We start from the raw sequence: 72,089 nt of genomic DNA, 5'->3' as shown, positions 1-72,089 counted from the left end.
ATAGATAGATAGATAGATAGATAGATAAAAGCCTTTATTTTCTGTGGCGAAGTTAAGGCTCTTGGCCCTTTCTTACACTTAACCCCACACATATTATTATTTGTTAATACAATGGCACTGATTAACTTAAAATACTAAGAACTACAAATAACACTAATTTCTAAGACAAAAATATGAATATATACACGCAATGATGAAAGAAAGAAAAAGGAACTGCCTACATAATACAGATTTGAAAAAATACACAACGAAAGAAATACAAACATAAAAATACTAGTAAGGTTAATAAAATTTTTAAATGAAATTCAGCTAATTGTATCCTTGCAATAATACATCTAAGTTAAATTCAGTTACTACTAGCTATGCTTAGGCTACTTCTACTTCGTAAATGCAGTACGGATGTTAATTTAATTTAAATTATCATATTAACCCAATATCTTATTTTAATGTACAATAGTATCATATCATTTTCACACACAATCACTCGTTCCACTCATACAGGTACCTTGCTGGAAGCACTTAACGAAGAACTGCTGGTAAGAGGTTTAAAAATTTTTTTTTTTTTTGATTCAGCATCCTTGATGTCTTTGGAAAGAGCATTCCACCATCCCGAAGCGGTGATAGTAAATGATCGATGGTATGTGGTTGTTCGAGCGACACGGAGCGAGTATCACGGAGATGTAAAGAGCCAAGGTGACGAAAGTTGCTGGAGAGATAAGCAGGGATGTCTTCCGAAAGTACCTGGTACATAAGAGTATTTGAATGTAGTTTACGCGTGTCGTCTAGTCGTAACCAAGATAAATGTTTATAATAGGGAGAAACTCGAGCGTCATACCGTAAATCCATAGGATATCTAAGACAAGCATTTTGAGCACGTTGTAATTTTAAGCTTAATTCATTTGTTATATCCGTAAAAATTACATCACATTAGTCAAAAATGGGAAATAATAATGACTGAACAAGTTGAATTTTTAGTGATCGAGGGAATACATTTCTGAATCGTTTTAAGGGGTGCAAGCCACAATAAACCTTTTTACAGATATTCTTAACTTGCGCTGACCAGTTTAGAGTGTCCGTTATAATAACTCCAAGGTTAGAAACTGATTCACAATAAGGTGTAACAGTATTATTTAAAGTTATGGGAGGAATGCAGTTTTGTTTTAAAATGTGGAGATTCTTTGACGTACCGATGATAATGGCTTGCGTTTTATGGGGGTTTAATTTAAGGTTGTTTTTAATTGCACAGCCATTAATTTAGTCAATGTCAACATTAACATTACATATTGTTTGTTGTATATTATTAGTTCTAGTGTGGTAATAAATTTGCAGATCATGAGCATAAAGATGGTACTTGCAGTGCTTAATTGATCTGGTGATATCATTTATATATAAAGTGAACAGGAGAGGGCCAAGGACTGACCCTTGTGGGACAACAATATATTTTGTTCGCCACATTGTTTTATTATTATTTGCAACCACACAGTCGGCGGTTTGTGAGGCAAGAATAGAAAAATTCCAGCACTTTTTGGCTAAAGTTTAAGGACTGTAATTTGGGAAGAAGCAACCTAGGATCGACAGTATCAAATGCACTACTGAAATCTAAAAGAGTAAGTATTGTCACTCGTTTGTTGTCCATTGCATATCTAATGTCATCTGTCACTTTCAGCAGAGCTGTCATGGTACTATGTTTTTTCTTAAAGCCTGATTGGTAAGAGTCGAGTAAAGCATATTTATGTAAGTACGTAATGATTTGCTCATGAACCAGGCGTTCCAGCACTTTGGACAGGGGTGGTAGGATAGAAACTGGTCGGTAATCTGAAGGAATACTGGGTCCATCCTTTTTCGGGATTGGGATGACGAGGGCATCCTTCCACGCCGTAGGGAAAATTCCTTGGGTTAAGCAGTAGTTAATAATGTGTGTTACGATCGGCAGAATGGCGCCAATGATATATTTGTAGAAAGACAGAGGTATGCCATCGTGTCCAGCAGCATTTGATCTGAGAGAATACATAACTCGTTTTATGTCATTTATACCAACCTCTTTAAACACAAATGTATCTTGAATTGGCATAGAAGAAACATTATTATTATTATTATTATTATTATTATTATTATTATTATTATTATTATTATTATTATTATTATTATTATTATTATTATTATTATTTGCTGTTACGGTGGATTCGGCCGACGTGAAGTGTAAATTTAAGTCATCAAGGGATACATTTGGCACCTGCTTTAATAACTTTCGACCTATACCCATCGTTCGTAATTATTTCCATATTTCTGTCGAGTTCTTGCGTTTTGATACTTGACATATGTGTTTATATTTACTGTTTCTGATTAATTGTTTAACCCTGTTGCGGAGAACGCGTTAATTTTCAGTCATTAGCATTACCCGTTCGTTTAAACCTTCTGTACCATGAGTCACGCTTTGACATTTCTGATTTAATCTCACTAGTCAACCACGGAGAAGGTGGTCGACTTACCTGGATCTCTTTCTTGGGAGCAAATCTATCATAGAGTTCTAACACCAGATCAGATAATTTATTTATTTTTACGTCAATATCATCCATGTGTAAAATATCGTTCCACGGCAGGTAGTATGCTTCGTGTCGTATTATTTCCTTGTCCAGATTTTTTATATCCCTACTTGTTATATATTTAGAGCCCTTCAACTTTCAGCACACTTGAGGAAGCTGCTTAATTTGACTTTTTTCGTAGTATGGTGACCCTTACTTTATCTTGCTTAGAAGTGTCTTCAACATTAGAATGTTATTGGTTTTACCTTACTCCATGTCTCGCTAACTATTTTTGTGGATTTCGGAGTCTTCATTTTTTTTATTGACTTATTGAACTGAAATTACTGTTTAAAGTGTAAAACAAGACCTCGAGATCTACCTTCGTCACAAATAAAAACGTTATCGATAATAATAATAATAATAATAATAATAATAATAAATAAATTATTGGTGAGTTGGCCATGAGGTCAGGGGCGCGCAGCTGTGAGCTTTCATCCGGGAGATAGTGGGTTCGAATCCCACTGTCGGCAGCCCTGAAGATGGTTTTCTGTGGTTCCTCATTTTCACACCAGGCAAATGCTGGGGCTGTACCTTAATTAAGGCCACGGCCGCTTCCTTCCCACTACTAACCCTTTCCTAGTCCATCGTTGCCATAAGCCCTATCTGTGTTGGTGCGACGTAAAGCCACTAGCAAAAAAAAAAAAAAAGAGAGATACATGTTATTAAATTTTCCTTTGGGAAGATCAAATGTTCGTAAATATGTCTTTCAGTAAAGTGTGTGAAGCCGTGTTAGCTAGCAGCAGTGCAGGTTGTGATGTGAAGTATTGATGTATGGTCATGACATTCACATCCATGGCCTATGTAACTCTCAAGGTACTGTTGCTAAGTAACATCCCGTCACCACATTTTGTTACATCCACTGTTTCTTTACACAAATGTTTGGATGACCGCAGCTCTATAACATTTTAGTTAATAATAATAATAATAATAATAATAATAATAATAATAATAATACCTGGCGTGGGAAAATCCTCCTACACTCGCGATAGATCGAGTCGGCCGTGCCCTAGAGGTAAGATTCCACCACCTTTTGGAACACACGTACACCCGCTGCAGCCAGAGATTCAATGAGTTCTGTCCAGTCTGCGGTGACATGTTCATTTTTCATTTTGCGTGCCGGGCTGAGTAACTCAACCGGTAGAACGGTGGCCTTCTGAGCTCTAGTTCGCAGGTTCGATCGCGGCTCAGTCTGATGGTATTCGAAGGGGCTCAAATACGCCAAGCGCGTGTCGGTAGATTTATTGGCACGTAAGAAAATCGCTGAGGGGGAAAATAATTGTGGCACCTCGGTGCCTCTGAAAATTGTTAAAGTAGTTGCCCGGTCGTAAAACATTATTATTATTATTATTATTATTATTATTATTATTATTATTATTATTATTATTATTTGTATCAATTTAGGAAGGCTCGGCTTGTGCCGGTAACATAATGGACTGACTCGGCCTAAGCAAGGAGTCACCCTCTTGATTATGAAACTACAGGTACATATATGTACAAATATTTACAACAGAAATAATTACAACATATACATTTATACAATAAATACAAACAACTTCAGACTTCTTATGCCCCCGTTTTGGGAATCTGTTCTTCAGTATTACCGGAACTGCGGCCTGGAACTTCATGCTGTTTGGCGTGAGTCAGAGGAAAAGTCGTTCCTAGGAACTTTCTCACAATGTGGCAAGTGCTCAGGAGGGTGGCTTTCTGGAGTTCTACGTATGTGTGATGATGCAGGTTTAATGCGGCCAGAGAGCTGTGCAGGCATTTTGGAATAACACCGGTACATGATATTACTATTGGAATTGTGGTGACTGATTCTAGTTTCCACAGCGTTGTATTTCTATTGCCAGTTCTGTGTATTTTGATATCTTTGTGGCTATTGTTGTTTGTAGATTGGAGGTGTTTGGACAAGCAATTTCTATAAAGGATGCGGATCGTTTTGATTTATCAATTAGAATAATATCTGGCCTATTGTTGCTGAGCGTGACATCGGTTATGACTTCTCGGTCCCATAGTAGTTTATATGAAGAGTTTTCGAGAATGGGTGGAGGTGTATATTTCCAATATGCAGTTGATGACTGAAGAAATCCACATTTTACAGAAAGTTTCAGGTGAATGATTTTTGCTACCTGATCATGTCGGTGCTTATAATCGGTGTTGGCCAAGTGTGGGCAACCAGAGATGACGTGCTGTATGCTCTCTGTAGTTCTGGAACAGCGGCGGCAGTTGACTGAGACAACTGTTGGATCATTCATGATAAATCTACGGTAGTTCCGTGTAGCAATTACTTGATCTTGGGTGGCCAGAACAAATCCTTCTGTTTCTGGGAAAAGACCGGAGTAGGTCAGCCAAGCGTGCGACGCAGGTTTGTCGATATGAGGCTGATCCAGTTCATGGGGATATTTCCCGTAAAGAGGTTTTTGCTTCCACATGGCCATATTCATCTCTTTTGTAGGTGGGGTAGAAACAGGCATTTCTGGCGACGACAGATTGAGAGGTGTATAGTTTATATCAGCTCTGCAAACAGCATGATGAAGACACGATGTATCAGCTCTCGAGTGGAAATATTCTCTTTGACTTGATATCAGATTGCTGTGTAAATTGACAATGGATAAGAAGCCCCTACCACCTTCTGATCTCGGGAGTGTAAGACGTTCGGGTGCAGATTTAGGATGGTGCATATGGTACCGGGTGAGTGAAACTGCTGTTTTCGTTTGTAACTGCTGAAGTTCTGTTTGGGTCCATTTTATGATACCAAAGGAGTATGTGAGCAGTGGTACGGCGTACGTATTGATTGCTTTGGTAAGATGTTTAGCTGTCAGTTTTGATGATAGTACCTTGTTGAGACGTGTTGTATATTGCTGCGTGACATTTCTCTTGATGTCGGCATGTTTCATACGAGTGCTCTGATGAAAACCGAGGTATTTGTACATTTCTTCTTCCTCCAGCTGTTGTATGGATTCGTCGCTTAAACTAGAAGGCGTCCCTTGTGCTGAGTAGGATCCTCTGATGACAGTCTGGGTTCTGCATTTGTCGAATCCAAACCTATATCTGAAGAAAACGTCTTGGTAATTGAGAAGAGATGATGGGGTTTGGTAGAGGCATACAGCTTAGTGTCATCCATATAGAGTAGGTGGCTGATTTTGAATAGCTCTTCTCGCTTATTCTTAATGCTAAATCCATACCCACTTGTGTTCAGTAGGTAGGATAGTGGATTTAATGCCATGCAGAACCATAATGGACTCAGTGAGTCCCCTTGGAAGATCCCTCGTCGTATTGGTATGGGTCTTGTTGCAACACTGCAGTTTCTTAGAGAAACATTATTATTATTATTATTATTATTATTATTATTATTATTATTATTATTATTATTATTATTATTATTATTATTATTATTATTTCGTTTCTGTCGTCTATGGACCACGTTTGACAATCATTTCAGTATGTTTAGCCTTCTCTGAAGTGTTGCCAACTTAGCGGATTTTCCGCTAAATTTAGCGGAATTAGAAGACTGTCGGCGGAGAAATATATCATTTAGCGGACAGCGGATTTTTTGGAGGAATTCTAAATTTATTACAGCGGAATTTAGCGTTTTATCCATTTTGCTCTTTTTTAAAATTTGTACTCCAGTCTTTCTCCAAGCTATTCCGTATTTCTTATCAGGAGCTAGCAGTCACATTAGGAAAACATGTTATTTAGATTTGATGTTATGATATCATGGTATCATGAATTTGTAATGCGTGGGGAAAGAGTACTTTTCTCTTAGTTAACAAATGACGACATATAATGAAACTGTATACCGTGGTTCAAATCCCGGTCACCCCATGTGAGATTTGTGCTGGACAAAGCGGAGGCGGGACAGGTTTTTCTGTGGGTACTCCGGTTTTCCCTGTCATCTTCCATTCTAGCAGCACTCTCCATTCTCATTTTATAGCATCTATCACTCATTAATAAATTACTTTGGGAGTGGCGACACCATCGTACTAACAGCCTATATATGATTCATTAATTATATCCCTGACTCGGTTAATGACTGGTAAAACAGGTTGTAGGTTTTCATTTTCGATTTTTTCAATGAAACTGTGAGAGAGTAGCATTTATATTTAGCCGGGCTGAGTGGCTCAGACAGTTAAGGCGCTGGCCTTCTAACCCCAGCTTGGCAGGTTCGATCCTGGCTCAGTCCGGTGGTATTTGAAGGTGCTCAAATACGACAGCCTCGTGTCGGTAGATTTACTGGCACGTAAAAGAACTCCTGCGCGACTAAATTCCGGCACCTCGGCGTCTCCGAAGACCGTAACAGTAGTTAGTGGGACGTAAAGCAAATAAGATTATTATCATTTATATTTATGCTATGAAGGAAAACCGTTTAATGAACTGGCCTGTTCTGTGTGTGGCCCTTGAGATAGGGGATTCACCTAGTTTGCACCCGGCACTAAAACACCTACAGGTTTTAGCTCACCCGCTCGCAGGCAGGGTGTTAATCCCAGTGAAGCTCACAAATTATTATTATTATTATTATTATTATTAGTAGTAGTAGTAGTAGTAGTAGTAGTAGTAGTAGTTTTTTGTTATGGCAGGGGAAAATCTTTTAAAGACACCACTCTGTGTGGGAGTTGGATTTCCACCAACTAAAAACCCCTGCCCTCTTCACTCAGACCATTCTGGAACTGCTTGTCGGCATGACATCAGAATGGAGTGATGTATGTTATTAAGTTCTTCCTTTCTCTTCTTTCTCCTTCATCCCCATAATGCTTGTCGCCATTGCCTTTACTGTGTTCCAGGCAGACGGGCTCTCTAACATAATCTGAACCAGATTCCCTGGCGTGAGTTGTCGGCCAAGTTGTTGGCAGCCTTTTCTTCGTTCTTCTTCCCATCGAACACAGTAGAAAAAGGTGTGTTCTACTGTATCTTTTTCAGAACAGTACCAACAACCATCTCCCTGCGTCTTTCCCATCTTCATGGCGTATACGCCGAATCTTCCATGTCCTGTCAGGATCTGCGACAGATAGTAATCTATCTGCCGATGTCTACATTTAAGCCAGTCTTCTATGTTGGGTATTAGCTTTTTTGTCCATTGGCCAACATCGGTTGTGCCATCCCATCGGTCTTGCCAGTCTAGTAAGAGTTGGTTCCTCGAGGCTTTCTTTTCCTCAGCAGATATAGTTGCACCCCTTTCATGCCAAAGTTTTCTCTCTACAACTAGGAGGTCAATGGGAATACTGGCAGCTACAACTTGTAAAGCTGCTGTCGAAACAGTTCGATATGCACAGGTAACTCTGAGCAGCATTTTCCTCTGTACTCTTTCCATAGCTCTTCGGTGAATCTTCCTCCTGAGTGCATTGTGCCAGATAGGTGCAGCATAAAGTAAAATGGAATATACTGCAGAGCACATAATCTGTCTCTTAACTGTTCTTGGTCCCCCGATGTTAGGCATAAGTCTGGCTAATGCCGATGCCTTCTTCTCTGCCTTTTGGGTTACTGCCATCACATGTGCACCAAATGTGCAATTCCTGTCAATAAGAACCCCAAGGTATCGTACAGACGTTCCTGGGATAATCACTGTATCATTTAATAAGAAATGGACATTTTTCCAATTCCTGGAACCTTTCAAAATTACAGCCTCAGTCTTATGTGGAGCCAATCTCAACTTATTATTTACCATCCAAAGGTTAACTCGTCTCAGTGATTCATTTACTCGGAAGGTCAGTTCTTCTACATTCTCTGCTATTACCACTATTGCAAGGTCATCTGCATAACCAATAGATGTTGTCCCTTTTGCCAGCTGCAGGCGTAAGACACCATCATATAGAATGTTCCACAAGGTGGGTCCTAGGACAGATCCCTGTGGAACGCCAGCACTCATCTCAAGATCTTCTAAATCATGAAATCGTATTCTTCGTCCTTTGAAGTACTTAACGATTATTTGTTGTAGATACTGAGAAATGTTCATCCTACGAAGTTCTCTCAAAATAATGCTCCAAGAAGCAGTGTTAAAAGCATTTTTGACATCTAGCGTTATCAAGGCAGCCCATTTCTCACTGCTTTCTGCCTGTATTTGAATCACCCTCTCAATAGCTTGGGTTGTGGTTCTACCCTTTCTAAATCCAAACTGGTTCGAAGAAAGTCCTCCCTGTTGTTCAAGTTCTTTCTCCAGTCTAGTTTTAATCAATCCTTCGTAAAGTTTGCTCAAGGTGTTTAATAAGCACAGTGGCCTGTATGCTGATGGATCTAATGATAGTTTCCCTGCCTTCAATAACAGCACTAGCTTGGCTACTTTCCACTCATCGGGGAATTCACGCTTTTTTAATAAATCATTGAAGACTGATAAGATCCAACCAGGTGCCACCTCAACTGCATACTTGATGGCTTCTGGTGGGATTCCATCTACACCTGGTGCCTTACCAGTCTTCATATTGCGTGCTACCTCTTGTAACTCAACCACAGTGAACGGTTCTGAAACACAAAAATCTGATTCCGTTTCAAGTCTGTCATTAGTACAAGGGAACAACTCCATTGCTATGGCTTTCCTTCTATTAGCTGGGAGCTGAACTGGTACCCTGTTGATTATTCGACCGGTCACTATCTTATATCCCGCTCCCCAGATATCACTGTCTAGATCTTCGCATAGCTTTTGCCAGAGATTTCTCTTAGAATCCTTTATTAGCTTCATTAGTTGCCTCTTTGATGCCTTATAGTCAGCTTCTAATAGTATTAAGTTGACCTGGCTGATTTTTTTCCTAGATCTTGTAAGAATTCGTCTCTTGCGATTGCAGTCTTTCCTTTGCATGTCTATTTCATTGTTCCACCAGTAAGGGACTCGTGTTTTATATTTTGTCGATCCCCTCAATCGGCTGGTCCTACAAGCATCTTTAAGAGCAGCAGTTACATCTTTTAGAGTATGTTGCACTGTATCTACAGTTTGTGACATCCACTCGATTGCAATTTTAAAGGTTTCCCAATTATAGTTCCACACCGTTTTCGTGATATCATTAAGCTTCTTCGATCCCTTAACTTGGAAGTAAATAAAACGATGGTCGCTGAGAGATTCATCTTCCATAACTTCCCAGTCAACAATGAATGATGCTATACCCTGCGTTGAGCAGGTGACGTCTATGAAAGACTCTTGAGTTCCCTCTGGAAAAAGTTGGTAAGATTCCAGTGTTATGAACCACCAAGTCTAGCGTCGCTATCCATTCTGCCCAATATTCTCCCCTACGATCTGCAGTTGGTGCCCCCCACAGAGGCGACTTGACATTTAGGTCTCCGAGAATGATAGATTCAATACCTGACGCCATGCAGTCCTGAACTATTGCATCTACTTCAGCTTTGAAAATATCAAAAGGGATGTTAGGAGAGATATAGCAACAATAAATCTGATATTGCTGAAGTTGAATACACAAATATCCTTCTTCTGCCCTTATGCTTAGCACCTCCAACTTATCATTTAAAAAATATGCAGCTACATCACATCTTTTGTCCGTGAACCAACCACCTTCGGCTACTCGCCTTCTGTTTGGCTCGCTAACAAGCACTAAGTCTACTTTCTTTTCCAAGGCTGTCGCATACATGATGTCATGACTGTCGGATTTCCTCATGAGATTCGCCCGCAGTATGTCCATTATTGGTCGTTTAAATTCAACTTCCTTGCCTCTAATATTAGCTTCCTGTAAGTAGGGCATTTCATTTGATCTGAGCGGTGGCCCTCCACTTGCCACATGGTGCAAAACGAAATGTTCCCACAATCCTTCGCCAAATGGCCTTCTTGTCCACAATTTAGACAGCTCCGTGACCGGTTATCCTTAACGTCGCAGTGTGGCGCTTTATGTCCAAATCCAAGACATTTAAAACACCTTCCAACTGTAACTTTTTCCTTCACCATACAGGTTGCCCATCCCACATTTATTTTCTTTTTCTTTAACAGTATTTTCGATGGTTCCGTTGGCAATATTACGGTAGCATTCAGATTTCCGAACCTCCCCGGTCTTACGGACGTAATATTGATCTGAGATTCTTCGACAGCAGCTTCTAAGGAGAGTGCTGCTCTGAGATAGTTTTCATTTAAATCCGGATCCATACCGTACACTAGAATTGTTGTCTCCTTCCTTTTTGTTGAAACCTCTATTTCCTTGATGTTTTTAGTTATCTCACGTTGTAATACGTCAGCCTTTCCTTTGCCTTCTACAGTAAGTATAAGGTCATCCTTTGCTGTTTACCTTATTCGTTTTATTTTAACGCCAATGTTTTCGATGTTTACTCCTTCCTTTACTGTTTTAAGCAATTCGGCGTAGTAGTAGTAGTAGTAGTAGTAGTAGTAGTAGTAGTTTTGAGATGTATTTCTTGGTGGGTTTTTAGTAGTATTTAGGGGATCTTGAAAATATAAGTTGGCAACACTGCTTCTCTGTCTTCACCCTCTGCCAGTATATTTTCATTCTTTCTCCTACTTCCTTCTTCAGTTCTTCTGTGTAGGATCTTCCTTTTCTGACTAGTGTTTCTCCAGTCTCGTGGAAATCGTGGAATATATTTTGATGAGTTGTCTAAATAGATTCCTGTACATGATATACTCTTTCGTAACTCCCACCTTAGTCAAGTCCAACCTCATTTCTCGAAACCATTTCATCTCTGTCTTCCTCTACCTGAACAATTCAAAGATTGTTTTCGTTAGTCTGTTATCGTCCACCCTCAACAAGTGTAACCTTCTCTTCCTCATCAATTCAACCACTCCTTTTGTTCTTTGATATAATTCTTTGTTATAATCATTTCGTGTGGCTATTTCTAGCCGGGTGCAGCCCTTGTATGGCAGATCCTCCGATGAGGATGGGCGGCATCTACCACGTGTAGGTAACTACGTGTTATTGTGGTGTGTGAGTTGCAGGCATGTTGGGGACAGCACAAATAACGAGTCCCCGAGCCAAGGGAATTGACCATTTAAGATTAAAATCTCCGACCCGGCCGGGAATCGAACTCGGGACCCCTGTGGCCAAAGGCCAGCACGCTAACCACTTAGCCATGAAGCTGGGCAATTCTTTTTTAGATTTGTATCTCGTCATTCCAGTATTTTTCATTTGGACCTAGAATTTTTCAAGCTGGTTGGTTGATGGTAAATTTTGAAACTCTACAATTGTCAGATAAGTGATAATGATGAGTCCACTTTGACTGGAAGATTTCTGATAATATAAACCCGGATAACGGCTTTCTGTTCTTCGAGACGAGTGGTTGTAGATAACAGAACCGTTTGGTAACATAGACAAAGACAGATGCTCCGTTTGCAAGAAATGCGGCTCAATAGACAATTTGATCTCACTGTTCATGAAGATATCCAGACTCTCAAGAAAAAAAAAATCCTACCTTTTCAGTACTGAATTCTCGGATAGGTTGGTGCGACTCCAGCGCGGGATTGATGACCAACAACCTCAACATAGATTATCACCAGTTTGAACATAAAGTACAAGTACTAACTACAGAATAATATTTTGAGACGATATTTTAACTTGCCAGTTTGTTTATACATTGTTAACCGAGCTCGATAGCTGCAGTCGCTTAAGTGCGGCCAGTATCCAGTATTCGGGAGATAGTGGGTTCGAACCCCACTGTCGGCAGCCCTGAAGATGGTTTTCCGTGGTTTCCCATTTTCACACCAGGCAAATGCTGGGGCTGTACCTTAATTAAGGCTACGGCCGCTTCCTTCCCACTCCTAGCTCGTTCCTGTCCCGTCTTCGCCATAAGACCTATCTGTGTCAGTGCGACGTGAAACAACTTGCATACAGTGTTGGAGATAGTTCATGTTTGGGATTCAGGGTTCGATTCCGAACGAGGTGGAGAAAGTTTCGTCCATTAGGAAGATGTTTAGAAATTTGCATTTGCATTATGGCCTGTGTATACACACTATACCAATCCATACACACGATTAATTGCATAAACATTAAATTAAACTCACAATATTTATAAAAGTAGATTGTCGTGAACTTAGCATCAACTGTCTGTTCATAAAATCTGCTTGTTTCGTCCCCTACCTTTGCCAACACATCTTCATTCACAAAGAACTCGAAATAATCAATTTCAGGACATTCAGGGGTCAACTCATTATTATTTGACATAGCTAGGTTTGGCGCTTGGAACGCATGCGCCTTCGACTCAATCTCGTCGTCCGACCACGTGGACAGGCCTATAGATCATTCCACGTTAAGAAAACAGTATTGATCCTATGGACCTACAAGGAGTGAACACACCCCCCTCCTAGTGTAACCCATTATGGGGGTTATATGCATATATATATATAATAATACTGCCGAGGGAAATCACAAAGTATCGGTGACACCGAGTAATTTCAATCTGTAGGTAGTAATATTACGCAGTGAGTTAAATGCCAAATTATGAATCGAGGCCGTGGTAAAAAAAAAAAAAAAAATCTCCAATAAGCATTCCAGAGTAACAACAGATAGCGCAGTGAAAACCATGCTACATAACATCAGAAAATTAAAAGAGAACGTGAGGATAAATAAGAGACATGACGGGTGAAAATAGATGAGAAACCAAGATAAAATTCGAAAACATATATTAGAATAATAAATCAAAACTCTAACAATTTACAAGAAAGGAGAACTATACAAATATGAAATTTTCCCAACCACATATACAAAATACAGATTCATTATAGTAAAATAAGATATCCAAGATAAAGAAAGCATACGAGAGAGAATAGCGCAGGAATGGAAAGGGACGAACAAGGAAAGGATAAAAATGGCTGTAAAAAGAGAAACCAGAACAACGAGAAAAAGAGGATGTTCACAGTTACCAAATTCGAGTATGCCAGGAGGAAATCTTCTGAGCAAAATCTAAATGCTATATGCAAGTCACAGCCACTTCCGTTATCACTCGATTGACACAAAATAACGTAGTTCTACAGGCGAATAATCACAATATACTACAAGTGAACCAGTTTCACAACATTCAGAAACTCAAATGGCGAAGCACTGAACGGATAGAAGTGCGTGTACAGTAGGAGTCGCACAGTTGCCAATACACCACACGCATATTTAGAAAGAAAGTCGTTACTAGGTTCGTCAATGAAGAGTTTAAATACAAAAAAGACAAGTGAAATTTCGGCCTGGAAATGCCATGCTCCCAGTCAGAATTTGCAAGGAAAGTATCTCCCAATGCAAGTAAAGGTATCTACAGTAAAGAAATCAGATTGTCATACCTCACCATGAACCAAATTGCACAAACTGCCCGAAAATGGAGACTTCTGGGCACATGTCCCTAAGGACGGAGTTGACGTTGGATATTGCTCCCTCCGCACAGGCCAAAGTCCATCTCAATACATTCAGAGGAAGGCCAGATATTTATAGTGTGGAGTAGAGAGGAAATAATGAGAAATATGTCTGGAAGATTCCAGAGGTTAGTGGAGCATGCGCGACAAACCAGGCGATGTCACATGACGTCAGGCGGCGAAAAGAAAGTTAGTTTATCGTAGATCGTAAAGGTGCATAGAGCAGAGTTCATGCAAGGTATGATGTGTGCAAATTCACATAAGTATGTAAGTTCCAGTTGGAGAGAAAATGCGGTTTATATCATGATGAGGGCAAGTCCATATTAATAGTAGAAAAAGGTTATGTGCGTGGCGAAGTTCATAACTGTAGTTGCCGGTGAAGTGAGGAGTCCGTTACACTAGACACCCATAATTCGTCGTGATTAAGGAATATATTTTATATCAACATAAAAAATTATAAGGCATTTTTTTGCCCGTGGGGTATTAAAATAACTACTTAAAATAACTACTTGCCGGGCTGAGTGGCTCAGACGGTTAAGGCGCTGGCCTTCTGACCCCTACTTGGCAGGTTCGATCCTGGCTCAGTCCGGTGGTATTTGAAGGTGCTCAAATACGTCAGCCTCGTGTCGGTAGATTTACTGGCACGTAAAAGATCTCCTGCGGGACTAAATTCCGGCACCTCGGCGTCTCCGAAAACCGTAGAAGAGTAGTTAGTGGGACGTAAAACAAATAACATTATTATTATTATTAAAATAACTACTTAACATTATCTGTTCTATAAATACATTCGCAGGGAGGAATCACAATATGCGGAACAGCCATCGCTTTGTTGCCCACCTTCATTTTCTTTCTGAGTTGCTCTGGCACATGTAACGCGTAATTCATTACTCTGTGAATCATCAAAAAGATTATCACTGTTGAAGAGAAGTCATCTACTTATTTGTGTGCTTGCTCTAATATTCTTCTACTGTAGATCAGTTGATGCTGTGGTGTGCAGCGATACATCTTGTACTGATGCAGAAATTAGCTATGATTTTTACCTCGGCTTAGTTTTGTTACTTAGCTGTTGTTTCTAAAGGACATTTTATTTTTGCGACTTTTTACCTCTTTTTTTTACAAGCATATTTCATTTTTGCCGTTCTTTTCGTGGGACAATGCGATGGCACAGTAGTACCCTGCATCGCCTGGGCAAATGTATTAAGTGCAATTAACTGTATCCCCCCACCCTCGAGCCTATACAAATTACCTTTTGTCTATTTTCTCCCCAATTTGCCTTGAAAAATAATACTGAGATTGTGTATGTGCAGTAGCTTACCCTTATTGCTGAATAAACCTAAATAAACTCCCTCTGAAAATCCATCCCCTTGAGTTTCTAAAAATAATTTTCAGCTTACTTTCTTCCCCCTTATGTCTTGAAATTATATAATGACTTTCACGAATATACTTAATTAATTTACCTGACTTGAACACGGGAAACCCTTTTTCGGGCTCTGATGGTAGGGTTCGGACGACATATCTCGGAAATGATAGATTCCCGGACCTATGTGTATTGGGACGTTTTGCATTGTTTCACTGTGCTCTATTCGCCCCAACAGTTTGTACATGTAATTTTGGAACACCTGTATTTAGGGGATGAATTTTTTAAAAATCCCAAAATAGTTGTAGTTATTGGATATTTTATTAAACGTACTTTCGCTAGTGTTTTAAATCCCCCTTAATTTCTTTCTTTTCTGTTCTGTTTCAGACTGTTGCACCCGGTTGCTGACCTCGTACATCCATGGAGTGAGCAGAGGGTGTCCCCTCGCCAGCATTCGGTGGATTCTCGGCATGGACCCCAGCATTAGAGACTGTCACGGCAGACTCTCCAGTCTCCTCGCAGGTGGAGCCTCGGATCGTATTAAATTGCACAGAGTGTTACAGTGACGTCTAAGGAATTATTAAAATCGTCGCATTTTAGTAAATGAGTGGGGACTAAGTTATTTGGAGACGTGTTACCAATTTATTCGTGTGTTTGTGAAGTTTCTTTTTCTAATTTTCCTCGACTGTTCTATGAATATAATCCAATGTTCTTAGATGCGTCTTTGCTTGGATATTCAGTAAAATGAATATCGTTACTGTGATGATGGAATAGGGAAGACGCGGAGAAGGAAGCGAGTGTTTATTCTCCTTATTTGTTTTTAGCAGATTTGACATAAAGACCTCATGGATCCTATAATGATGAATGCGTCACGTGAAGGTGTGATGTCAGGAAAGTGCTTTATAAATGTTCTATTTCTCTTAAGACCACTAGTGGGTGTACTGTGTAGGGGTCAATGGGGAGAACACTGTGTAGCGTCAAGATGAGTACGATGTACAGTAGTAGCAGGTGGATGATGTGTGCTGTGTGTTGCACGTCAACTAGTGAGCTCTTCTTGAAGACAGTTTGAGTTGGGGAGGGAGCTTTTCTTTAAGAAGAGACAGTCCATGCGATGCGAGCACTACAGCAACCCCGTGTTTCGCGGAGTCAGCCTGCACCGGCGACAAAACGCGCCTCGTCAACTCTCACTTCCAGTCCTTCTAAGAAGCCTAAGCTAACTTCTCCACGTCTAGCCGCGGCTGCAGCTGCTAAGAAGAAACTTCCCCCTACAGCAAAGAAATCTCCACTGGTGAAGAAGCCCTCAGACCCGGTGGAGAGTGGTAAGATGAAAGTGGAGGGCACTAAGAAGTTGAAACCAACATCATCACCATCATCTTCTGCAAGACTTGTTCTAAAACAGAGGAAAGTCAAACTACCTTCAAGCGCAATAATTAAGAAGGTCGTTGTTACGGTGTCGAAAACTCTACCACCGCAACAGAAGGCAGTTCTAGGGAAACAGGCCAAGAAGCAACAATTAGGAATTAAAAAGAAACCTGAAGGTGGCAGTGCTGGTGATGGCACTGATCTACCAGTACCTGTAGAAGCTGCAGTAAGTAAGGCGCCGACGTCTCCTAAGGAATCACAACCTACTAAAAAGATTCAGGTAAAGAAAATTATGTCCTCCAAAGTCAAACCAGTTACTAAGAAAGGCACAGCTTCATGGTCGCCCACTGCAGCGGCGCCAGTTACGCGGAAACAGGTATCAAAATCACAGTTACAGCCTTTGACACCGGTTAAGGCTTCCAAGAAGTTAGCGATAACCACCAAGCAGTCCGTAAGTGGAAAAGTTATAGCAAAGGGGACCATTAAGAAGAAGATTACAGTTTCTAAAAAGAAAGCGTCGCCCAGAGACGAAACTGAAAGTCCTGGCAGTAAGAAGGAATCAGTGGAAGAATCGCCAGCGACGCCATCCGCCGAGGTATTTTCAGCCAAGCAAAGTTCATCACCTCCAGCAAGTGTTAGTTCGCCGCTTCAACAGCAGCAGCAAATTAGTTCTGAAATTAGTGTAGTGTCACAGACAGATTCTTCGAACAGTAGCGTGTGTGAAACTGAGTCTGCCGCTAAAGCTGGTAGTAGTAGTGGCAGCAGCAACATGAACAGTAAGAAGGCCAAAGAGGGCGAAAGTGCAATCAAAAAAGTAGTGAAGAAAAAAATTATTGTTAAGAAGAAGCAACCAAAGATTGAAAGTGAGTGTGCTAATGTAGTCGATGGAGCTAGCGCCGGCGGTTCGGCACCGTCAAAAGAAACCAAAGTCGACGGTGATCAGTCATCAGAAGCTAAGAGCGTTGTGAAGGGGACCACTAGTAGTAGTAGTAGTAATAATAATAAAATTAACAAGCCAGTTAGTAACAAGATGAAATGCATCACGAAAAATCCTAAGTCAGCAGAAGTTGCGAAAAAATCGTCTTCTAAAAAATTAACGTCCAAAGCTACTAAGGTGATATCAAGCAAAGCGAAAAAGGTGCTTCCAACTTTAAAGAAAGTACAATCCGCAACTAAAAAGGTTGTTCCAAAGAAAACAGTGATTCAAGAGTCTTCCAGTAAGGAGGCAGAACTGACTGTGACTGCTTCGTCACCCACATCAGTTGCATCGTCGGCACAGACCTCTTCTCTGCCATTGGCAGAGGCAGCTAATTCCGAGAAAGAAGAAGAAAATCCCGAGAAACTACAGCAAAAACCAGAAAAGTTAGGGATATCAGAAGAGGAAGTTAGCCCTGATGTTGCGCAAGAGAGTAAACCATCACCACAGTCGTCTGCTAGAGCAAATGACGATGATTCATCGACGTCGGATGAGATACCATTGGATCTCCTGCTACTACGACAACAAGAGTGGAAACGGGCCCAAATAGCGAATGAATTACACGAGCAAGGCAGTCTGACGGAAGAAGACCTTACTTCTGACCGGTCACCTTTGGGGGAGATTACGAAGGCAGGTACTTCCAGTATGACAAGTCCTGGGAAATTGGAAGAACATTCGTCCTTATCTCCTGCAAACATGTCGTTGTCTGACGAGGAAAACCTTAGAGCTTTAAAGAATAAGATAAGAGGTAATGTTTCAGATTCTGAAAGGAAACCCTCTTCACCTCTGTCGTCCAAGAAAGACGACAAGAAGAAATCCAGTGCCAAAACTGACACTCTGAAAGAACCGCAAGAAAATATAGATGCGGAAAAGGAGTTTGAGAAAGTAGTTGGGAAGAAGTCAAAAGGTAAAGCTGCCCCCGCGAAACCAGAGAAAGATGAAGTTGAGAGCGACTCCGATTCTGACAGCGATCAAGAGATGAAATCCCGCACTAAAGACCTGCTGGCTGACGACGATAGTGAAGAGGAAAAGTTACCGCAAGTCAAAAAGCAGTTCAAGAAACCGAATCCCAAGATTGTCAAGGAGGATGATGACGGCGATGCTGATGATGATGACGACGATGACGACAACAGATCAGTTTATCGCCGAATGTTGGGAATTAAGCGTGGTCGCTCTGAATGTGGGAGTGGAAGCGATACGGAGCAACGGGCAAGACGTATGAAACTCTTCGGATTTTGGAGTGGACCCAAACGTCATCGAGTAGCGTCTCTGAACGCACTCGCCAAAGTCCATTGTCTCTATGAGAACGAGAGTCGGGGAGCTCTACTTGGAATATGCAGGGTAGCAAGTACTCCAAAACCTAAGCCAAAACTGCCACGTCCCGCTCCTAAGCCACAACCAAAACCACCTGCCCCAAAAGAGGTGGAAGAGGTTCCATCAACCAGAACTCTGCGGGCCCTACCGGGATCACGAAGTATTGGGAAACATTGGGACATGCAAACTACTTCATCTACTACTACCACCTCTTCAGATGATAACGAGACCAACAGTGATTCAGGATCCACCAAGCCACTTGTGCCTCCCCCGTCGTACAAACAGAAACGTCAGCAGCAACAGGAAAAGGACAAGGACGGGGCAGCCTCATCATCTTCGAATGAAGGTGGTAGCAGTGACCAGAAGAAGAAATCGTCGCCGGTAAACAAGAGCAAAGTAAAGAAAGAGGTGAAACGGCGACGAAATCGTAGCGAGCTGAAGATGGATTTGAAGGATATGGTGGTCAAGAAGCGGATGGCAAGTCTAAATGCGTCGGCGATATTAGCTGCTAGTTACTCCGTTGAGAAAAGACCACCCAAAAATATCAAGGAAGAGAAGGGGGGTGGAAGTTCCACAACGTCTACCACTACTTCGACTCCTTCTGCTACGACTTCTGCAAGCGATGCGCCACCCCAGAAAAAGAAGTCGACCACCAAGAAAAAGGTCATCGCGAAAAAGGAAGTGAAGCCACCGCCGAAAGCACCTGAGGTCAGTGATGTCGAAATCGAAGAGCTGGACCTAGACGCCGGTTCTACCGGTAGTGGCGGTCACAGGAGTGTGATAGAATTGCGGACGTCGTCTGGGGCGTCGTCTGGGCAACCTAGCAACAAGAAAGTGGCGGTAATCGTGAACCAGGACACGGATGTGACTATCACTGGCGTGTACGTGAACAGCACCACGCGGTCAACGAGGCACGAAGGCTTCTGCAGCATCTCTGGCATGCAGTACCGCATCTCGTCCACCAGCCACACCCAGACGGAGGCTACTGCCGTCTCTACCGAGAAGGTGCTGCACACTGCTGCCGCGCCGCCTGAACACGTAAGTTCCATCTCGTTACTGTATAGCCCAAGTAAGGTGTAAGCCATCACCACTTTACGGTTTAGTTATAATTAGACCCCGGATTATATGTAACAGCATATTCTGTTCCCATATATGTAGCTACTAGAAAAGCTAAAATGTCGACGAATCACATTAAAAGGACCGTTATTTCAGGGGTTTAAAGTTACATATTTTGAGGTATAATAAATATTTTGATAAATATTACGTATTTTAAATATTTTTAAGGATATAACGCATTTGAAGGAAAAAACAATTCTTTTTTCACTAATTTTAGATCGATTTAAGTTTTTTAGTTCATCATCATCATCATCTGTTTACCCTCCAGGGTCGGCTTTTCCCTCGGACACAGCGAGGAATCCAACCTCTACCGCCTCAAGGGCAGGGTCCCGGAGCTTCAGACTCTTGGTCGGGGAGACAACTGGGGAGAATGACCAGTACCTCGCCCAGGCGGCCTCACCTGCTATGCTGAACAGGGGCCTTGTGGAGGGATAGGAAGATAGGCAAGGAAGAGGGGAGGAAGCGGCCGTGGCCTTAAGTTAGGTACCATCCCGGCATTCGCCTGGAGGAGAAGTGGGAAACCACGGAAAACCACTTCCATGATGGCTGAGGTGGGAATCGAACCCACCTCTACTCAGTTGACCTCCCGAGGCTGAGTGGACCCCGTTCCAGCCCTCGTACCACTTTTCAAATTGCGTGGCAGAGCCGTGAATCGAACCCGGGCCTCCGGGGATGGCAGCTAATCATGCTATAGGTGGGCCGGCGTAAGGTTGCACATGACAGCTGCGCACAATATTGGTCACACTGCAATGGCGCACGAAGCGATGTTGCCGCTGTAACAACAGCTGATTGCACGACACATGTGTTTTTAAAAACATGGGAGAAATGTTTTAATGTCATCGCGATGATACACAATACAAATGAAATCTGCCGACAAAAATGGAACTTTCAACTCGCCGATTATTCATCACACAAAATTATACGAGATAAATATACTACGAAGTTCTTATTGTCGCGATGTTAGAAAACACGGAAGAAATCGGCCGACAAGGATCTCACTTCATATACACCTTCACCAATAAATGTTAGAATAATATACACCTTGTGCTAACACAAAATGTTTCAAGTAAATTCTATAAAATTTACGAAAATTCAGAAACCTTATTTTCATACCTGATTCACAAAGGCAGAGGGTCGATACCCTCCAGTTCACTGCCATCACTACCGTCGCCTTCGTTGTCACTGTCATCATCGTCTAGGCAGATCATCAACTCCTGAGAGTCACTGATGATGCCATGTATTGCCATTGCCGAATTAATGAATGCTGCGACATGGCTAAGTTTCTTCCTGCACAAAGCCGCATCCATTGGAGCAATACTCTTCCGGAACAGTCCTTCCACTTCAGTAACTGTGAAGGACGTGTTATAAGTGCGTACGTAATGTTTTACTTCACCCCATACCGTACCAACTCAATGAGGTTGAAGTGACAGTGGTACGGCGGCAACCTAATAACCTCGTGCCCTTGTTCCTTCGCTACCTCGTCGACTATTTTTTTTTTTTTTTTTTTGCTATTTGCTTTACATCGCACCGACACAGATAGGTTTTATAGCGACGATGGGACAGGAAAGGCCTAGGAATGGGAAGGAAGCGACCGTTGTCTTAATTAAGGTACACCCCCAGCATTTGCCTGGAGTGAAAATGGGAAACCACGGAAAACCATCTTCAGGGCTGTCGACAGTGGAATTCGAACCCTCTATCACCCGGATGCGAGCTCACAGCTGCGCGCCCCTAACCGCACGGCCAACTCGCCCGGTGTCGACTAATTTAGTAGTACACATATGCGCTGAGATATTTCTTTACTGCAGCCATTCCACTTACAGTTCTTTACGGGCGCTCGAAGAAGGGGTCTTGTCCATTATTACGGAGCGGTAACGTGCATTGTCCATAACAATGACAGATGGGACTTTGAGCTGTAAAAATCGTACTAGTGTCTTCGTATTGCATCAGCCTGGAAAGAATTAATTCCTATTACAGGAGATAGCTTAATTCGTTTCTTTCCCGGAGTGCTGTGAAACAAGTCCCTACTATCAGCCCCGTTTTCGCTATTGCTATGTACCCCAGTCACTTTTTCCTTCTGTTCTTGGAGGCGAACACCTGTTTGAATGACAGTACGCTTTGAAAGCCCTAATGTTTGAGATATGCGATCCACAACATGATCTACAGGAACGGAGAAACGGCTATACAAGCGTTCGAATTTCGTCTCCCTCTCGTAAAACTCACGAGTTCTCCGCACTAATTCTAATGCCTGACTATTAAGGGACACTCCGCGGCTCAAAGGATTATCACTTCGCGCTTCATGACTATGTTGTCATTTCCGAGACATCGCACTGCATTCGTTAAAATAAAATTTCACAATTATCTCACAATGAAAACAAAACTTTCATAAACGCGCGAATCACACCTGACCACGTGCTAGCGGCGACAGACAAAACGGCAACACTTCAATACAGTAGTCAAGCTAGTTATAGATGGCACCACTATACTACCTATATTGCCAACAACAATCAACTGAAAATAGTTCGTATTTGTTTTGTAGCTCGTTTAAACCTTATAATATATTTTAAATGCTCATATTTGTGTAGGCAAATAAAATATTATGAACACTATACGGAATTAAATACGAATTAACATGAATAAAATGCGCAACTGTATCTGACATTAAAAGTTGTGGATTGGTGATTCTGACTGACGGGTGACGTTCTTCATTTCAATTTTTTAGTGGTGCCAACATGACTTACAACTGTCAAGTGCAACCTTATGCCGGCCCACCTATAACCACTACACCACAGAGGCGGACAGTTTTTTAGTTAAACACTTAAAAATAGTTTTAAAAGCCTGCAAGTCTCTAACAACTATTAATTTAAAGTGAGCTATTCTGTCAAAGAATCGCATCCCTTAGCTATGTTCACGGTGGAAGTCATGGGTGTCTCGAGCTGTGTTTTCTTTCTTTCTTTCTTTCTTTCTTTCTTTCTTTCTTTCTTTCTTTCTTTCTTTCTTTCTTCTTCGGTTATTCCCCATGCTTCACTTCCATAAACTACACTTCATACAAATCTCTTCAGAAACGTTTTTCTCATACGCATATTTGTTTCCTCCGTCCGACCCGTAATTACGAAATATTTACAAATGTTGTCTTAATATTACAGGTGAGATCACTAAAACCTGTAATCTCATCATAACTCGTAAGTCAGGTCTATGTAATTTTAGGAGAAGTAGGTTTGAAGTGCGACCCACGCGGTCAAAGCCTCAGTGTTTTACTCGCCAATGTACCCAACAAATAATTATTATGCATTAATACAAATATGGAGACAAAAAAGTGTAATAATAAACTTTCCTTCCATACCTCTGGATGGCCATAAATCCAGTAGCTTTCTTGTTTTGTTGTTGTTGTTGTTGTTGTTGTTGTTGACACTCCTGGCACCATCCTTCGAAGACTTCCTTGACCCTTTCCTCTATACAAACATTTGTATCATTTTTTGTTGAGGAATAGCCCACGTTTTCCCAAATATTAATGCACTGATAAGCCAGATCTATTAGTTACTTCCCACATTCACGGAAACTGCCGATGAATGGTTTTTATTCTCATTAATTTTGGGGAGAAAAGGCAGCGCGTACTCAACATTACGAACGAAAGAAATAACCATATGTAGGTTCCATTGGTTACTGTCCACTTTTATACTTGTTCTGTATCAACAATAAAACGCTCTGTTGTAAATCTGTGTAACAAGGAAGTCAAAAGCAGAACTCATCATCAGCTCTGGAAAATGAGTGAAACATACAACTTTATTCTTCGTAACAGGTATTTTTCGGTGGGGATTTTCTTTTTTCATAAAGGTAACCTGCTCCCCTCCCCCCCATAAGAAGGAAATGAAAATATTACTGTCTATTTACTTGTATAGTTGTATTTTCGCCGTGGTATGGAGAAGTTCTTAGCAATGTGGCAAATGCAAACTTTCACACACTGTATTCAAATTTGTTGCACATTATTTTTCCACAAAATCGTGTTTTACGATAACAATTAAATGAGTAAATTACACGAGAAGTATTACGTCCCTTGAATTTACATTACTCACCACGTGAAGATACCATGCCTAACCTAAACTATCAGGTCTCATAATCTTAATAACAGCTGTTTACGTAAATCCTGATGTGATAAAATTAAAGAAAAAAAACATGCAATATACTTAAATATAAATGTTTGTCTCTCAACGGTCACAATTATCCTAAGAATGCCCCCAATCCTTATGTATTACATTCACAAGTACAATATGTAACATTCGCTTAGCTCGCCTCAATTGATCAGCTGTTTGGCTTGGCGCGCTTTCTACAGTACGGCCTGAATATTACGAAGGCAGTGTTAGAGACAATAAAAATAAAAATGTTGACGCGGCTCTCGCACCGTATAAGCCACTTACGTTAGCGCGCTCGTCGAGCAGTTGTTGGCGTAGCGGTAAGAGCTCGGAGTGGTAATTCGATGGTCGTGGGTTCGACTCCCCGTGTGGAGACTGTCTTTTTTCCTTCTCAACTTTTATGTTATTCATTTATTTTTATTTAATTAATTAATTTATTTATTCATTTATTTATTTATTTATTTATTTATTTATATGCAAAAGGCATATAGGACGTCATTTTTAATGAGCGCATAATTGTAGAAAATTTTGCAGTTGCGAACTTTCACGACGTGTTCAAACAGAAATTCTTCTTTTTTCTCTTTTATTGGCTATCTCCCCTTGTTGGGGAATGCGCCATAAACGTGACTAGTAGTTTCGCTGTAAGATTCGTTTTCACCTGACAAATGAAGGTTGCTCTTGGCGGCTGTACACAAACAATAGGTTTTTGGTGCAGGTAGAAGAAAGTCTGACAATAATAATAATAATAATAATAATAATAATAATAATAATAATAAAGTAAAAGTAAACTCGTGTCCTCATCCTGAGGTTGTGCAGCTCTTTTCAGGCACACCCCCATTGGAGGTGAGCTGCATGTACCATTTTGACCACATACCAGCCCTCCTGCCATTCTTAAATTCCTGGCAGTACCGGGAATCGAACCCGGGCCCCCGAGGACGGCAGCTAATAACACTAACCGTTACGCTACAGAGGCGGACATAATAATAATAATAATAATAATAATAATCGTATGGCCTCAGCTACCGTTTGCAGACATTTCGATTTGACGCCATCTGGCTGTCTGCTCGTCAATTTTTTTTTTATTTATTACATATTTAACTGTCCGCCTCTGTGGTGTAGTGGTTAGCGTGATCTCTCTTGGGCGTCTATGGCTGAGATTTAATTAACTTTGTCGGGTAAATACCAAATGTATCACCAGAGTTCTTTTACATGCCGACATCGTACGACATGGAATGTCGAATGGACTTTTTTCCGCCCTTCAAAAATCCGACTACCTCTGCCGGGTTTGAACCCGCTATCTTGGGATCCGGAGGCCGACACTCTACCACGGATCCACAGAGGCAGCTAGTCTGACAATGAAATCCCAATATTTTCCCTTTCCAATGCCTTTTGCGTATAAATAAATAAATAAATAAATAAATAAATAAATAAATAAATAAATAAATAAATAAATAAATATATAAAATGAATTATTCACCTCTTTGCTTAATTGGAAAATGAATCATATAAAATTTGAGGGGAAAAAAGACAATCTCCACATGGGGAGTCGAACCCACGACCATCGAATTACTAGTCCAAGCTCTTACCGCTACGCCAACTACTGGTCGGCGTGCGGACTAACGTAAGTGGCTTATATGGTGCGAGAGCCGCGTCGACATTTTTATTTTTATTTTCTATAAGCTTGGCCATTTGGAGTTCCCACTTTAGTCCTTTCATTTCTAGCCAAGCCCTGTAGGTTTTATAAATTTAAGCGAAATCGGTGGTGACGAGTAGGGAATGCCCCCTTGTTAGATATTAAGTTACATATTTTTTTTATTTATTACATATTTAACTGTCCGCCTCTGTGGTGTAGTGGTTAGCGTGATTAGCTGCCACCCCAGGAGGCCTCTGCCACGAAATTTGAAAAGTGGTATGAGGGATGGAACGGGGTCCACTCAGCCTCGGGAGGTCAACTGAGTAGAGGTGGGTTCGATTCCCACCTCAGCCATCCTGGAAGTGGTTTTCCGTGGTTTCCCACTTCTCCTCCAGGCGAATGCCGGGATGGTACCTAACTTAAGGCCACGGCCGCTTCCTTCCCTCTTCCTTGCCTATCCCTTCCAGTCATCCCATCCCTCCACAAGGCCCCTGTTCAGCATAGCAGGTGAGGCCGCCTGGGCAATGTACTGGTCATTCTCCCCAGTTGTATCCCCGACCAAGTGTCTGAAACTCCAGGACACTGCCCTTGAGGCGGTAGAGGTAGGATCCCTCGCTGAGTCCGAGGGAGAAGCCGAACCTGGAGGGTAAACAGATGATGATGGTGATGATGATGACATATTTAACTACATACTTCTCACTTTTATCTTATATGCAATCCGGGCTCTGGTTATAATCGTCGGAAAATATCAAAACCATTATGTTAAAAACAGTGCTAATAGTTGTATTATTATTATTATTATTATTATTATTATTATTATTATTATTATTATTATTATTATTATTATTATTATTATCGAAAACCACGTTAAGTCTTGTTACATTTGGCAGTGAACTTTGCTTTCTTTTGAGCCCAAAATTCCCTCATTCTTTCTGAGTGGGCCTGCTTGCGTTCCTCTGTCCAAGCGACACCGTGCATTCTTTTCGCTTGTTCGTCTCGGTTTAGCCCGTTTCCTCAGTATCTTTGTTTCGGAAAAGACCTCTGACAAAGGCGTTTTCCGGTTTGATCTGTAGCACTTGGAGGCCTTCTTTGGTGTTTCTGAACCAAGGCATCGTGGATTTAGTTTTGAATCAAACAAGTGAAAGATCTGTTTGGTCAACCTGTTTGCGTAACCGTAAATCGCGCCCGTCTTTGGCGGATCGTGACAGTAATTTTCTCTGTTTTGTTATATTTGATCTTTTTTGGTGGATGCCATTCTTGTAGTTGGATCCCATGATTCCCCTAATTGTTCTGCGCTCCTTTATCTCCAGTTCTTCGAGGAGTCCTTTATTGGCGTTATTATTAAAATCTAAAATTTTTATCAGCACACAAATATTCACTTCATAACTAGTTTTCGGACACTAAGGCCAATCATAAGTGAATTAAAAGTTATTTAAAACTAGCTGATGTACCCGTGCTTCGCTACGGAATTCTACATTGTGTACAGAATTTTGGGTTAGGTAGTGTACGCGTTATGTGTAAGATTGTATTAGATTGCATAGCTCTTAACGTTACCCTAGAAACACGTCGGGGAAGTCACCAAACTTCTTTTCTTATGTGAAGACTGGGTTCTCTGCCTACCATCAGTCATAGTCAAGTTGGAGATTTTTCATTATAATGGCAGACACTCGCTCTCCACCTGCCTATTTACATCCTCAGAAAGACTGTCTTTGTGGTTTTTCCAACTGAAATCAACATAGGTCATTACAGTGACGCCAGTAGGAATGTCGCGATTAAACGCAATGCTATCATATGAAATACTTGATCAAGTAAAAAACTACACATTTTCTCACTTTTAACGAACAGTACTACGCTGCCGATCTCACAGTCCAAAGTTCCAGAGCTGGAATGACCAGGCTGCAGACAGCCGTGAACACTCCTCTGCCATTATTCCGTTAAGTGTGAACGCTGCTCATTCCAATCAGCGCCTCAGAGTAGGGATCGAATAACTGGAATACTGTGATGAACCAGTGTGTTACATACCAGTAGTATGAGAATTTAGTCCTGCAGGAGATCTTTTACGTGCCCGTTGATCTACCGACACGAGGCTGACGTATTTGAGCACCTTCAAATACCACCGGATTGAGCCAGGATTGAACCTGCCAAGTTGGAATCTGAAGGATAACCGTCTGAGCCACTCAGCCCGACACACCTTATTAGTGAATTGCATCAGTGTACTTGAACCTGCTCCAGAAGTATTTCCTCATCATACCGATGTGCGCTTTTGTATCCATCTCTTGGCACAGGCCAGAGTAAATTGTAGCTTCCACCAAAGTCCCAGTCTCATCCATGGCTGTAACAATATGGAAGCTGCTCGGGTATGGGGTGGTGCTGAGTAATGACATTCACACCACGACTAGTGCATCTGAGTCTTATGAAAGGTGTTGCTCATAGGGTGAGTCGTGCTGCAGTAGCACTTTCTGACCCAGTGAGGAAAGCAATGGCAAACTATCTCACTCCTCGCCTTGCCTAGTACGCCTCATTTTGGTGCTGCCATTGGTTTTTGCGGTTTCGTTATAACAGCATAACCTTTGGTGGTGCTATTTGAGGATCCAACCAGCCTCTGGGCTGATGACCTAACAGACAGACACCGATGTGCAGTAAGTCTTTCCATTTGACACCCGGAGGTGACCTGCGCGTCGTGATGAGGATGAAATGATGATGAAGACAACACACATACACATACTCCACGAAAACCAAATACTTCCTTACAGCTGTACTGATTCCTGCTCAAACCACCCAGAAAAGGCATCCTCAATGAGAATGTGCAAGTGGATTACCTTTCCCCTGGCCTTCTCCAGACTCTCTCTCTCTTCCGTCACGTGATCGGAGGCCAAATCGCGACTCATCGGCGAACAACACTTGATCCCATTATTGTTCTGGCCAGCCAAGATGTTCCCTTGTAAAATGTAGTCGAGCCGTGCGATGCTCTCTGGTGAGTTCCGGACCTGTGGCAGGTCTTTTGGATTTAAGATTGTCGGGCTGAGTGGCTCAGACGGTTAAGGCGCTGGCCTTCTGACCACAACTTGGCAGGTTCGATCCTGGCTCAGTCCGGTGGTATTTGAAGGTGCTCAAATACGTCAGCCTCGTGTCGGTAGATTTACTGGCACGTAAAATAACTCCTGCGGGACTAAATTCGGGCACCTCGGCGTCTCCGAAAACCGTAAAAGAGTAGTTATTGGGACGTAAAGCAAATAACTTTATTATTATTATTATTATTATTATTATTATTATTATTATTATTATTATTATTATTATTATTATTATTATTTATTAGGATTTAAGATTGGCTTCTTCCAGTCTTCTTCTTCGAACGGTTCTCTCACTAACATTGACCCCTCGAAGTGTAGTCGTTTTCGTGCTTCAACGGCGGTGGTGTGACGGTTGCGAAGAACTTGAAGTTGTAAGAAGCGGTAATCTCTCTCCGATGTTGCTCTTCTCTGGCCTGATCCTGGTCTCCTTCCAAAGCCTCCAGTTTCCCTGTACCTTCGTACGATTCTGGAAATCGTGGAAGGTGTAGTCCTTAACAATTTTGCAACGTAATGCATGCTACGACCATCTTCTACGAAAGCAACAGCTTTCGCAGCTTGTTCAGGGCTTAACGGCATGTTTACTGCAGAAAGCTGATTAAGACAATCACAGAAAGATCCTACAAACACGTGTGATTGAAAGGGGGAACAATTAAAGGTACAACAATAAGCTCTAAAAGAGCGGGAAATCATTATTGGCTCACAATCAGCGATGTGTTTTCCAGGTTGCGCGAGAAAAAACAATTGAGGCTAGTGCAATAAACAATCAACACTTCATTGTTTGCTCGCAAAGCAACACCAATAACATACTCCGTCTTAAAAATTGGTTGAAGTGCTTCAGTTTGATTAAACGGATAATTACACAATAATTACACATCATTTATTGGGTGTTACGTTTTTCGTGCCGCTCAGTAGTTAGAAAATGATACTTTCTTGTTGTGTAGTGAACCTGAACATTTAACTGTTGTCAAACATTATTCGACAACACTCAGAAGTAGGTGTAGTAACAATAAGTTAACTCAGTTTCGAACGAGCTCCCTTTGCGTGAAGTTAATAATATTTTGATCTGTTGTGGGGTTTGGTATTTTTCAAACTTTATTTAAACAGTTTTATGATTTAATTTTTTCGTATATTTGTCTGTGTTTTAATCGACGAAATTATTATAATTGAGACTTCGCTGACGGCTACCGGTTGTAGTTCTGTAGTTATTGAAAAAAAAAAAAAACAGTTAAAGTTAAGTACGAACATGTAAGTGGGGCTAGGTTGGCAGTTCAGCAACTTAGCCGTTAAACCACGGAGGCCGTCAATAAATCACTAATAATCTTACAGTAACGAATAATTCCTTTGTTCCCCAAACTTGGCAATATACCGCATTACTTCTACCTGCTATAATTAAATTTATATTAAGTTATTAATAGGTTTTACATTTTATTTCAGGGGGTCCACATTTTTATTTTGGCTGGCGGGTATTAAGCCCCTGTCGGTACGGATTGTCCTGGCGATTACGATTGGGGATTACGGGAAAACCTTTAGCAGGTTGTTAAAAACCTACGAACTGTTCTCAAACATCAAGTGTTACGGAATGTCCGTGGTATAAATATTCCGACACCGAAGAGAATAATATTCTCCATAGGAGGCTGTATTGTATATTTATGTATGGCATTTAATACGAGTTCTGAGAATGTTGGATAATGGCTGACAAGGCAAGTTGTTATCAGCTGACCTGACCCTCATATCTCCTGCCTTGCTTTCATTGGTCTGCTCTCATCGACGCTTTCATGAGCGTTGGCAGAATCTGTCGTAGGAGATGGTAGTATAGGCAGTATGCAATTTGCAGGTGGTTTAATTAATCCGTTTCCAGCTTCGAGCGTTCCTATATCACTCTTCCCAGGGAATAACAAGATAAATAAGGTCCACAGTTCTATCCCTTCATGCAAGCAACTCAATGTTTAAAACACCCTAGGCAAATGAGCTACGAATTTTAGGTAAATATAATAAAGTATGAGAATATATTGTTTATTCCTAAAAATTTCAATCCTTTTCTTCATCATCGTTATCTGATCGATTAGATTAGCACTTTGCCATTTTCTACCGCTAGGAGCGCTAATGTGAGTCAATGCAGAGTTTCCCTAAGCCCTTATAACTACATTCGGTGTGAATATTTTTCAGAAAATCAAAAATGCCTGAGGGTATTTAACCAAGGAACACATTACAGAAAGATTTTTTCTTTTTTTGCTATTGGCTTTACGTCGCACCGACACGGATAGGTCTTAAGGCGACGATGGAATGGGAGAGGGCTAGGAGTTGGAAGGAAGCGGCCGTGGCCTTAATTATCGTACAGCCCCAGCATTTGCCTGGTGTGAAAATGGGAAACCACGGAAAACCATAGAAGATTGTTTTAGTGTACTGCAAAGCAAATTATGGACAGCAGAATTAGGGTGTGCAGTGTAAAATGAAAGATGAATATATATATTTAAGTTTGTTTCTTCACGTTTTTTTACATGGTTTTCTTACAATCTTATTAATTGTGATTTACCATGTGTATTGATTAAGACACTGTGTCTTATGTAGGAGACATGGTGCATATATTTTAACAATGAACACTGATATCAGAACAAATCATTGCAAATAAAATTGGCCTCAAAATATCATTTGAAAAAACAGAAATTATGCCCCGGAAACCAACGCAACTAAAAGAAGTTACCATAAATTTTAATAAAATCAAAATAGTAACTCAATTTAAATATCTTGGAGAAGTAATAACACATAACCTAAATGACAAAATCTCAATCCAAACAAGAACAAATAGATTAGCTAAAGCACAAAAATTAACATGGGATATCTACAAAAGTGCAATAAGTGCAAAAATAAAACACTACAACACAGTTATAAAACCGGAAGCTACATATACAGCAGAAACACGTTTTCACCTGAATAAGCAATCAAAGACTGACAGACTTCAGAAAATTGAAAGGAGAATTGGAAGAACCTGCATCAACAAAAAAATATCGGAAAGATGGACAGTGGTGAATAATACTTAACAAAGTCGTGTACAAAGAGCTAGAACCCATTACAGGTACTATGCGTAAGAGGAGACTGGGATTCATTGGACATATCTTGAGGATGCAGGATTCGATACTTCTGAAACAACTAGTACAACACAATCTCGTCTCAAAAAATACCACAACAGGATGTAAATGGATCAGAGAAGTAAGATAGGATCTGAAGGAAGTATGCCTTACAACAGAAGACACCACAAATAAGATAAAATTGAATACAAAACTCAAGAATACAAACCTCCGCTTTACCCTTACACGAAACAAACCAACAGCACGCATATGTTCAACTGAGGAAAGGGCACGAAGATCGGAGCGTCTGAAGAAGTACTGGGAGGACCGCAAACCCCGAACAGTCCCTTCAAAGAGACCTGAACGATGGACTGACTAAAGTGATCCTATGTGATCATTTTAAAAAAAGAAGAAGAAGAAGAAGAATACTGATAGATTGAGATAGATTGATACGTCTCGCAAACTATGCAACAGGCGCAGCTGTGACTACAGTGTGATATTTTGTTTTTCAATCAGTCGTTTATTCATGGTCATGATTTTATGTATTGGTGTGGGTGAATCGCGTGGGTTTAGCAAAGGACTCTTACGTTTGCATTTCATAATAGTGTTCATTAGCATGGAAATAAGTGCATATTTAAGCGCATATTTCATCACTTTTTGCAGCATAGTTGGTGATTTACACAGTAAGTGAATCTGATGTCTAGTGATAATCTAAAACTATGTTTTAAACTTGCAGTAGGAACAAGCAGACACTTGTGATGCACTCTGCTGTGATGGTTTAATTTAAAACATACCGGTACATTTTATGAGAACTTTTGGTATTAATAATACAAGTAAAATCTAATAGTAGCCAAACATGTGCACAACTGTCCTTCATCCATTCTTGCTGAACTACGATAAAATATTTTATGTAGTGCAGTGGTGCAATGGTTGTATTATATAATATTTTATAACCACGCTCGGATGTTTAAGACCTAAAAGTAGGCCAAATAAGCAAGCAAATATGACCTCAAAAGTAAAGAAATATTACCTCAAAAGTGACAAAATATGACATAAAAATTAGAAAATATGACGCGAAAATAATTTAAATGCGGCAATTTTAAAATAAGTATAAGTCGAAACGTCAATTCCTTTGATACACATTTGTTAACTAAATTCTTTATTCTTACTTTCGTATAAATTTTTCTAGTATACGTGTTTAGCAGTCATTCACAGCCTATTGTCCTTCACCCACTTATCAAACTTTTGTGAATACATAGGTACCTATTAAGTAGTACTACGTTCGCTAAGATTATCAGATCAGACAACATTTTAAAAGTCCATGTGATTGTTGTACTGAAAGTTCAACACTTCTCACAATTTCAATACTTGCATGAATTTCTAAGCTAGCAGCTTCTAAACGAGTAATTGCACTCGATATAATTCCAAAGTTCGACTTGATATATGCCAGACTATCTGACAAACTGTCGAAAAAATATTCCTGCGCAATGTTGATAGCAGAGGCAGAGTATTCCACTTGTACTAACTGCAGATGTGATACCAAGAAGCAGTTTTGTGAATACTAGTTAGCATTCGATAAGTTGAAGATGATTTTGCACAGCTACAGCTGTCGTCAAACCGCCGAATTATGACCTAAATATGACGTTTCTACGAAAATAACACAAAATATGACCTTGTGACAAAACAATAGCCAAATTATGCTTTTATATGACAATTAAAAAATCACTTAATTGTGACTATAATCACCTGATTTGCACCAGAATCCAACCAGGGAAGAAAATAGAGACAAAGAAAAAATATGACTTTTCCTAAACATCTGAGCCCTGTTTATAACATTTAACTTGCACAAAATATTTTGCAAATGATCTTTGACAAATTTCTTTGATAATGTACTACCAGCTTTAGGCTTAAGGAGAATAAGAAGTATTGAAAGAACAAAGCCACGGATAATTACTGCACCACCTGTTGGGGGGACGCAGATGAAGAATACACCCACTTTATCCCCTGCATGTCGTAAGAGGCGACTAAAAGGGGCCCCAGGGCCTCTCAACTTGTGAGCGTTGGTTGGCGACCACGGGGCCCTTAGCTGAGTCCTAGCATTGCTTCCACTTGTGTCAGGCTCCTCGCTTTCATCTATCCTACCTTCTTTGGTCAACTCTTGTTCTCTTCCGACTCTGACGGTATTAGAGCATTTGAGGCCTGGGGAGTCTTCCATTTTCGCGCCCTTCGTGGCCCTTGCTTTTCTTTATCCGTTACTTCATTTTTCGAAGTGACGGATACCTTCTTTTTCTTATTTATTCTCTCTCTACCCCCTGTGCGTGGGGGACGCAGACGAAGAATACACCCACGGTATCCACAGCCTGTCGTAAGAGGTGACTAAAAGGGGCGAACAAGGGATAATTGAATTAGAACCATGAAACTACTTGTGGTTAGTACCATCACGCAGGGAAAGCCATGGGTCGCCTTTACTTGCGAGTAGTACCACTATGTTAGGTACACAATAAGTTTGTGATTAGGAGCAGCAGAGAGCGGTTCACTGTGGGTTTCCAGTACCTGTGATTACTACCACTATATGCGGAACATCACAGGCTTATGTTGCTTGTGATTTGTACCATTATGTAAGAAACACCACGGGTCTGGGCGTTGCCTGTGATTAGTACCACTATATCAGTGACATTGTTGGTCTGCGTTGCCTGTGATTTTTTACGCAGTATGTGAGGAACACCACGGGATAGTACGAGTCGCTGTGATGGGTTTGCGTTCCCTACGAGTGGCGCCATTATGTGAAAAACCATAGGTCTACGTTACCTGTACGACGTACAATACTTGTGAGTAGTACCATAATGTTTGGAACACCGTGAGTTTACGCTACCTTTGATTAATACTGCAACTTAAAAACTACTATGGTTCTACTTTACTAGTGATAGGTGCCATTATGAGGGACCTTTGAACTGGATATTGAACCCCTTTAGACAACGAGCATCATCGCTTCAGGATTGTGCTTTGGAAGCAGTTCCTTGGTCAGTCATACAGTTTCTGGGAAGGTGAGGCATTGCGGGTCGGATTCACTGATTGGTTTAAATTCATATTCATCCATTCATTCTTCATCACCACGTTTTTTTGAATTCTGGTCAGTGGATGGATTTTGTACTTTTAAATTGTCTTTGCATTTCGTCTCATTTCGTACCATTAGAGGCCGATGACCTAGATGTTAGGCCCCTTTAAACAACAATCATCATCAACATAATCGATAATTATTGAACCCCCCCTAGACATTGTAGCTTTAATTCAATATGAATTCTGGTCATTCATGAACAGATTCTCCCGAGCTAGGGAGAAGAGATAAATTCTTTATGTAAAAGTATTCATTAATGAAATCAAACTCTGAAAAGTTTTTACTGATCGAGTTTTGAAAGCAAAAATGTTGGACATCAAACAGTATTTGGTAAGTTTATTAAACTGTGGGTTTAATGTCGTAACTGTGATACTACCTTTTCCATTAACTCTGTTTATGAGCTATGAAATTAAATTTGCTGATACAGACCATTGCCGGGGCTTTTAATATAATTAACTTCAGTTTCGTCAGTTTCAGGAGGAAAGAGATGAACTTTTATACCGTATGGAATGCTGATTCAAATGCACACTCAATCTTTTCCACGTATTCGTGATAGAGTGTTTATAGAAGTGCGTCCCCAAATAAGTTCACAGTTTCCTACTGCTTCCTACTATCTATCTAAATAGTATTCATTAATGAAATCAAACTCAGAAAAGTTTTTTACCGATCGAGTTTTGAAAGCAAGAATGTTGTACATCAAAGAGTATTATACATGCCAGAATTATAGCCTATCAACCCAATTAGGGTTTTGAGTCCCAATTCTGCATTTTGTTAAAGTACTGCATTGATTTGGGATGTGAAGGCCCTGGTTAACGAAATCCACCTGTTCCGGATATGAACTGCATCCGCTATGTGTGACTTAGTCTACGATGACTTTAGATTTCGTATATTTGAGATCTCCGGTGCCGTAGTTGCCCAGGGATGATATAAAAGCGTTGGGTTTAGAGTTTAGTCCAGAACAGAATTTCTGGGTAGTCTACTAATATCTTCGGTGCTGAGTTCTGGGTGGATTTCACGATTTCGTTCGAACCAAAGGGCTCCAGAAATAAGGTACAACGCACGTTTTTGGATGCGCTGGACTATTTTTAAGTGTGTTTTAGCCGCCGTACCCTAGACCAAACTGGCATATTCGAGGATTGGCCTGAGGGATGGCTTATACAGCATAAGTCTGCTTTTAGATTTAGACCTTTATCTGCTTTCATGAGAGGAATGTAAAGTGATAGGCGTTTGTGCGCCATGCAGTTCACTGTTATCATTAAGAAGAAAATTTTCATTCCTCTCCTGAAGGAGGAGGCGGGCCACCTAGAAGGTAACGCCTTCTCTCTGGCCAGGAGATTCGGGCGGGCTAAAGTTGAAGTGAGGAATTTAGGAGTTGGGTAGGGGATGTGTAGAAATACGGAGGTGGAAGGAGTTTGGCCTATTGGCTAATCGTATTTTTTCTATTTTCTTTTTCCATTTTCTTTTATTCTGTATTTATTATGTTTTGTTGTTATTCATATTAGATAGTTTGGGATATTTACATTGTAAGTTTTATCAAGATGCAGTTCACTTAACCCGAACTATTTGAGGGGATAGGTTCACTGGATTAATGTAAGTTCGGATTAACTAAAATAAACGGAAAGAAAAACAGAGTGTATAGTAAAACTCCGGTTTTAGGGGTAAGTTACGCTTATTATGGACTCTTTAAAAGTTACACACCTGTGTAAATTTGTTTGCTACTAGCCGTTGATGGGTTAGTTTTTGTACAATAAATAATTGCGTGTGGCTATTTCTAGCCGAGTGCAGCCCTTGTAAGGCAGACCCTCCGATGAGGGTAGGTGGCATCTGCCATGTGTAGGTAACTGCGTGTTATTGTGGTGGAGGATAGTGTTATGTGTGGTGTGTGAGTTGCAGGGATGTTGGGGACAGCACAAACACCCAGCCCCCCGAGCCATTGGAATTAACCAATGAAGGTTAAAATCCCCCGAACTGGCGGCGAATCGAACCTGGGACCCTCTGAACCGAAGGCCAGTACGCTGACCATTCAGCCAACGAGTCGGACAGTTTTTGTACAATTGCAGAGGTAGTTCCAAGTAGCGGACATCAGCGGCAGCCGAAGACAGAGAGACAATTACTCGATCTTCTATTCTTTCTTATACATATAATTTGAACATGTAACACAATATTATGGGGGAAACCGCAATACTAACACGTGTGTGTTGCACATCAAAAGAAAGGTCTCCATCTCAGAATTACTAGAAAAATATTATTTATTTCATTAAGTCCTTTATTTGCGTAAAATAGTCATTAATTAGAATAAAACTATTCTCAGACCGTTGCAGTTGACTGTATTCGCCGGTAGGCTTTTTTTTTATTTCTCTCTTTTGCTATTTTGCTTTACGTCGCACCGACACAGATATGTCTTATGGCGACGATGGGATAGGAAAGATCTAGGACAGGGCCTCTCAGGGTGCATGCGCGTGGTGCATGCACTGTGCACGGTGCAAAAGACGACTTCGCTTGGTTGACCAGAGTGCAGACCCCCCACTCCTCTCTCCCTACACCTGTCTCCCCGTTCGGCCTGTCTCCGCGTTCCTCACCTTCACTGCTGTTTCTCCCCCACTGCGAAATGTTTACGTGTGGTGAGCGGAGACGCACAGTTGTATGGGACAAGGTTACCAGTGTTATTAAAAAAATTAAAAAAGTGAATTAGAAATACACATACATGTTTGAGAGGAATGTAAACATAATTTTTAAAAATGCAGAACCTGTAACCAAAATGAAAATGCTACAGTACTGGAACAAACCTCATTTGTGGATATAGAATGCTCTTCTTCAAGCTGTTTCAACTTCCTTAATTCTTTCTCTCTGACGTCTCCTATGATTTGACAATAATTTTCCGAATGTAGTCTGTTGTAGTGTCTTTCAATAGACGATTTTCTTACGCACGTAATTATCGTCCCACAGATTAAGCATTTGGCGTTATCGTCACGACAAACAAACAAACAAAAAATACGAAAGTTCCCAGTTCGATTGAAATGGACTTTCGGAAGTCTTTGCTTTCTTCGAAACAGGTTGCTCCATTATTATGTTGTAGTCGTGCGCTTATCTATTTCACTGATAAACACGTCGTCTACCATCAAACGCTTCGTCGCTCTCAGCACACTACACCATCCGAGTCAAGCCGAGTTGAGGCGAAGCGTACCGATGCACAGTGCACAGAGCCTATGCACCTCGCTCTGCACGCGTGAGAGTTTGGACGTTTGAGAGGCCCTGATCTAGGAAGTGGAAGGAAGCGGCCGTGGCCTTAATTAAGGTACAGCCCCGGCATTTGCCTGGTGTGATTCGCCGGTAGGTGCCTCTATGAAAGTTGTCTCCCTTGGTCTTTCTTCGCCAGCCCAATAGAGGGCTCTGTGAAAGTAGTCTGTGCAGATCTTTCAAGGTGAGTCCGATAGAGGCTCTGTGAAAACAAGTGAGAACATTTTGTTTGAAGCTCTAGGAGGCTGCGGAAAAGCACTAGCTTATTCAAGTTCAGTATACGTGATTAGAAGCAGAGGTGAGATTGCAATCGCCGCTGCAGGGACAGGAATTACAGCTTTGTTATCAACAGATGGTAAGACAATTCAGGAACTTTTGGTTTGCCTGTTCCAGTAACAGAAAGTTCATTTTCGTTGTAAGAGTATGGTAGTGCAATTGCCAAGGTTCAAAAACGTCATAGGTACAGGGTGACCTTGAAAAATGTTCTAATATATACAGAGGACGCAGCACGCAAAAAAAAAAAAAAAAAAAAAAAGTCCTGTAAACATTGGTCGCAAACCCAATATCTTCGGAGTTATGGTCCGCTACCACTACCATCAATGATTACTATGTTACATTGATTTACGGAGCGTCGTATGCAAAAATAGGCGGAAATATCTTTCTACGTAAATATTGATCGTAAACTTACTAGCGTGTTGTCTTATGATCGGCCACCGGCCCATTTTCATCGCAGACCTAAGACGGGTCTGCTTTCAGCGATGGATTGGTTCGGTGGGAGGGCCTATACGTGGGCCTACCCGTTCACCTGACCTTAATCCTTTAGATTGTTAGCTTTGTGGACATGTAAAGACCATAGCGTGTGTGCGGTCCCCATAAATGATGTTGATACACTACGAGAACGCGTATTCATTGCCTTTGATGCAATCAGGAGGCAGCCAGGGGTGTTCCAAGCAATGCGTGATTCCTTGCGACGTAGGGTGGAAGGCTGCATTGCAGTGGATGACTGTCACATCGAGCACATGCTGTGAAGAGTAGATCAAAGAGATGGTCGCTGTTGCTATGACAGGCCACTAGTTTGTGTGTAAAACAATGGATGTATGAATATGTTTGTGTGTGTTCCAGCATAGTTTTGAAATGCATGGAGCAATTTCAACCAAACTTGGTATATATATGACTTGCTATCTCGAAAAAGTACTGTGGGAGTTAGACAACCCTAGCACCCTTAGGGGTGTCGTTGGAAAGAGGGTGATATGTAAAAAAAGATCGAATACGACCAATATTAGTGTCGAATCCATAGTTTTCGGAGTCGCTGAGGTCAATAGTGACACTCCGAATGCCGTTTTTCAGCCACATCGGCATGGGGGCTGAGAATAGGGTGAAGAAGAAAATGTCCAAAATTACCGAGATCACTGTTGAATCCAAAGTTTTCGGGAACGATAGGCTAATTAGTGACAGCCCAGTGAAAACCGAAATCGTGTACGTGATATCTAAGCGCGTCGCGTAATAGTTATCACTACAGCCCGGATTCCCATGCACTATCAAATCTCAAAATATGCATGCATTCATGCCCTATCATAGGGCAAAGAAATGCACAATAAACTGAAAAATATGTACTATCAAAATTCAATTCCTTTTGAAACATTGTACAAAATCTAATTTCTCCAAATCGTCTTCATTTAAGCTCATCCTACTGTGTCAGCACATTTTTAAGCACAGATAATGACCTTTCTGTGTTACAAGAAGTGACAGGTGCATACTTAAATTAAGATATCTTGGACAAAATGAAGTCAAATTTTAGGTCTTTGCCTTTTTCACCACAATACCGTACGTCTTTTATAAGCTAGACAAATTCAAAATCAGGATTTTCAGCCTATCTCTCGCTGCCGCAGCTACTTTTCCATGCGATGATTGCATTGCTAAAGATTGAAGCTAGGATAACAAAGACGTGTGACGAATGAGGGTTCCGGATAGGAAATTCCAGGATAACAACGGAAGGTTCAGTGGAAACCAAGGTTTGTAAGCTGCTATCTCAGGAACGCGGCCTCACAGAAGTGTGGTACAAGTACAGTCTAATATATACAGTCGCGTAGCTCTAGTAAGAGGAAGGTTCATCCAGTTGACAGCTGGAGCGACACTAGCACCTCTAGCGGCGAGGTAGAGACAACTTGCTAGCAGACAACAGGGAACGAATTACCACTACAGTCTAAAATGGTCATAACTTCTGAACCATTCATGCAAATAATGTCCTGACAAAGTTATTGTGATCCTTATGAAATACTGGAGGAGGTCAAACAATTTATTTTCGATGAGGACTTCCAGGATAATATCGAAATATTTGTTTAATCTTAAGGAGTTATGTTTTTTACCGCGGACTATAACATAAAATCGCTTCTAGAGGGCAAACGGTTCGAAATAGGTATATACTTTCGCGGACTTTCTTGTAGAGGTTTTTATGCTCTACAATTCGTACGTTTACACTTGGGGTCTATTGTTGACGGTTCAGGCAACGTAATTTACTAACCAATCTACTAGTCTGAGAAACACTCGAGCTTATGGAAGAAGCATCACCGGTTATTTGACATTCATTGATTTTCTCGTACTTACATTTCACTGTTGCCCACTTATCTCGATATGATTCGACTTCTTCATATTCCGCAGCTACATCTTCGTCCGTGCCTTCATTGGTATGTCAAGCTTCATGAATTCTCTCATCAAGTGTAAACAGTCGATCGGCCTTATCTTCGAGTACCTTAAAACTGGTGAAAACATCTTCCTGCGTCACATTTTCCTCAGCAGTCTTGTTCTGGAATATGTTAAACTAGAGATGGGCACTATCGACTGATAACTATCGAACTAGTCGATAGTTTAAACTATCGTAACAGTCGACTACTTTAAAAAACAAGTCGACTGAATTCAGTCGTATACCCGCCATGCATCTCTCCACGTTTCACTGCCCAGTCAGCACAAAACAAGTCGACTCTCAAGTCACAGCGACATGGAAGCGAATGGAACTATCGGTTTATGGTCACTTCAGATTTGTAATATATAATTATGTTAACTTCATATGTACCTACGATATATGGCGATTTTCTCTTGTCGTTTATATGCTCTTTATTTCGTTGCATATTTGTTTATGTTAATTACGTTAAGCCGTATTCATATATAAGGTATAGGTATAATAATAATAATAATAATAATAATAATAATAATAATAATAATAATAATAATAATAATCTGAATAACCATAATAATAATCTAGAAAATACGGTAGTATTGTGTTTGGCTGTTCTCATCTACAGTATGTATTGATTGTGTACTACAGCAACGCGTTTTACATATTATTATTGTTAACATTGTTCGGGAATAGAGCCTCATTGTCGTCTTTCTACGTTTCACTGTCAATTTAGCACCAAGAAAGGCCATTCGTATGAAGTTGGTTCGTATTAAGGGCATCTCTCTATCTATTAGCCCCGTGTACGAACGAGTGCGTAAATCGGATTTTAATGCGTGTCTATACAAGTGATTTCTAATTATTGGTAAATTGCGTTAAAATGAGCCGAATTCGTAAAAGTACGACTCTCCACTTTTGATACGGAGAGTTTCGACTGGAAACATTCGAATGTTTTTCATGGACTGACTAGGTGCGTTATATGAATACTTTCATTCGACTGAAATCATTCGACTGTTCAGTCTTCTCGACAGGAAGTAATGAATACTTTTGTTCGACTGAAAACATTCGACTATTTAGTCGATAGTTCGAAGGGACTATCGCCCGACTAGTCGATAGCGGTTTTCAGTCGATAGTGCCCATCTCTATGTTAAACGCTCTTGTAAATAAACGACGTAATTGTGTTCTTTCTTTCAGTAATACATTTAAAGCAGCCATGTTTTTACGTCGGTCGAAATCGAGCTTCATAGGATTATTACACGGCCAGAACTGTCCTGTCACGGTCGCCAGATTTTAATGTTTGTACATATCATATCATATGTCGTGTAATAATTAGGTATCTCAATCCATTTAATGCAACACTTAGACTCGCGAATACTACAATTTTTACAAGGACTGATCGATCTTGACTTCTTTTTGTTTTAAGGTTACAATTACACTTCACAATAAAACATGACCAACACCAAAATATCAAATATCCTGACACTAGTTATCACTATTGTTGGGAGATCAGAAGAATACACATGCGCGGTGAGGCACGGGGCGAAGGGGTTTTCACCAGCAGAATTAGTGACGCAATGGTTACCATAGCAATTCCCCTACTACCCAGGCGACTTTATATTATCTTATACTGGCAGCTCTTCGCTCTTGTCAGTTGTAATCCAGCAAAAGTGCAAAGTGAGTCAATGTTTCCGTGTAGCAGATAAGAGCAGATAAGAGCCGATCTGTCTGGGCAGAGCAGGAATTTGGTGCTTGCAGGCCACATTCCTCATTCTTGCATTCTTCTCATCTCTACACAGTACTTGTATTATTTATTTCAAAGGATCAAGCACACTCATTCCCAGACAACCTGGGATGCCGCGAGGACAAAGTTTAACGCTAAACAAAATAATCCAACAATGAAAATCCACAGCCCGTTTCCAGTCATTCGACCGGGTCAGGAATGGAATGAATGGAGCCCCTGTTTACCAGCGAGGATAGGGATTATGCCGGCTGCCGAAGCCTGTCACACTCCTCTGGGACAATGATTAATGACTTACAGATGAAATGAAATGATATTGGAGAGTGTTGCTGGAATGAAAGATGACAGGGAAATCCGGAGTACCCGGACAAAAACCTGTCCCACCTCCGCTTTGTCCAGCACAAATCTCACATGGAATGACCGGGATTTTAACCGCGGAACTCAGCAGTGAGAGACCGGCGCGCTGCAGCCTGAGCCACGGAGGCTTCAAAATAATCCAACAATTAGAACTTTAAATTGGACACATAACAATAACTGTAAAGCTGCAGAACAGATTCTAAAATATCAGTCACGTCATAATAAAGAAATCTACAAAAAATCATATCACACATAACTAACGTGTGTATGTTCAGTCCGCAGCCCGAAGGCTGGTTGGATCCTCAACTGCTCCAGAGCTAGCTGTCGTAGATGGCGTAGGCATCACTGAAGGGGTATACTAGAGAAATTAGGAGTAAGGTAGTTTCCCATTGCTTTCCTCACTGAGCCAGAAGTTGCAGTTACATATCAACAGTAGCTGGTAAGGATCGGCCGATAGGGGAGGAGCGCGAATTAATAGTAACAGAATGCTGATAGAAGATAATGAAGGTGCGAATGTGCTGCGGGCCTGCATGACTTGCTATAACAAGGATGCTGATACAAGTGATTTATGTTGATATTCAGTTTGCATTGCACTACAAAATCTTACATTAAAATACACAACAAGAACAATACGATCAAGGACAACAGTTTTACAGCGAACAGGATGTTACAGTATATCTCTGAATGTTTATTTAGTGTATTGTCAGTTTATATTTATATTATGTTTGTAAAAATTCCATGGAAGGGGTTCTAACCCCTCCCTGGCTAGTTTCCCGTTACTTTCCTCACCGAGCCAGAAGTTGCTATTACATATCAGTCTGCCAAGCCCACTGAAATGCGTGCACTAACTGACCCTGTGAGCAACATTTTCACACCATTCATAGCAGGGACTGCCTGCATAAGGAATGACATTACTAGCATCGCTCATACCTCAGTCACTTTCATATTATCAAAGCCTTGACAGGCTGGATCCTGGCTCAGTCCGGTGGTATTTGAAGGTGCTCAAATACGTCAGCCCCGTGTCGGTATTTACTGGCACGTAAAAGAACTCCTGCGGGACTAAATTCCGGCACCTCGGCGTCTCCGAAAACCGTAAAAGAGTAGTTAGTGGGACGTAAAGCAAATAACATTATTATTATTATTATTATTATTATTATTCTTTCTTTCTTCGTTTCGGCCTGCTGTGGACCACGTTATTTCAACCGTTTGCATCCTTGAGCTTTAATTCTTCCCCAGTACTCACGCATTCTCGTTCTGTGAGCCTCCTTTCTTTCATCAGTCCACTTCTTGCCTGTTTTCAACTTTGGCCTTTCTTGGAACCTCTTGTATCCCTGGAGCTTTTTCTGGAGAGGAGCACGTTTCTGGATGTCTTCGAGTGTGATTCCTATTTCCTGAAGGTCTTTTTCAACTTCGATAAACCAGGGTCCCTTGGTTTTCTTATTAAGAAAGTAGGAAAATATCCTATTGGTCTGTCTCTGTGTGCTCATGCGTGCTATATGGCCATAAAAATTAATCCTCCTTTTCCGAATCGTGTCCGTTATCCTCTCCATATGCTGGTACAGATCGCTGGTGTGTCGTCTCCTGTACTCACCATTTTCTTTGATTGGTCCAAGAATCTTTCTCAGGATTTTTCTTTCTTTAGCTTCTAGCTTCTCCATCAGACCTCTTCTGTTCATTGCAAGGCATTCTGCTGCGTACAGTGCTTCCGGGCGTACAACCGAACAATAATGCCTAAGCTTGGCGTTGATTATTATTATTATTATTATTATTATTATTATTAAAGCCAAGTAGGAGACTGAGACAGATCAATGAAAGTTCTAGCCCATACCAGAAGACTTAGAGCACTGTAAACACTAGGTCTAGCCAGCAAAGCCATACATAACTAGCAGGTAATACAAATCCTGAAATTCAAAATTCAAAAACTATCCAGACAGCGCCGGGTACTGTAGCTAGTTTATTAATAACATTGCAGTAGCACCATCTGTGGATCAGTGGTAGAATGTCGGCCTCCGGATCCTAAGTAGCGGGTTCACACCTGGCAGAGGTAGTCTGATTTTTGAAGGGTGGAAAAAAATCTATTCGACACTCCATGTCGTACTATGTCGGCATGTAAAAGATCCTGGTGGTTCATTTGGTGTTTACTTGACAAAATTCATTCAAACTCACAAGGAAACCCTTTCATCTGTAAGTCTCCGGTCTGATTGAGATTTGGTAAAACGACTTGAGTAGGACTATTTTATTCAGCCATATCAACATTATATGATTTTTCACGAGAGTTTAATCCTGATGTAAACAAATAGGCGGAGCACGTTGGCTTTGCACGTGGACATAGACGTAGTTGATTGGAGAAGCAACCGTCGCACTCACTCGACTGTATGCGAGCTCGAAGAAAATTATTACGTCGCATTAATTTAATTTCATCTTAATTTATTACATTTAGATAGTCTGAGAAAGAGTAAGTAATCAAATTAAAATATGGTTGTCATATATACCGGTATATATCTATTTTTTAAATAAAACAGTGATTAAATAACGAGATATGAAGGCAGAAGGCGTGGTGTAATGCAGGAAGTCTTCTCATAGTGAGGAAAGTCTCAAGCTGTACAGTGTGGAGATAAGGTGTTGCATCTTGCAGCAGCTGTCAGTATCAGTATTCATAGTGAGAGCAATGGAGCAAGAGGTAGGACCATCCCGTGTAGTGAAGCACAAAAGAGGAAAACCGCTCAGAAGTGTCAATAGGCAGTGCGTTGTGTTTTTTTAATAAAATATCGTCAAAAGTGGTATTAGAAGGAAAATTCATGAATTCTTTTCGGAATGAACCACCTACTTTACGCAAAGTATTAGACAGTGTGAATAAAGATAAAACTTTACCCACCTTCAGTTTAACTACATTGTACAGACTTTTAAAGGACATAGGGTTCCAGTTCGTTAAAAGAGAACGTAAACCTGTGTTAATGAATAGGCAGGATATTGTATTGTCTTTTTGAGTTGTTTCTTTTCGATAGATGTTGTTACAGAATTATCAACAGTTCCGTCTGACATGTCCAATCATGCTATAAGCTCTATCAGGTTAGGAACTCTACAAGATAAGAGATATACATTTCAACTCGAAAGTTGGTATTCTATTAGGTTACAGTCTACCGGGCGGACATTTCAAACAGCTGTCCTAAGATAAACCTTCCTACGCGTGTAATTTTGTGTCCGAGCCTACGATAGCTTTTTTAATATTCAGAAATAAATAAATAAATAAATAAATAAATAAATAAATAAATAAATAAATAAATAACGTAGGCCCTAATCTTCAGCAGTAGATGTCCCTTCAAACCCCTCCGTTTAGTTTCACACAGCTCAAAAACTGTTCCTCGTCTATTTTAGGTCATATGCGCAGCACTGTATGTCCGAACACGAGATGTTGACGGGGCGGAGGTCGATACTACACGCTCAGCGAATCACAACTCTTTCTTTGGCTGAGGCGTGGACATGCCTTGTTTATATCAGGATTAAACTCTCCTGAAAAATCATATAGATGTCCAGTGGTATATTTAGCACCTGTTTTGGCGTGTCAGCGTTTGCTTATTTAAGCACCGCATATACAATTGTGAGCGGCGGGAAGCAGGTGGAGGCGGGACGGCCGAGCAGTTCATGTGTCACGCTCTCACTATTTATTTTTTTAATTAATTAATTAATTAATTAATTTATTTATTTATTTATTTATTTATTTATTTATTTATTTATTTATTTATTTATTTATTTATTTATTTATTTATTTATTTATTTATTTATTTATTTATTTATTTATTTATTTATTTATTTATTTATTTATTTATTTATTTATTTATTTATTTTGTTGGCTTACTTTGTGTTAAAGTGCATAACAGTGTATTGTGTTATACAATGTAATGTTCGCACGTTAGTAAGATCCATTTAACGCCATTTGTCTTTACTGATCTACAGCCGCCCGCTACACTGCACGCCCCGGAGCCCACGTTGGTGCCACCGTCCATGAAGTCTTACACACCTCTGGGAGCGCTGTCTAACATGCAGCCCCCAGGCGCGCCGCCCCCACCTCCCCATCCTCACGCTCATCCTCATCCACATCCTCCTCCTCCACCACATCCTCACCCTCATCCTCCACACCCTCATCCATGCGGTCCTCGGTCCCCGCTTGGCCGCCGTCACGGATGTGCTAGCGCGTTTTCGGCACCGCCGCCCGGTCCTCCAGCGGCATACAGCCAGCATCCACCGCCTCCCGGACAACCGACAACAGGACCGCCTCCAGTGTCTGTACCACCTCCCGGACAACAGGACCCCGCCTACATACACGGTAAGTACCTGACATACTGTTTTTCATATACTGTAAATGCCCAATATTTCTCTTGTGTATAGCCATTTTTACAGGTTCCATGACAAAACCTAAATTGAAAAAGAAGTACTGAGCCATTGTATGCAGCCCATCTTTGAACACTCTTCTATTTACTTTATTTATTGCAGCCAATGGACATACATAGAAAATACAGTAGAATCCGGTTATAACGACTCGTTATAGCCGATAGTCGCACAAACCGTTTTTTTTTTGTTTTGCTGCTAAAAATATCATACCTGTAAACTTTGGCTGCACACTCACATGGTTAATTAACATAATTAAATAAAACTTCAGAGAAAAGTAATTGAAAGAAGTACTGTATTTACAATAAAGTGGCATTGCGAGGAATTTCATTGGCTTTCGCCTGAAGAATATGTCCAATGATCCGTATATTATTTGTTTTTTGCTGCTTAAACCATCTAGGTAAAGATTCTGCAATATATTTGTGTTCAGATATTCTGGAGTTTGAAATAATTTTCTTCAAAAAGAAATTGCATTTTCTCTGTGCCCTTTCAAATTGTAGAAATAGTTCAATGTGACACACCTAATTCCGTCCCGATGCTGACATTTTCTAATCGCCATATAATGTGTGACTTTTCTACAATACAAAACTCCTTCCTTTTACTTTGCGAAGTCCTCACAGTGATGCTTGCCTTCTACAATATTAAACTCCTTCCTTTTACTTTGCGAAGTCCTCTCAGTGATGCTTGCCTTCTACAATATTAAACTTTTTCCTTTTACTTTGCGAAGTCCTCACAGTGATGCTTGCCTTCTACAATATTAAACTCCTTCCTTTTACTTTGCGAAGTCTTCGCAGTGATGTTTGCCTTCTACAATATTAAACTCCTTCCTTTTACTTTGCGAAGTCCTCACAGTGATGCTTGCCTTCTACAATATTAAACACTTTCCTTTTACTTTGCGAAGTCTTCACAGCGATGCTTGCCTTGTCTGTTTAACAGACTTATTTGAAGTCTACAATACTAAGCGTTACATTGTTGCCAGCAATCCCCAAAACCGTAACAAACAAAAATCAACTTTGGACGTTAGACAAGCCGACACATTTCTCCCCCCAAAAAATACAATATGATCAAAATACGTCGTTTCAAACGATACGTCGTATTAAACAACGTCGTACTAAGCGTGACTTTAAACACAGTGTTTAGGTAGGACCGTTAGATTTTGTCATTATATCCAATATGTCGTTGAAAAGAATAAACTGTTTCGACTGTATGTAAACTAATAATAACAGGAAATTTTAATAATGTACTCTGCCCTTTCCTGTATTCTTTAAGTGATTTTGAACGTTTTGAATATTGTTCTTCTTCTTCTACCGCTTTTCCCCCACCTTGTGGAATCGCAGGTGCGAACTGTGTCTCACAAGTGGATTTGGCCTTGTTTTACGACCGTATGCCCTTCCTGACGCCAACCCTATGTGGAGAGATGTGATCACTATTGCGTGTTCTTGTGGTGGTGGGTAGTGTGGTTTGAATATGAAGAGGACAGTGTTGGGTCAAATACAAACAACGAGTCCCGGAGCCAGAAGAATTAATCACACGCGATAAAAATCCCCGACCGGAGGCCTCAACGCTGACCATTCAGCCAAGGAGTCGGACAATTTACTACTGCTAAACGTTTTCATTCCTCCCCTGAAGGAGCGGGGGGGGGGCTTTTAGACAGTGACGCCGTCTCTCAGGCCGAGAGATTTGTTACGGTGAAGGAGATGTGCGGAGAAGGTGAGGGGTTAGACGGTCGTGGCCTATACTACGAAACTGTCCCGGCATTCGCCTTAGTGCAGGAGAATGGAAAACCACGGAAAATCATTCTCAGGACAGCCGACGGGTGGGACCAGGCGTGAAGTCCGGCACTGTGCCCCAGGCCCGTCTCCCGAATGCAGAGGCGTAGAGCCACGGTAGAGCCGTGGCCAACTTTCCTCTGCTCGGTTGGCCGGTCAGAGTACAGAGCATATGGAACAACAACCCACCCTGCATCTACCGACCTCGGACAATTTCATTTTTCTTTTTCAAATAGTTGATTCATTCTCCCCGTGAGGGGAGCGGGCCACCAGTCCAACAAAGGGACTCTTTGGCCGATTACATGTACAGTAATTGGTTTTGAAATATTTTATAGGAAGGTGTGCTAATAGCACACGTTTTACGAAAGTTTAAAAAAAAGTCTTCTTTTGTAGAACACATCAGCAAAGTCTGTTTCTTGAGGTACGAAGCACTACAAACTTAACATAGAACAGTAAACATTGTTTTCTGGAAGATAAAGAATATGGAATGAAACGATAAACAAGATCGGATTTTTTTACACAAATGGCTACATATATTGGGGTGGTACGAGGGGGGGGGGGGGGTGTCGGAGGGAAGTTGGCGTAAGGGGTAGGGTAGTATTGTGCCATGAGACAATAGAGGGTCGTGGTAATGTTGGTTATTGAAGTAGCGAGTAGGCGAAGCAGGTCCATGATAGGGAGGGGCGGGAGAAAAAGGGGTGGCTGGGGGGTTGGTTGATTGACGACTTGTGGCGGCGGGGAGGGCGGCGGGTCGGGTGGGGGGTTAGGAGAGGGGCGGGTAGGAGGGAAGCGGGCGGCGCGGGGTGGGGAGCGAGAGTGTTCCACGCGGTAAGTTCGCCTGCGGAAATGGACGCCGGTGGTGAGTAGACGGTCGACGTTGGCTGCATGAAAGTCGGGCCGGTGGCGTTAAAGATACGGAACGCTCGACGGGCTGGGACACCTGCCTGTTGCAATTCATGTAGTATGTCCTGTTCGCTGATGGCAGGGTCGATGCCACGGATGACACAGCTCTGAGATGGAAGTTGCTGTTGGGCTGGGGTTGAGGTGTCCGTTTGGTCGTGAGAGTCTGGCTGAGCTGCGACGGCGGCGGTCGAGGGGTCGGCAGGGGGTAGCTGGGGATGACGGAATGTGGTAGGGAGGGAGCTGGGGGACGTTGACATGATAAGAGAGGGGTGGCTAATTGTGGGAGTAAGGACGGAAGTAGTGAGGGGAGTATGGGCAGAGATGGTGATGGTAGGAGTAGTAGTAGTAGTGGTGGTGACTATGGACGAAATAGAGGCGGAGAGCGGTGGGAACTGCTGGGGTGTGCGAGGGGGAGGTAGATTAACGCTGAAAAGAGTGTCGGAGTAAGAGCTCAGTTGGTCGAGGATAGACTCAGGAAGGGGGTACCACTTTATAACGTCGTCCGTTGATGGTTGCTCCGTTGAATTGGAAGGCTGTCGCGTCGACTAGGTCGAAGAAGTTGACCATGATCTGCGTGGACATTCCATTAGTGGTGCGATCCCGAAGCCGTAGAGCAGAATGAATTGGGAGTTCGTCGACAAGCGTATTTTCGTCGATATCGGTGCCCACACCATTGATGAGACGACTAATCATGTGTTTGTCATGCATGGTGAAGAGGGGAGGCGACAGCCAACTAGGCGTCTGCCGTTGGATTGTTCTTGGGCCGACTGAGTTGCCGCAGAGGAGAGGGCCACCCAGCCGAAAAAATTGGTGAGACTGGACGTGATTCTGGTGGGGATCGATGTGCTGTGATGATGCGGACAATTTCCACGCGGTCGTTGGAAATAGGTACTTCTGCAGAATTGTTATGACCGAGTAATGGCGCTCCGCAGCTCTTCATGTGATCCTGATCAGCTTCTGTGTGGTCATGGCATCTGTGGTGTAGAATTTCTCGCAAAACGTTTCCCTTTTTAACATGGATATGTTTTTAGTCTGGGATCTATCTGGAATTAGCGTAAACAATTTTGCGTGGACAAAAAGACCTACCCGTAACCTATTTTTTAGCGTATGTGTTCCTCTGCGGGCAGTAGCATAGTAATTCTGCTGTCGTCGATAAAAACATTAATTTTCTCTTAAACAAAGTCATGTTTTGATCTACGCCTTATCCATGACTACGAATTAATCCGTTACTAAATAACTACAACGGTTTCTTTTTTCTCTTAATCTGTTTACCCTCCAGGTTTCGTTTTTCGCTCGGACTCAGCGAGGGATCCCACCTCTAACGCCTCAAGGCCAGTGTCCTGGAGCGTGATACTTTGGTTCCGGGATACGACTGGGGGGACGACCAGTAAATCGCCCAGGCGGCCTCATCTGCTATGCTGACCAGGGGCCATGTTTGGGGGGGTGGGGGATGGGAAGATTGGAAGGGATAGACAAGGAAGAGGGAGGGAAGCGGCCGTGGCCTTCACTTAGGTACTATCACGCCATTTGCCTGGAGCAGTGAGAAACCACGCCGGGAATCGAACTCGGGCCTCAGGGGATGGCAGCTAACCACACTTACCACTGCATAACTAAAACTGTTACCAGTCACAACTCTTATTAATTTCTATTCCATTACGCGTTTCAAGCTTATACTCTATCGTGAGGGGGTGAAATGGTGATATTTGTTTTTTGCTCTATTTTATACGCAATTATGTATACTGTATCATGATACTATCTTGAAACCACCTGTGATAATTGACGTTATGCTTGCCAAGAATGATTACATTTCATTCTCTGCTGTGCATTCTGGATGCTATTCCCGTTGTATGTAGGATGATTCCTAAATATCGGAAGTAATTTGCTTGGTGTATATCTTCTCCTTCTACTTTTATCCTGTCATTTGCTACCATTCTACAGCCTCCCCTGGAAAATCACCATTGTTTGCTGTTTGTTGGTTTTGAAGTCGTTCTCTGATGCCCATTTCTGCAGCCTATCCACGGATATTTATAGAACTTCCCCATACTTGAAGCATAACACCATATTTGCATACATGAGCGTTGTTACGTATAATTCATTACTGAACCTGTGTACGTCAGCTGTCGCTATATTAAATAGTCTTGGGCTCATTGGATCACCTTGTAGCAAACCGTTTGTCTGTTTAATTGGCTGTGACATACATCTTTCCTTGTTGACCATTAGCTTGTTTTCGATCAATATTTCTCTGAAAACTTGTCGGAACGTGTTAAGAAAGAAATGGGCTCAAGATAAACAGGGCTAAAAGATAGTATTTCCACTGTAAGGTCTCCATATGATCTTGATGGTTACGGCTAGGGGCCGGATGTTTATGCAGTAATAGATTAGAATGGTTCAATACAACCAAAGGAGTACAACAGGGAAGTGCCTTGTCACCTCTTCTATTCATAGCAGTTATGGATAACATTTTAAAGGAACTAAAAGGAAAAGGTAATAAAGATCTTCAGGCTCTGGTGTTTGCAGACGATGTGGCAATATGGGATGAAACAGAGGAGGGAGTGCAAAATAATCTGAATGCATGGTATAAGAAGTTTGATGATTATGGAATGAAATTGAACCCATCAAAAACAGTATCATTGAAAATCAGCAGACATAATACAGAATGCAACATAAAAATACAGGACCACCAAGTTGAAGTAGTACGCCATTTCAGTTATTTAGGAAGCGTAATGGCTAGTAATAACAGAGCTGAGATAGAAATAACAAACAGAGTAACCAAAGGCTCTAACTTTTACAGTATCGTTAGACACCTACTATGGGATCAGAAAGTCCCACAAAGAACAAAAATGACCCTGTACAAGTAATATTTCATTCCTATCCTTACATATTCTCTGGAAACCTGCACACTAACATCGAAGGATTATAGTAGGATTCAAGCCTGTGAAATGAAATTTCTTAGAACTGCCCTCCAAAAGACACTACTTGATCATGTGAAAAATGATGAGATCCAATCTAACCTAGGTCTAAATGAATCGATGGAGGAAAGACTTAGGTCATCTAGACTTAAATGGTTTGAGCATGTTAAACGAATGAATAACACAAGGTTACCATGTGCTTATTTGGAAAAGAGAATAACAGGTAGAAGACCAGCTGGAAGACCAAGAAGAAGATGGATGGACCAACTGAGGGAAGACGTGGAGAGAAGAGGATGGAATTGGGAATCTGTCTTGGACAACGAAATGTTTTTGAATAGGCAACTTTGGAAGACGCTCGTTTTCAAACACCCTACCCGGCTCGCTGGAAGGGCAAACCGATGATGATGATGATGAGATTACAATGCGAGTGACAAGTAGAGCCTACCTGCACGACGGTAATGTTATGAAGTTTGCATAATCATTAGGGGTTCGAACCCACTATCTCCTGGACGCAAACTCACAGCTGTGCGACTCTAACCGAACGGCCACTTGCTCGTTGGATTCAATTCCAAACCTCCTTGCAGTGAGGGTATAGACGCTGTTGATGGTGATTCGGCCGTCGGATGGGTGCGTTAACCCTTCAGCAGATCTCTTGGAGTTATTCGACAGGAGTAGGTTACATGCCGACACCAGGTTTCATACTCTCCCTCCTCCGCATCATCTCATACGCAAACCGGCGAGAAAATATCTAGATGCTTTTGTAGATCACGGAAAGGATTTCGCCTCTGTAAACCGGGAGACACTCTTACATATACTAAGACAAACAAGATTATCGGAAAAGGAAACGAAATGTTAAACAGGATCAGATAAATCTTCCTTCTTCTTCTTACTCGCCTTAACCCATTCAGGTGGGGTCGGCTTTTCTAGTAACTCTCCTTCAGCAGCTTCGATCTCGTACTCCATTTTCATCACCATTGGTACTATTCAGCAAGTCTTTCTTGATGGAGGTTTTCCACCTTCATTTAGGTCTGCCCACAGAGCTGGCTGGCCTCTCCACTCTGAACACCACAAAATCTGCTGGTCTTCGCTGAAGATGACCGAACCATCCCAGTCAACCTTCCGTCAGTTTCTTAGATATCGGCGAATGATGTGGTTGGGAATTTTGTCTTGCCTAGGTACTCCACAGACCCATCGGAGCACCTTTACTATTCGCTTTACGTCGCACCGACAAGGATAGGACTTATGGCAACGATTGGATAGCAGAGGCCCAGGAATGGGAAGGAAGCGGTCGTGGCCTTAATTAAGGTACAGGCCAGCATTTGCCTGGTGTAAAAATTGGAAACTACGGAAAACCATTTTGAGGTTTGCCGACATTGGGGTTCGAACCCACTATCTCCCGGACGCAAGGTCACAGCTGCGCTCCCCTAACCACAGAAAACCATCTTCAGGGCTGAAAACGTATGAAAGTAGCAATTCTTCCTTTCATTAGAAAAACACGTACAGTGCGTGTGTATTAAAATAAGAATAATAATAGATGTTATTGCAGCCAATGGCCATACAGATGTAAGATCATGTTACAATAGATAATATCGAGTAAATTGTGTTTTTTTATATATTTAGTTCGTTTTATGTCATACAAAAGTCTTTAGTGAGGTTCCTCTGTTTGTGCACCATATTACATGGTATCGGTCGCAATTTGACCCCATAGCTTGCACTTGCACTCGTCTTCTGGGTTATGGTAGCCTATTTCTCTGTTGTGCATAGTCGGTGGTTATTTATTTATTTATTCAGCGTATGACATTAGAAATAAAAACACACAATCACAAATTAAATATACAATGCACTCTGCTGGTTACAATTTCACCTTCAAGCTCTGTAAATAGTCTATACAAGAAGGATTTGGGTCAAGAAAGTCTTTTGGCTTACCCTGATAAGCACTCAGGGGGCAGTGGTCCACTATATGACGACCTGTTTGCTTAGGGGCACCGCAGCTACATTCCGGGGAGGGAAGTTTGCCCCATTTATAGAGGAAGTCAGCGCAATTTCCATGGCCTGTCCTGATATGATTGAGGGTTGTCCAGGTTATGCGAGGTAGGTCAAATCCTTTTGGTATTTTTGTAATACAGAGGAAGTTCTGATACTCAGCTGGAACCATGGAAGTCCATTCTTGAATCCAATCCTGCTGCAGGCTGAATTTGTCAACCAGGATTTTGGCAGTCCTTATTGGTGGATTTCTGGACCGAAGTCTGTTGTTCAAGGCGTTGGGTATATCTCCATGAATTGGCAGATTGGAATTCCTCGACAGTTTCTGGTACTCACGCAGCAAGGCATTCTTTCTCCGTAGGTGAGGTGGAGGAATATGGCTGAGAATGGTAACCAAGAAGTGGGGGTAAATTTTATCGTTCCCGATACGATGCGCAAAGTATGATTTAGCTGTGTGACAGCTGTTCAACCAGACTGGAGAGCAAGGGCAAGGGCTGAAGTTCGTAAGGTCGAAGCTGAAGAACCCCAGGTGGTGCCAAACAGTTTGTGGATGATATTGTTCCGTGACTGGAGTTTAGCTTTTGTCATCCGCATAACCAAATGCTTTGGAGGCTGTTTTCGGTAAGTCTGATATATACGTAAGTTAAACAGCAGAGGTGCTAGTACCGATCCTGGAGGAAGGCCGTTATTAAGGATCCTTTCCTTACTTGTCTTGTTTCCCAAAATTACACGAAACCTTCTGTCTATAAGCATGTTTTCGATTAGCTTTGCGATTTTCTTGCAAGGTATTACTCGAAGCAGTTTGTAGATGAGTCCCTGTCTCCATACTATATCGAATGCTGCGGTAAGGTCAACGAAAATAACTGAGGTTTTTAGTTGATTTTGAAAATCAGCTTCAGTGTGTGTAGTCAGAGAGAGAACCTGGTCTGTACAACTTCGATTTCGACGAAAGCCCGCTTGTTCAATGGGTAGACGATCATGAACTACTGAGCCAATTCTGTTGTAAAGAAGTCTCGCCAGTAATTTGTAAACCACACTCAGAAGTGCAATTGGGCGGTAGCTTTGAGGATTTTAAAAAGATTTACCTGGTTTGAGAATGGCGATGATCTTTGTCTGTTTCAGAAGTCGAGTGATGGACCCTGTTTCTAAGATATTGGAGTAGAACTTTGCTAACCAGATCATTGCATGCACTAAAAATTCTGAGTGAATGCCATCAAAACCAGGGGCTTTTCCTGATTTCACATCTTTTAAAGCCGTAGCAACTTCCTCTCGAGAGAATAGACAAGAAAATCTGCTGCCCTCAAGACTGTCTGTTTTCAAGGCTCTGATTTCCCTTTTGATTGCAGTGGTATGATCCCGATCTTTCGGAGCATTTGAACTTGACACGATATGAGATGAAACTTTGTTGGGGTTTAAAGGAATAGTGTCTCGAGCTACTCGGTTCCCATCTCTTTAACTTCCTTAACAAGGACCATGCCTTCCTGCCTGAATATTTGAAGTCGAGGTTTTCAACTGTTTCTGTCCATATCTGTCGGCGAGCAGTGCCCAGGTGAAACCCATGGACCGCTACTCTCGTCATGATGTCTCGCAGGTCGTACCTGGCTTCAGTCCAGTCCCTGTAGATCATCGCATCCGTGGCGGAGAACTCCGGCCATATTCAAATAAATGTGGTGCTTTCTTTATTTGAAATATCACGCCACGCCACTGCTGCCTAGAGAATATTTGAAGTCCCTCCCAACACGGGTTAAGAAAGGACAGAATTCCTTTACCGTAAACAGAATTATACACGAGTAACAGTAGCCGTCTATAATAAATCTCGTAATGTTGATCTGGAAAAACAAAACACGTGTGGCTTACGAACTTTTAATCTTCATGTCCACTTATCTCTTGATATTAAACAGTCTGTCTGAATCTAACTGATGATAAAAATACGAGGATATTACCAGTTCCATCGTTGAACTGTTCTGTAGATTCATAGCTCCCCATTCTTTTTCTTATATCATTAATCTGACTGGGCGGGGATGACATTCTTAATTACGCTTTGCTGCAAGGCACAGTTCTTCCAACTGGGCAACGCAACGAACTTCCAATTCGTGAATGCTACGTGGTGTCAAGGACAAAATGCTGTTAAGGTCTTGTTCAGGCTCTAATAGCATCACCGAGCGAGTTGACCGTGCGGTTAGGGGAGGCGCGCTGCTCTGTGCATACATTCGGGAGATAGTGGGTTCGAGCCTACTGTCGGCAGCCCTGAAGATGGTTTTGCGTGGTTTCCCACTTTCACACCAGACAAATGCTCGGGTTGCACTTTAATTAAGGCCACGACCTATTATTTCCCACTCCTAGCCCTTTCCTGTCTCATCGTCGCCATAAGACCTATCTGTGTCGGTGCGACAAAAAAATACCACCGAATTTAGCCAGGATCGAACCTGCCCAGTTGGGGTCAGAAATTCTACGGACAGGTAGTAAGAATGGATGACGAACTGCTGACCAAAAGGATCTTCAAATACATCATGGGGTTAAAGGTCACCTCCAAGTGGGCAGAAGAGGTCAAGCAGGATGCGAAAGAAGTTTGAATCACACTACAGACGATCCACAATAGAAGAGAGTTCAGAAGGAGAGTCGACAGTCTAAAATCATTTGACGAGAAACCACTAAAACTGAGGCCCGAACGGATCGTTTCCGAAGAAGAGAGAAAGATGAAATGCGAGAGAATGAATAGGTTTTGGGAAGAGAAGAGAAGAAAGACCAAGAAGCCTTAAGTTCTATGCAGTCCATAGACGGCCAAATTCGGAAGAAAGAAAAAAAAAGAAAAAAAAGGACAGCTTGTAATGTAAAGTTGTATAAGACAATGTTTGTAACCGTTATATATCACAGTTATTCTTTTATTGTAACCAAATCCTTGTAACCGTTACCCATCACTTGTCTACAATTCACTGAGGCAATGCCAGAGTCAGCTGGACTTCGCACTTTTTTAAGGGCGAGTACTTGACAGTCCCAAGGCGTAAACTATGCCCCTTTACTCATATGTTTCCGAAAAATGCCGATGAGTCGGAAAAGTCTCAGGTTCTACCCTGGCGCGGGAAAAACGAACTGGCTGAGAGGCGGTATTCACTTCCCGTCAGAGAAGAAACCCCTCTTCGTTGAGGAATGGGGTCTAATTTTGAGTCGGTGAGCTATTTTCAGAGTGGGGGGAGACACTTTTCTTCTTAACAAACAGGCCTTCTCAGGGGTTTAATTTTTAAGTTATTTAGAGTAGGATGCCAGGGTCGGTTGAATGGCTTAGGAGGATTCTGGCTTTGGTTATCTTTACTATTTTATTTATCTGAGAACTAACAATCGGAATACGAAGTTCTGTTCGTACCTTCTTGTTAGATTTCAGTCTTGGTGCTTTTGTCATCATTCTGAGTGTCGTATTTTTTAAGAACTTGTAATTTAGTAAGCGGAGTTTTAGCAATATAGCCCCAGGCCTCACAGTCATACAGCAGGTTGGGCTTGATACATGCCAGGTAAATATATATATATATTTGCTATTGGCTTTACGTCGCACCGACACAGATAGATCTTATGGCGGCAATGGGACAGGAAAGGGCTAGGAATGGGCAGGAAGCGGCCGTGGCCTTAATTAAGGTACAACCCCAGCATTTGCCTGATGTGAAAATGGGAAAGCACGGAAAACCATCTTCAGGGCTACTGACAGTACGATTCGAACCCTCTATCTCCCGAATACCAGATACTGTCTCTTAATACTTGTAGTTATTTATTTCCCAGCAGAGGTCTCAGAGCTTTCATCCGTGCCGTGGCACGCTTTAAGGCTTGGTCTATGTTGAATCTCCAGAACATATATCTGTCCATGGTTAGTTCGAGATACTTTTTTTTGTCCAAGACAAAGGGGCATTATTAAATAGTAAGTTGATGAAATCTGGGCCGACGCTTTGTGAAAATAATTGACTGAGTTATCGTGGCATTTATTTTCACCTTGTTTCGGACACACACTACCAGAAAGACGAGATCCATTGTTAGAGCGCGCAGACAGCATAGTAACTTCTCCTTATACTGGTGTAAATACGCTCCGTCGTGTGAACCTTAAGGCAGTCAAGCCAGTCTGTCATAATATGAGAAGAAGAATTTCCCTTCCATGTAGCCCCATTATGCTTCAAAGTCTTGAATTTCGAGCTGCGGCACAAGTAATCTCCCGTGTATGACAGTGTCTGCCACACTCATCTCTTCAAGTGACAGTGCTATTGATTTTGGTTTAAAAACACCAGCGCTATCTGTTGAGTTTTATGTGGACTCTTTCAGCTGGTCATGCATGACAGAACACAAGGCGGGAAGCTGAACTGCTTCTTTGATATTCATATGATAGAGATGGATTTAAACTATATTCTCAAGTTGCTGTAGCAGACAGGACTGCGACAGATGTATAAAAACAACTCATACGGATGATTTTGTCATTCTGATCACACACGTTCTAACACAATTAAATGAAAGGATGGAGTTCGACGATAAATGCTTGTATATTGTGACTAGCTTAGGTCGTATTAAGGCAAGCCGGGATCATGGCTGAATGGTTAGCACACTGACCTTTGGTCTGTGGGTTAATGGGTTCGATTCCTGGCTGGGTTAAGGATTTTAACTTTAATTCCTTATTTCCTTTTGCTTGGGGACTGGCTGTTTGTGCCGATATCAGCATTAAGCTTCATCTTAGGTACAACCCCATCCTCACAGAGGCGCAGGTCGCCCATATGATGACGGACTGAGTGGCTCAGACTGTTGAGGTGTTGGCGTTCTGACCCCAACTTGGCAGGTTTGATCCTGGCTGAGTCCAGTGATATTTGAAGGTGCTAACATACGTCAGTGTCGTGTCAGTAGATTTACGGGCACGTAAAAGAACTCTCGTGGGACAAAATTCCTGCACCTGGACGTCTACGAAAACCGTAAAGGTAGTTAGTGGGACGTAAAGGCAAGGATATTATTATTATTATTATTATTATTATTATTATTATTATTATTATTATTAATGAGCCCTTGCTGGCGAGATGTAGTGTTTACAGTGCGCTATGTCTTCTGGTATGGGCTAGAGCAATTTGTTACTTTCATTGACCTGTCTGTCTCATCCTTGGCTTTGACAATATGAAAGTGACTGAGGTATGAGCGATGCTAGTAATACCATTCCTTATGCAGCCAGTCCCTGTTATGATTGGTGTGAAAATATCGCCCATAGGGTCGGTTGGTGCATGCATTTCAGTGGGCTCGGCAGACTGATATGCAATAGCAACTTTTGGCTCGGTGAGGAAACCAACGGGAAACTACCTCACTCCTCATTTCCCTAGTATGCCTCTTTAGTGACGTCTAGGCTGTCTGTGATAGCCTTTGGTGGAACTGTAGAGGATCAGACCAGTCTTCGGGCTGAATACCCAACATACATTATTATTATTATTATTATTATTATTATTATTATTATTATTATTATTATTATTATTATTATTATTATTCCTCGGGAGTAAATTCCGGCATTCGAAAGACCTGCACTAGGTAACTTCGGACGCCACACGCCATAATAATAACAATAATAGTATAGTAATATTAACATAATGAACCAGATCTACAGCATTTTTGAAATTAATGATACAAAATATATTCTGTAACATGTGTATGGTCCGCCTCTGTGGTGTAGTGGTTAGTGTGATTAGCTGCCACCCCCAGAGGCCCGGGTTCAATTCCCGGCTCTGCCACGAAATTTGAAAAGTGGTACGAGGGCTGGAACGGGGTCTACTAAGCCTTGGGAGGTCAACTGAGTAGAGTGGGGTTCGATTCCCTCCTCAACCATCCTGGAAGTGGTTTTCCGTGGTTTCCCACTTCTCCTCAAGGCAAATGCCGGGATGGTACCTAACTTAAGGCCACGGCCGTTTCCTTCCCTCTTCCTTGTCTATCCTTTCCAATCTTCCCATCCGCCCGCAATGCCCCTGTTCAGCATAGCAGGGCGAGGTACCGGCCATCCTCCCCAGTTGTATCCCCGACCCTCTAGGCGGTAGAGGTGGGATCCCTCGCTTAGTCGAGGGAAAAACCGACCCTGGAGGGAAAACAGATTACGAGCATGTGTACGATATACACAATTCTTTTCTTGGGTAGTATAATAACTAGCCATGGCGTAAGTACATACATAAAACATAGACTAGCGCGAGCAAAGAAGAAATGTACTCACTCCAAACATTGATATAGGAATTAGAAAGATGGCAGCGTGGAGCGTGGCATTCAAGTTCAGCAAGAATGAGAATAGAAGCTTTTTAAACGTGGATTTACAGAAGAATACTGAAGGCGAAAGGGGTAGATCGAATCACGAATGAAGAGATACTGAATCAAATTAGTGAGGGGAAGACGAGTTGGCGAAATATGACCGGAAAAATCCACAGGCAAGCAACTCAGTGTTGAACACATCCTAGGGATATGAGCTACGAATTTTATGTAAATAAAATATATTAAAGTATGATAATATATTCTTTATTTATTCCTAAAAATTACAATCCTTGTCTTAATAATCCTTTTCCGGTCGAAGGGATTAGCAGTTTGCCTTTTTCTACCACTACGAGCTCTAATGTGAGTCAATGCAGAGTTTCACTTAGGCCCTTATAACTACATTGTGTGGACATTTGTTAAAAAGTCATCATCATCATCATCATCATCATCTGTTTACCCTCCAGGTTCGGCTTTCCCCTCGGACTCAGCGAGGGATCCCACCTCTACCGCCTCAAGGGCAGTGCCCTGGAGCTTCAGACTCTGGGTCGGGGGATACAACTGGGGAGGATGACCAGTACCTCGCCCAGGCGGCCTCACCTGCTATGCTGAACAGGAGACTTGTGGAGGGATGGGAAGATTGGATGGGACAGGCAAGGAAGAGGGAAGGAAGCGGCCGTGGCCTTAGGTACCATCCCGGCATTTGCCTGGAGGAGAAGTGGGAAACACGAAAAACCACTTCCAGGATGGCTGAGGTGGGAATCGAACCCACCTCTACTCAGTTGACCTCCCGAGGCTGAGTAGACCCCGTTCCAGCCCTCATACCACTTTTCAAATTTCGTGGCAGAGCCGGGAATCGAACCCGGGCCTCCGGGGGTGGCAGCTAATCACGCTAACCACTACACCACAGAGGCGGATTTGAAAACTTTCAGAGCCCCTTAGCCCTTCAACTTTCGGCACAATTGAGTAAATTGCTTAATTTTACGTTTTTGGAAGTACGGGGAGCCCTACTCTGTCTGGTAAGAAATGCTTCTTCTTCTTCTTCTTCTTCTTCTCCTTTATCTGTTTACCCTCCAGGGTTGGCTTTTCCCTCGACTCAGCGAGGGATCCCATCTCTACCGCCTAGAGGGTCGGGTATACAACTGGGGAGGATGGCCGGTACCTCGCCCTGCTATGCTGAACAGGGTCATTGCGGGCGGATGGGAAGATTGGAAGGGATAGACAAGGAAGAGGGAAGGAAGCGGCCGTGGCCTTAAGTTAGGTACCTACCCGAAAGAGGGGAAACCACGGTAAACCACTTCCAGGATGACTGAGGTGGAAATCGAACCCACCTCTACTCAGCTGACCCCCCGAGGCTGAGTGGTCACCGTTCCAGCCCTCGTACCACTTATCAAATTTCGTGGCAGAGCCGGGAATCGAACCCGGGCCTCCGGGGGTGGCAGCTAATCACACTAACCACTACACCACAGAGGCGGACAAGAAATGTTTTTAACATTTAAATATGATACGCCACATCCAGGACTTGTTCAGTTGGTTTGTGAGGGAAGTGTAGGCAGAGGAACGGTAGGCATGAATATGACAAGCAGATTAGAGTAGATATAGTATATAGTAGTTACGTAGAAATGAAAATATTATTGCAGGATAGGGTGGCATGAAGGGCTGCATAAAAACATCCTATGGACTGATAAACCAAACAAAAACAGATGTATTTAATATTTACGTTACTTTAAATATCAGTACACGTGGATTATTTTTAAGCACATAGGTTCAGTATACCTTCTACCATGCTTGGTTATTTTAACTAATCCGGACTTTATTGATCAGGACCGCTCGGCCCCCAGTTAATCTAGATTAATGATGTTTTGATGTACTTTATACTGTATGATTGTAGGAGGTCCCTTCGTCTGCTGCCAGTGGTATCACTTCATTGCATTTTCCTTTATTGATCAATGTTGTATCATTACCTCCTTAATGCAGACCCTCTGGTCTAGGGCCTCAGACCCCAGGTTCGATTCCCGGCCTGGTCAGGGAATTTTTCATTCTTTTCAGAGATACCTAGAAGCTGGAATTTTGTCCCGCAGGAGTTCTTTTACGTGCTAAGAAATCTGCGGACACGAGACTTACATATTTGAGCACCTTCAAATACCACCGGCACCGAGTTCGATATCTGCAGTTGCTTAAATGTGGCCAGTACTCAGAATTCCACTGTCCGCATCCAAGAAGATGGCTTTCCGTGGTTTACCATTTTCACACCAGGCAAATGCTGGATCTGTACCTTAATTAAGGCCACGGCCGCTTCTTTCCCACTCCTAGCCCTTTCTTTCCTGTCCCATCGTCGCCGTAAGACATATATTTGTCGGTGCGACTTGTAAAAAAATACCACCGGATTGAGCCAGGATCGAACCTGCAAAGTTGGGATCAGAAGGTCAGTGCCTCAGTCTTCTGAGCCATCGAGCCCGGCCTTATTTTAATAAAAGAAGCAGTTTGTGTTACTATTCGTTATATGAATATTCAGGCATGATTTTCGAACATGGAAAATTACCGGGCGAGTTGGCCGTGCGCGTAGAGGCGCGCGGCTGTGAACTTGTATCCGGGAGATAGTAGGTTCGAATCCCACTATCGGCAGCCCTGAAGATGGTTTTCCGTGGTTTCCCATTTTAATACCAGGCAAATGCTGGGGCTGTATCTTAATTAAGGCCACGGCCGCTTCCTTCCAACTCCTAGGCCTTTCCAATCCCATCGTCGCCATAAGACCTATCTGTGTCGGTGCGACGTAAAGCCCCTAGCAAAAAAAAAAAAAAAAAAAAAATGGAAAATTACATTTAAAAGAATCAAAAGCAAAGACAAGTAATCCCCGTACAGGGAATGAAGGTCCTTAAAGGGGTGGAAGGTAAAGACACTTGATGGGGTAGAATGGTTAGCTCTACGCCCGGCCGCCTTCGCCCCCAGGAATTAACTTGGTACTCATTTTTGGTGTAGGATGAGGGAATCGAACCCGTCTCCTGCAGGATGAACCAAGCACGTCTTTACTGCCTCGACCAGGCAGCCCCTACATGGAAAATGAAGTTAGTGAGATTATTTGAAAGTAACAAATAATACATTCTTTTGTTTTGTCCTGGCCTTTTTTTTTTTCATTTTATTGGAGTCGGCTCTTGAAGTGTTTTTACAGTATGGTGCCCTTCCTGATACCAAGCCGAGCTAGAGAAAATTGTTCACTAATGCGTGTTTCTGTAGTGGTTGGTAGTGTGATGTGTTGTATGTATGCAAATAGAATTGTATCAGGAAGGACATAATTACCCAGTCCCCGAACCGGAAGAATTAACCGGACATATTTGAAAGAACCCGATCCAACCGGGAATCAAACCCAGAGTCCTCCGAACCGAAGGTTACTTCCCTGATCACCAAGCCATGTAGCCAGACTAATAAATCATATATTTTGCAAAAAGGTTGAGCTATATTTTATTACCAGCACTTGTTTCTGACATGTTGCTTTTGTCTTTCGTCCAGTGAAATAGCAATATCTCAAATCCGGCGTTTCACCCGGTTAAACAAACTGTGAATTTAATGAAAATGTCACCAGATGAAGGGCATATAATTCAGTATTTCCGTATCTTAAGAAGAAGTAACTGTCTTTCTTTCTTAATCTCCTTACCCTCCAGGGTTAGCGTTTCCCTCGGACCCAGCGAGGGATCCCACCTCTTCCGCCTCAAGGGCAGTGTCCTGGAGCTTCAGGCTGGGGATGACCAGTTCCTCACCCAGGCACCCTCACCTGCTATGCTGAACAGGGGCCTTGCGAGGGAATGGGAAAATTGGAAGGAAGTGGGGAGGAAGAGGCCGTGGCCTTAAGTTAGGTACCATCCCGGCATTTGCCTGGAGAAGTGGGAAATCACGGAAAACTACTTCAAGTATGGCTGAGGTGGAAATCTAATCAGTTGACCTCCCGAAGCTGAGTGGACCCCGTTCCAGCCCTCGTACCACTTATCAAATTTCGTGGCAGAGCCAAGAATCGAACTCGGACCTCCGGGGGTGGCAGCTAATCACACTAACCACTACACCACCGAGGCGGACCGAAGTAACTATCACTCCTCAAAACTGTCTAGCCGATGCAGCGGAGGCAACTTCCATTTCACCGCCGAGGATATACGTTCGGTCTCCCATCACTAAGAAGAGGAATTTGGAAACAGAATTTCCTCTTCTGGAAGGGCCTAGAACCTTTGATTTCACTCAGACTACAATACATATTAGTTCCAGTAGAGATGCTTGATATTTCAAAAGAAAATAAGAGGAACAAATACTTAATTGAAACTGTACACTGCTGTACTCTATTACAGCAGTGGATATGGCTTAGAAGACGGGAGTATGCTATGGTTGTTCCTCTCTTTTTTTTTTTTTTTTTTTTTTTTTTTTTTTTTTTTTTTTTTTTTGCGTCGCACCTTTAGAATAATGTTACTGGCTTTACGTCCCGCTTACTACTTTTGCGGTTTTCGGAGACGCCGATGTGTTTTAATTTAGTCCCGTACGAGTAATTTTACGTGCCAGTTAATCTACCGACACGAGGCTGAGGTATTTGAGTGACTGCAAATACCACCGGACTGAGCCAGGATCGAACCTGCCAAATTGGGGTCAGAAGGCCAGCGCCTCAACTGTCTGAACAACTCAGCCCGGCAAGGACTGCAGATTACGAGGTGTCGTGTGGTCGACACGACGAATTCTCTCGGCCGTTATTCTTGGCGTTCTAGACTGGAGACGCATTCTCACCGTTAGATAGTTCCTTAATTGTAATCACGCAAGCTGGCCTGGAATCGAACACGGGATCACGCTAATCTTATGTCTCTGGGCCGGTGACTTACCGTATTCATTCACCGAAGGAAATAATGAATCATCAGAATGTATTTTATTGTTATCTGTTATTACAATAATTACAAACACTCCAGATTACGAAGGCATACATTTTTTTAAATGTAAAATTAACCAATTTCGTTAATTGTGCCGAAAGTTGAAGGGCCAAAGGGCGCGGAAATATTTCGAATTGTCTTGGATAGCTCTATGAAACTCATACATTTCGAAAATCACTTCTGGCCTAAATGCAGTTCCGGAAAACCAAACAGCCTAAAATCACTTGTTTCTTTACTCGTATCCTTTTAATTCAAGCCTAGCCAAGTTAAGTTATTTAAATAATTCTTTCTGTAATATGTTCATTGGTTCAATACCCTCAGGCGTTTTCTGATTTTTGAAAAAATGTCCATCTCAAATGTAGTTGCAAGGGCTTAAGTGAAACTCTGCATTGACTCACATTAGCGCTCGTAGTGGTAGAGAAAGGCAAACTGCCAGTCTAATCGAGCGGATAACGATGAATAAGAATACGGTGGGTCTACATGACATGCGATTAGTACCACTATAGGAGGAACACCATGATTCTGCTTTACCAGAGGGGCCGGTGACGTTGTGAACAGGATCCACTGAGTATCATTTTTTCATCACCACTCGTTTTAGATTCTAGTCAGTGGATACGTTGCACCTCCTACCAATAAAGGGCCGCTGGCCTAGCTGTTAGGCCCATTTATACAACAAATATCATCATCATCATCATCATCATCATCATCATCATCATCATCATCAGAGTCTATAGAACTCCGAGAAATTATCCTCTATCATAACATCCTCTTTAGTTGGTCTCGTCTTGCTGTACTTCAGAATCTCCTACAACAAAGTAAGATGCTACTACAAATAAATATGTGTCCACTGGAGCTTGCTGTTGAATAGTGTGAGGGTGGAGGGAGTTAAGTCAGCTTAACTCTCTTTCCCAGTAAACGACTCTCTAAATGTGGAGAGGACAAGAGAGGTAAGTAGATATAACTCGGGTTTTTTTTTCCTTTCCATGTGCACAAATGTTGGCTTAACTCAAAAAGCAGTGGTTCAGTGTCCTCATTAAATTCAGTCTAACAACTTAACTCTCTGTCCCTGTGCGAGATATGGCTGACGTATGCTACAGTACTTGTCACGTAAGGCTATAAATTACACTAAAAGGCAAATATCGGCGCCCTATTCTCCTTTTTTTTTTTAATGGCTGATCACTGCTGCCAAGTTGACTAGTTACATATTGATATCACGAGACATCAACAAACTAACCTCAATTTAGATATCAGTAATGGAGTGTCCCTTATCCGAGTAAATGATAATAAATGATCAATCAAAATATTCACAATTAAGTCGGTTTTCACGCTTAATGAGGATACACACACTCTCTCTCACTCACCCTCACTCATTTAATGTGATATATTCCTGCCTTTATTTTGAGATACGCGTTACTATAACCACATTCTTCGATGTTTGCCTGGTGGTAAATAATTCATCTCTCTTCTTGAAATTTGCAATTATTTGTCGGACTGAATAATACACACAAACAAATATATTACATGTACATATGGCATAAGACAATAAGAATTCACAAAGGCTAAGTCTGCAAACCGTACCAGAGTCGTGACAAGACAAGACAAGGTTAGGTCAGGTTAGGTCAGGTTAGGTTAGGTTAGGTTAGGTTAGGTTAGGTTAGATTGATAACGAAATTTCCTTCCATTGGAACTGAACTGATCTTTATAGACGAGGTAAGGCTACTTTCCCTTTCGGACGAGTTCTTGGAGATTTTTCTTGCTCATTAGACATCCTAATCGTATTTTATAAGTAAGTATTAGACGAAATAAGACCGTAATTAATAAGATATCCGCCTCTGTTGTGTATTAATGGTCAGTGTGATTAGATGCCACCTCCGGAGGGCCAAGTTCGATTCCCGGCTCTGCCACGAAATTTGAAAAGTGGTACTAGGGCTGGAATGTGGTCTACTCAGCCTCGGGAGGTCAATTGAGTAGAGGGCGGTTCGATTCTCTGCTCAGCCATCGTGGAATAGGTTTTCCGTGGTTTCCCGCTTCTCTTCCAGGTACCTAACTTAAGGCCACGGACGCTTCCATCCCTCTTCTTTGTATATTCCTTCCAATCTCCCCATCTCACGCCAGACCCCTGTAGGTGAGGCAGCCTGGCCGAGGTACTGGTCCTCCTCTCCAGTTGTATCCCCGGATGCAAAGTCTCACTCTCCAGGACACTGCCCTTGAGGCGGTGGAGGTGGGATTCATCGCTTAGTTCGAGAGAAAAACCAACCCTGGAGGGTAAACAGATTGAGAAAGAAAGAAAGAAAGAAAGAATTAATCAAATGCTGCGTTCGTCATTTCACACCAACTACATTATTAACGAACATGCCACAATTCGACTTACCTGGTATTTCCCAAACAGATTTACAATCCTACAGAAAAATAAAACAAGCTTTAATGATAACCCGCAAATGTAACACTAGTGATTTTAACAATACGGCAGTGGCAACACGTAATTCTCGCAAATCACGAAATAAACCATGACTGTGCCAGATGAACTGGTAAATGTAAGACGTCATATTGGCGAGTAGGGTCCCTAAACTGTATGTTTAGTGACACTGAATCGAACCCAACAGTTAGAAAATAACTAAAAATCACTACGTTCAGTATTACCAGGGGAGAAAGATTAAGGTTGTACCCTTAGTGTATAGGCTTACTTGCCAGGGAGTACACATATGGACATATGGTGTATTTTTCATTCTATGACGTAATTGCGTTCTTTCCGCGCTCTAAGGAGCAGGACTGAACTCGTGTCCTCGTCCTGAGGAGAGGTGCGTGTACCATTTTAACCACATACCAGCCTCCGACCAATCTTAAATTTCTGGCAGCGGGCGAGTTGGCCGTGCGCGTAGGGGCGCGCAGCTGTAAGCTTGCATCGGGGAGATAGTGGGTTCGAAAGCCCTGAAGACAGCTTTTCGTGGTTTTACATTTTTTTCACACCAGGCAAATACTGGGACTGTACTTTAATTAGGGCCACGGCCGCTTCCTTCTCACACCTAACCCCTTTCTGTCCCAATGTCGCCATAAGAACTATGTGTGTTGGTGTGACGTAAAGCCAATTATATATATATATATATATATTACTACCGTGCGAGTTGGCTGTGCAGGTAGGGTCATGTAGCTATCAGCTTGCATTCGGGAGATAGTGGGTTCGAACCCCACTATCGCCAGCTCTGAAGACGACCACCTCCTGCCTACTCGTAGCCCTTTCCTATCCCATCGTTGCCATCTGTCGGTGCGACGTAAATCAAATTGTGAAAATAAATAAATAAATAAATAAATAAATAAATAAATAAATAAATAAATAAATAAATAAATAAATAAATAAATAAATAAATAAATAAATCACTATGGTATACTGCGATATACGTTCGATTGGGTAGTAAAATAACTAACGATGGCAGAAGTAAGGAGGACATAAAATGCAGACTAGCACAAGCAAGGAAGAGCTTTCTTAAGAAAAGAAATTTGCTCACTTCAAACATTGATATCGGAATTAGAAAGATGTTTTTGAAGACTTTCGTGTGGAGCGTGGCATTGTATGGAAGTGAAACATGGACGATAACTGGCTCAGAAAGAAAGAGAATAGAAGCTTTTGAAATGTGGTGTTACAGAAGAATGCTGAAGGTGAGATGGATAGATCGAATTACGAATGAAGAGATACTGAATCGAATTGGTGAGAGGAGATCGATTTGGCTAAATTTGACGAGAAGAAGAGATAGAATGATAGGACACATCTTAAGACACCCAGGACTTGTTCAGTTGGTTTTTGAAGGAAGTGTAGGGGGTAAGAACGGTAGGGGTAGACCAAGATATGAATATGACAAGCAGATTAGAGCAGATGTAGGATGCAGTAGTTACGTAGAAATGAAAAGGTTAGCACAGGATAGGGTGGCATAGAAGCTGCATCAAACCAGTCTATGGACTGATGACTGATGACTCAAACAACAACAGTCTTTACTACACCTACTACTCCTTCACGTAGTTGTGAATGTACTTTGGGCCATGATGTACATGCATATTATGGAGCCAACGTTGAGCCCAGTACACATTTTTAGACTGTTGAAAAATCTGTTGCAAGCACATAGAGTCCTAACTACATCACAAAGTTGACCTCTCTTTGGGATAATAAATCACCAGGCAAATAGAAGGTAACAAGTAGGAACTCGTCGGCAGCGGGCGGAAAGAAAAATGGCTCAAGTCACAGAGAGAGGGAAACAAGTGGATGGGTTTGGCCGGAGAACATTACTTGAGGACTAGGTTGAACAGCGCGCTGTCCCTGCCTCGCCAAGTGGGGAAGTGGAGAGCGTTACGGGAAACCTTTCCAGTTCTGTTCCATATGATCTTATGTAAAGAACATAATTATTTCATACGCTTTTTCAGAATATTATCTGATTTCCCATTTTCGCTACCTTCCCAATCCTAGCCCCTACCCATCCTTTCGCTGCAGAAAACCTCCGATGTGTTAATGCGACGTTGAAACACAAGCAAAAAAACTACAGTTTTAGCCCATCAGGGAAGCAACTCTATGTTGAAAGCATCCTAGGGATATGAGTCACGAATTTTAGGTAAACAAAATATAAGAAAACATGAGAATATATTCTTTATTTATTCCTAAAAATAACAACCCTTTTCTTAATCATCGTTATCCGCTCGATTAGATTAGCAGTTTGCTTTTTTCTACCACTACGAGCGCTAATGTGAGTCAATGCATTGTTTCACTTAAGCACCACTACGAGCGCTAATGTGAGTCAATGCATTGTTTCACTTAAGCCCTTATAACTACATTCGGTGTGGACATTTTACAAAAAAATAAAAAAAATCATATAACGCTTGAGGGTGTTGAACCAAGGGACAGGTTACAGAAAGACTTATAAAAATAATTTAGTTTTGCTAGGATTGGAATCAAAAAGAAAACAAGTAAATGAACAAGCGATTTTAGGCTGTTTTTCCGGAAATGATTTTGGAAATTTTTAGTTTGATAGAGCTGTCTAAGACTCACAAATTGAAACCTTTTCTGGCCCTTTAGCCATTCAACATTTGGCACAATTGAGGAAAATGGTTAAATTTACGTTTTTCGCAACTTTGTCTGCGAAGAAATTAAATTTACGTTTTTCGCAACTTTGTCTGCGAAGAAATTAAATTTACGTTTTTCGCAACTTTGTCTGCAAAGAAATGTTTCCAGCATTTAAAAATCGGCGGTAGGCTGACACTATTGTAACGGCCGCAGGGTTTGGACAGTTTCGTGGACTTACTTATTAGAAATATAAAAGACAAAAATTATGTGGATAATACATTTTATTCAATAGGACCTGATACACTTGGAATGTGTAATAATTCGGTGTAGTATGGGTCTGTGATGTGAGAAATCAGAGACATAATTTAAGAGTTCTGGTGTAATATCACGCGTAAAATAAGATCAATAAATGTATTGCCCAATGTGGTGGGGCAGTTGCTCCGCACAACATTCAAATTAAAGTTATGTTTGAGTGCGCGAGTCAAGACATCGCCATCTTATAACAGAGTATGCGCGTGACGTAACATTTTGCCTTACTTTGCACCGCTGTTTCATGAAAATTGTTTGAAATTTTATATATTTTTGCAACAGGTAGCCTTCTGTTTTATCTGTCAGTCGAGACATTAAACATAATCGTGAATTAAATATTCTCGTCGATATTCTACCCAAACACTAAAAGCGTCTTAGCATTTTCTTTCCATGTACCCGTTGTCGGGGAACGTAGGTCTACATTAAAAGGGGAAAAAACGGAAATTATATGGGCCGCCTTGTGGCCGTGATTGTTAAGGAACTGTAAAAGATGCGCCGAGTAAAAGTTGCGCCGTAGAGATTCCCCGCCGGGAGTAGAAGTGGTTTGACAGCTGTCTTAAAGCAACTGCTACCTGCGCTGCACCGCAGGGGCTTATTTCCAGATTCAACGAATGGTATGAATATCTGTACAAGTGAGATTTTGAAATCTCTATATATAAAATAACATGTCCTG

At 41.8% G+C, this 72,089-nt stretch overlaps 1 protein-coding gene across 1 annotated transcript; it reads left to right on the top strand.

Annotated features, from left to right (window-relative positions):
* Nucleotides 1-17,218: 17,218 nt before the first annotated feature.
* Nucleotides 17,219-47,423, top strand: LOC136883152 (nucleolar and coiled-body phosphoprotein 1-like). Its single transcript, XM_068229612.1, has 3 exons — nt 17,219-19,895; nt 46,942-47,311; nt 47,374-47,423. Exons 1-3 carry the CDS (start codon nt 17,337-17,339, stop codon nt 47,421-47,423), a joined length of 2,979 nt encoding a protein of 992 aa, XP_068085713.1. The 5' UTR covers nt 17,219-17,336.
* Nucleotides 47,424-72,089: the final 24,666 nt, after the last annotated feature.

Source organism: Anabrus simplex, chromosome 11, assembly GCF_040414725.1.
Source record: "Anabrus simplex isolate iqAnaSimp1 chromosome 11, ASM4041472v1, whole genome shotgun sequence".
Lineage (NCBI taxonomy): Eukaryota > Metazoa > Arthropoda > Insecta > Orthoptera > Tettigoniidae > Anabrus > Anabrus simplex.
Note: the sequence above shows the minus strand (reverse complement) of the source record. Positions and strands in the feature narration are given on the sequence as shown.

Excerpts from the sequence above, each read along its gene's own strand:
- LOC136883152 (XM_068229612.1), top strand. The coding sequence starts at position 17,337 with ATGAACAGTAAGAAGGCCAAAGAGGGCGAAAGTGCAATCAAAAAAGTA. Across the intron at positions 19,896-46,941 it reads CTGCCGCGCCGCCTGAACAC|CCGCCCGCTACACTGCACGC; the intron begins GTAAGTTCCATC and ends ACTGATCTACAG. Across the intron at positions 47,312-47,373 it reads GGACCCCGCCTACATACACG|CCATTTTTACAGGTTCCATG; the intron begins GTAAGTACCTGA and ends TCTTGTGTATAG.